Genomic DNA, 72,089 nt, shown 5'->3' with positions numbered 1-72,089 from the left:
TTCGCTTATCTTAAGAAATATTTTTATTTTTTACTAAGGACATTTGTGATCCGTATCCACGCGGTTACGAATGTAAGTGTTCATAACAACCTGGATCTCTGCGGAAACGGAAGATGTATATACATGCGAACCGAGACCTACTAAGTACAACGAATTGCATTATGTCATGATGATTTTCCTTAGTCGTTAATTATCTTTGACACGGGAACTTCTTCTTCGATGAAGATACAATTCTCATTTTAAAACACGGGAATATCTTGTTCTGCAAGACTAATTTTGTGAAATTACGCCATGTTTCGTACCTCCTCACGAGCAAATGAGTTCATTTGATTTTTTTGCAGTGTGATGCTTGCATTAACAGTCACAGTTAGGGTACTGGCTTTCGTATCTCACTTCCCATGTGGTTCAGTACCACGAGGCGTTTTCAACGAAAAATAACCACCCGAAAGTGACCGAGTAGACGTCGGTAGACCGTACAAAAATTTGAAAGGACAAACAGGGAGAAAGTCAAACGTGAAACCAAGAATCGTCAACGGCGTACCCAAGAAGTGTAAATAGCAAACCGAATGAAATAACGAGGAACAAGAGTGTCACAGTTTGCGAATAACAACGTCAGTGACCGTAAAGCTTAGGATACATTAACACAAGCGGCCGAGGAACTAGCCCGAACTTTACTCGTTGCCCACGCCGTCAGAGCGCCTTTCCAATTGATGCAACTCTGAACGGGACTACGTTGGTACGTCCACCTCGATATCGATATCTGAATCAGGCGACGATACTAAATAAGCTTTACGGAGAGTGGCAGGATGTCACTGAGCAAAAACAAATAATGCATCGAATACCAAATCCATCCTTCTCGAGAATTAAATTTACTTCTCCTTTAAGTATCTCAATAATTTCTCTTATTTCATCATAATTTCTTTCAATCATCTGAACACCCGTGGAGCTAGTTGGCCATAAACTTGTAGTACTGGAGTGACTGTTGGCTTCGTGTTTATGTTGACTATGATTATGCATTCAGTTTGCTGTTCATAATAGCTTACTGTTATCTCCCCGTTCCTTTCTATTATTAGTTATTGACCACAATAATCAAAGTCTTTTATGAAAAATTTCACAGGATCAAAGATTAAAACAAACTTTCTTATTTACTTGGCTTTCCGTGTAGAGTTTTTTTCTTGTCTAGGGGTCTGACTTTTGAAGCTGAAATTCTCACGTTTTAGGTGATCATGGTTGAATTGATGTAAATACATTTGAAGATTATTGTTGCAGAATTTTTGTACGTTCATATATCTTGCTGCAAATTTAGTATATCATACAGTCTTTGAATTTTCACATTAACAAAGCCGAATACAAAAATACGTCCTATCACATCAGAGGCGTCCTTAATACTACCCCACTCAGCGGAAATAACAATATTCCAAATTCTTGACAAATGAATTTCTATTAATTTCGATTATTATTTCATAAATGAATCCAGGAATAAACGTACTAAACAGTAACAGATTGCGTAATTAATAGTAGAAATTTTAAGTGTATCGTACCAAATAATTTGTAATTTAAAATGTTTCTAAAGAATATAATTTTAACTGCACGTTCACAAGTAGTACTTTTCGACTGGAGCATCCAGAATAATGTAATTCTTTCTTATAAATTTTAGCCTAAAATATAATATATTGTTAAAAAACTGTATGAAAGTTTTCAGAAAAACAGTGAAGTAATATTGAGCTGTGAAAAGTATGAAAAATAATTCTGGTATCGACAACTACTGTTGAGGAAAAGTAATGCTTGAGGAGTACGTCCCGTTAAATTACCCTGTCGGAAAAAAACTATTAAAAGGTTATATGACTTACGTACTTATCTTTTGACAATATGTTAGATTTTCCAGAAAGAAGTTTCATTTTCCAATACTTCTGATCTTAATTTTATAAAAACCTACATTTTCACAGAAAAAGAGAAAAGTTGAATTACAAGAGGAATTTGAAAATATTGCTTGTAATGCTGTTCCACTAGACTCTTTCAACTCAAATTTATACCTGAAGCCTAATATCACAAGCTATGTGCGCTACACGGAAATGCCGTGACAAATTTACGGCAACTGATTCTTGGAGTGCACTAGTCTTACACCTACCACGGAAGAAACAAATAACAATAAAATAAATAATAGCAGTCTCTGAAGAGAAGAGTTTCGACGATGATCTCATGTTAATTTGAGACGCTGAAATGTTTTGAGTGTGACTTGTGAAGTTGGAGTGGATGATGATACAGTTCCCACAAAACCTACGGTCGTGAAGCTGCGGCAGAGATACAAAAAAATGTAAATAAATAAATAGTAAAAAGTCAAATTGTTAAAATTGCTACGAGGGATGACTTCAGCCTACACTCCACTGCAGTCTGCGGTATTTCATTCTGAAATCCATCTCGGAATATGATTAAATCAAACTTCGCAATATCCTTCTGATTACGGGCGCCAGTTCTGCAGAGATTTGCAGAAGCTCTGAACAACTGGATAGGGTGCACGCCAATCGAAGCCTTGAATTGGCTCACAAAGCGCGTTCCAATATTTCACGTCACTAGGCTATGACGTGGAGAGAATGAATTGTCAGTTCAGTTTTAATTGGAAACGGAGATTCAAGCAAAGATTTTGTCTCTTAGTCGTCGTTCAGGAGACTCATGCCGCGAACGTAGGCTAAAATGAAGTAGACGTCATCCTGTCGAGATATACTGTGGACGTTAGCATAGTCGATCGGGTGGAGACGCCCACCATTGCCTATGGCTCAACATCTTTGGCAGTTAACTTAAATCACTCAGCACTTTGTCAGTCACTTCTGATAGTTTCAGAATTATGCTCGTGACCGAAGTCTTGTGAAAGAAAGGAACGAGTCTTGTCCCGCCAAAGACATTAAAAAAAGAGTAAGGTAGAAAAGTGGAAAAGGATACATTGTACGCTTCCTCCCTGTATTAACAAGAGTTTCTAACTACTGGTTGATTCTACAGCGAACTATGGTATTAAGATTTTCAAGGAAACTAATTTTTTTTCGTTAAAGATAAAGTTTAGCCACTAGTTACGCAGTTCATAAAAGGAATCTCATTATGTCGTATGATTATGGAAGAACATTTAGATATAACCGCAATTATAATTGTTACATATCGCTACTAACTGCGCTTTTGGATATCGTAAAATGTTACGTTTTTGAATGTCGTGTGCAAACTGAGGAATTTTAAGGGAGTGAGGGAAAAAGTTGAATTTAGCCGAAGTAGACATTAGTGAAATTCTTGAAAAATCGTAAAGTAATTACGAAAACTGGAAGAACATGCCGTAGCATTAGTATGAGTACAAACAATTACTTCTATCAATAAAGTAAACATCTGACCTTTATGGCTGACGTGAAATCCAACGCCTGATACCACTGTGCAGATTTACAAGCCTTTCTCACGACATCGATGAGGTACGCAAATCAACTGTTGAAGCTTGGAAAAAAATGAAATTTATGCAGGACGACGAAATCTTACAATGTTCCGTGGTGACAGCGATATAATAGCCATTCGTATGAGGAATAGAATTAGATGGGGTGGAGGTGGGGCGGGAGAGAATTTTGGGTTGAGGAAAGAAAAGAAAGGGCAGAAAGGATGATTGTAGGAAATGCCCTGTTCGGAAGCCAATAAACATTCAGAAAGACCGCAAGAAACAAAACGATATGAGTTCTACTATGTAAAGTTAGGCGAAGATTTATAAAGTAAAAGACGATAGCAGTAATCATTGCTTTTAATCATAACGAATCAAACCATGAACATGTTCATATTACTAGAACTTTTTGCACTTTATGGTAGTATGCTTCTGATGAACAGGTTTATTGTAATTGTCGTCTTAGTATACTCCCGTAATGGACTCTGGCGTTACTTTAATTTTGAAGTCATCAGTTTCTCAACTGATCTGGCGTCTGTTCATCCACGCGCAAATCATTCAGTATTCTACTCTTCGTTGCTCATACTACACTGGCGGAAAAAAGTCGCAACACCTAAAAGTTATTAATGTAGAGTACTGAAATTTGTGAAATACATGTATCTAGGTAACACATGTGAGTGAGTGAATAACGCTGTAGAATTACAGGTTAATGCAAGCGCGAGATACGCCTTTGCAAACGTGAAATGCTGATACAGCAACAACCCGTGTAAACGCCAGAATGTTGAATGCAAGCATGTAGACGTGCATGCACTCTATTGTAAGGTGACGGATGTCAGTTTGTGGCATAGAGTTCCATAACTGCTGCACGTGGTCGATCAGTACAGGGACAGTTATTTGTGATTGTGGATGACGCTGGAGTTGGCACCATTGAAGACGGATATGATGATCGCGCAGGCCAAGGCAAGATGTCGAAACACTATAGAGCTTGTTCGGTTACAACAGCAGCTGTATTTGGACGAGCATTAAATGGTTGGAAGACAACAATGCTGTTCGTGAATGGCAGCACAGCAGGTCTAATCATCAGACTGGCGTACAAACCTGCAGACAGGGGGCGCGGAATACCGCAAGAGTGCTCCTGCTGTCGTAGAAAATAGCACGCCATACAATAACTCCAGGTCCAGTGTGTATAGCACGCAAAAAAACGTCGTTTTCAGACCTTCAGCTGGCATCCTCCTAACCAAAACGCGGCCATCATTGACACCGAGGGAGAAGCAGGTTCCAACAGAACATACAACAGATCTGCACTCTGTCCTTTAATGAGCTGTCGCTGGACATCACTAAAGTAGAAAATGGCTTTCGTTTGGGTCAGTACAAGGCACGCTACAGGACGTCGGACCTTCAAGGAAACGATCTGTAACACTTCGTTTCCACGGTGGTGCCAACTGAAGTTCAGATTGCTGCTGTAGGTACTGGGATATGCCAGAGCCACACGGCGAGCACGAGGGCCTTCCCTCTGGGTGACCTCCGGAGCCTGGTCTCATTACGACCGTACATTCTTGCTGCCAGAAATCATACACAGTGGCTACATTATTGACAAGTCTTTCTGCACTATCGCAGAAAGAACATCCAGCTTCACGTAGCCCTGTTACATGACCTCGTTCAAACTCAGAGAGTTTCTGATCATGGCGTCTCTGTCACCTTAAAGGCATTCTTGAAGAACATTATCTGACCACGTATAGTGCCGTAACTAATGCTCACGACCATTATTGGGTACACTTAGAGGAAACCTGATTTTCATCCTACCGCTACTCTTACCCGAATGACGCGAAATTCAACTAGACATAAACTTTCAGATGTAGAAACACGCCTACTTACTTTCATTTATGTTGCACAATTCCTTCTTACTATTATGATTTTTTTTCGGCAGTATATTTTTCGGTTCTCTTAGCGTGAACTCTTCCTGACTGCTGTGGACACGTTTCTTCTTAAGGTAAAGCTATGTAATTGACTTCTTTGCTAATTTATTGTTGACAACAATTCCTCATTTCGTACTTTAACGGTCTACAAAAGTTTTAACATTTGAGATACTTTCTTTCCATTCTTTGAGCTATTTCCAAATATCGCTTTTAACTTTCCTGTAGTGCAGTGCTCGAATGTACACTTTCAGGAACTTTTCCACATCGGATACAACAGCTAGAACCCTGCTGGATTCGTCGCTTTATAGACTGGCTCCTGTTTGTGTGTCACATGCGACCAGAATACTGTTAGATATAAAATTAGTGAATCTCTCAACGTTCCCTTTAAATATTTGTGCAAGAACACCGTGCAATGCTTGTGTAGCACGCTGACATGATTCAACATTATGGTTAATAAACGTAAATTTGATGAACTAACTATAAGACTAACTTTAAGTATTATGTAATACTTATAGGACGACTTCATTGGATTTCCAGTGGGGAGAACACATTCCATAAGAAACTCATCCACTAATTACGAAAGACTTTAGTATCTTACCGAGGCAATCAATAATAAGAAGAGCTATCCATAACAGAAAGACCGTCCGAATCGGTCGTAATGCCATCTATGTTTTTTTATTGCACAGCAGGCGTAGATTTTGAAACGTCCCCTTAGAAAAATTTATACACGACTGGTCTATGTGAAACGTCCTCTTTGAACAATTATACACGAATGTGCTTAAGCTGACACACAATATTTTTAGCGCAACGCAATCTGACTTCCAAAAATCCCTACTAAAGAATGGCCCTGATTAACATTAACCTATACGTTTCACAAATCACTTACCTCACAAAAATCTTCGTTACTCGAACTACTGCAATACAGCGAGCACCACTACTGCCAGCTAAATAAAAGATTCAAACTACGGAAGGCACTAACTACTGATAGGCATAGTTAGCAAATGAAAGATTTTAATAGAGAACAAACAATGTATTTACCTTAATAGTCATAATATATGTATCAGTTCATGACACCAATTCTTACATATTTCAAAACTCCGCCATCTCTCTCCCCACGTCCACCACTGCTGGCGGCTCACCTCCAACTGCGCAACGCTACGCGCTGTAAGCATCCAGCTGCCTCTGCTCAGCACTACAATGGCAGACAACAACGCAAACTAAACACACACTGCGCACAGCACAGCCAGTGATTTTTCATACCGAGCGCTAAGCGGCGTTACCAATAAGAAAACCTAAACAGCTTACTTACATAGCCCCCATGCTCCCCACAAAAAATTTTTACAAATTGTTTTGGGCAGTGGCCAATAATGATTTGATGAAATTTTTCATAATTACTATAACAAAGATATCAAATGCACACACTTATTGATACAATGTTGGTCAAAAGCTAAAATTTTCTCACAGTCCATATAGACAGTCCTGATCATTTATCACAGTAAAATAGTAGTGTTTTTCTCAAAGACTGAGCAATAAAAGAAAATGCACACGGAAGTAGTGGATTTCCATGCAGTCTTGAAGAAGTAGTGTTGTCCTTCCAATGAAAGACAGTGCTGACTCTTGACATGCAGACAGGTAATGGGCCACAACAGAGTCAGTCGACGTTGAAGACTATCGGTAGGCAGGTCATCACAGAGCAGACCCACTGTAGTCCTGGTAGAGATTACGGTATTGGTGGTCCACCAGAGGTGCAGACCCATTGCAGTCCTTGTAGAAATAATGGTATGGGTGGGTCATCAAAGGTGTAGACCCACTGTAGTCCTTGCAGATATGGCCAGCAGCCATCTGTTTGACTGTGCAGGCGCACAACCACCATTGAAGAGTCTTGCGGTTAATATAACAAATCCATAACCAACACTTGTGCACTCAGAAAAATTGTTTTTGAAATGTCCTTAGAACCAGCAATGCTGTTATCCAGTCCCTTACTGAGTTATTAACACAGGTGCAAACATTATCAGTCCCTACTTCTCACATATTGTCCATATACTTATGACTAACAGAAACGTGTGCAGTGAAATGTAATTTACAAGTTACCTAATTTGATGAACTGGTGTCCATTACAATTTTATAACATAAGAATACAATAACAAAGGTACAAAATACATCTTTAAAGAACATAAGACTACAGATATCATTTGCAGTAGTACAGGCTTTACAATAGAATCGAAATAGCAAATACATCAGTGTTACAAAAATTATGACATAAGTACATACAGAAAAGACCAGAATAACTTTTGATACATAAACTTCACTCATGAGCATTAGAACAAAACAGAATAAATAATGTGTAAACATCTTTACAAAGTAAATAGCATGTTATTAATGCAAATTATATTTGAGGATAACAGTTTTCCTCATCATAGTGAATGTAGCTTAGTATTAGAAAAATTCTGCAACATAAGTCTTATCAGATAAACATTTAAAGACAGGAAGAACATAAATACACAAGGGTACACAAACACATAGTGGGATAACACAAGGAAAGGGCAGGGTTTGTTTTACTGCAGTATTTTGCAAACAAAACTTTCTTTACTTCTCGGAGATCTCCCTTCGTTCTTCATTATTTCCAAAAAGTCCTATCTATACCTGCTTTCTGTACTTTTCTCATCCTCTTTCAAAAATAGTTTTTCTGCACTATACACTACTTTTTTTGGCCAAATCATTTTCATATAGCTTCTCAATGCTTCTCTTCCAATTCATCATAGATAGTTTCTTATATAGTCTACCTCCTCTTAAGCTAACTTAAAATCTACTGAGCTCAGATGCTAAACTAAGGGACGACGCAATGCAGCAGCACAAAACGATTAACACAAACAGCAATGAATAAAAAATGCAAATAAGCATAGCAAGCAGCAATAAATGTAATAACTTATACCTAAACATGACAAACCCACAAGCAGAAAAAATAGTACACTAAAGACAACAATGCAGATAAGGGAAAGTTATAATCACATCTTAATGACAATGTAATTAAAGTGGTGCACCACAAAAATTTATTGTAAAAAATATTACCATGTACTTGAAAAGACAATTCTGTATGCAATTTCTGTGAAGGGAAATGTCTTTTTGTGCTACTTCGGTTTTTTTTAAGTACATCATAAAGTTATTATTTACTGGATCTGTAGGCATATTTATATTAGTACATCCATAAAATTTATTTTAACCAATGCTTCAGTGCAGTTAGAAAGTAGATATTAAACAAAATGAGTAAATAAATGCATAAAGCAAGCCACATGGCATTTATCTCAACTAGCAGGACAATAGCCATGAAATGTTTCTCGTCGTTTCATTAGGCATTTTAGTAAATATCATAAATTAAGAGCTCCACAGTGTAATCATATGTTTTCAAGTTTGGGCGTGTAGTATTTGTGATGCTTTCTAGAAAGGAATCTCAATAGCGAGGATAATGGCCTCTTTTTCTTTTCTCCACCTGTGCCTCTGACAGGCACACACTAACGGCTTTCTTTTGTCAGGTGGTTGTCGCGCAGCTGGGTGCCGACGACGCATTACATGCAGGTGGTCACTTAACTGTCTTATCGAAATATTTACGACACCAGTTTCCGCTACAGTGGCAGTCTCATATAAAAGAAATTCACAGGTCAAGAATTTGCGTTACAAATCTGTAGAAATAAAATCATTTAAATATAATTGTGTCAAAAAATTTTTGCCAGCATAGTGATACATTCACACAAATACACTCATTTCATAACTCTTAAAGTACGATTCTCGGTTTCCAACATCCTTTTTCACAAATCAGAGTCCCTAACCACTACTCATTATTTTTTACCTTATTACACATATATATATATTCGTCGACACTTCTTCAATATTTCATCATAACAGATACGTAGCATAATCAAATAACTCATATAGCATCAGCCTATTGATCATAAACATACCACAACAGCGTAATACACATCGTCATCATAACATCATAAAACCTCAGCCAAATCTCAAAATCGTCGTAGCTTCTTCCAATAATTTCAAAACCTAAAAAAAAATTTCTCTGCTCATGTCAAGTGTCATCTGCCTCAAACGTACTTTAAAAATCATGATCTCATACCCAATTATGTCATTCAAAGCTCTCATAGTATCACAATGGTTCCGAAAATGTGTGAACAGTTCACAAAGTACAGACAAAATACAATTTCGTAAGTGTGAAGTTATCCAACAGTGCAATTACGTAAACATGTGTCACTGATGTAGTAAAAAAAAAAAAAATGTTTGTCTCTCAGTTAAATGATCAGATAGCTGTGTAATTTATGTGTTAGATAAATATGGTACCGATGTGTAAGGTTGTATAAGCAAATACCATATTAGCTAGGGCTCCTTGTGCTTGCCAAACACATGGTACACAAAGTAAGCGTGTACCCCCCTGAGGATCAATGTAATTATATCCTCAGGTGCTACAGATTACAGCAATAGAATGAAATGTATCACAGAAAACTTTCTTTGTAATTCAAATATGTTGAAAAATAAATAGTTTAATGCGTGTCCTGTAGCGCTAAAGGTGCGTCTTGCTGTAAGACAATCTCTGTGGAAGTGCCGTAGTTATTGTCCTCCGAAAGCTAAGTTCTGCAGAAGTCAATGTACTTACCTCATGATAAACGAAATTGAAATGCTTTGCGTATAGATATCTTAGTTATTACGCTTATTGCCGTGATGAAGTAAGTACTGTACTGTACGTATTGTTGTGCTACAGAAAAGGCTGTCTCATTGTAGCTATACCACAAATGTTATTACTAAAACATGTTTTACTTTCCAGAAAAATTCAGAAAAACTGTGCCGATATAAAACAGATACACCGCAAAAGCAACAATGTAAATCGTGTCACATATTAGTAGCGACGTGATATAATCGTGTAGCTATTAGAGAAACTAAATGCTAAGTCATCTTTAATCTCACCGAATGAACTTCAAATAATGAATGTGTTTTCAAGTAAACCAAAATGTTGCATTAAAATGTCATTAGCAGTACTGGTAAATATTCTAAGTATGTAAGCCTTGTAGTCGTTACGTAATCGTGCAACTAACAAGCAAGAATGTACAAATAACAACACTGTGTCGTCTGTTCACTATGACAATGCATTCGTAATTTCTGTTTAAATATGTTCCCTAGGTTTTAGACTGGATAGTGAACTTCAAAACATTGTTGCATGTTAACAGTTTCTAAGTCTGACAAAGCATACTAGTAACGTGAAGTGAAATGTTTTATGGCAAAGACAAAGTTAAAAAGCAGATTATCTTTCAATAAACGGTTTTATATGTGAAATGTGGTGTAAACCATTACTCTTTGTAGTACTCAAAGTTTCAACTTGAACGCAATTATCATGCGGTGTACGTCGGTAAAGAATACTGGAACTTTTCTCAAGGTTAGCGTCTATGTTATTTTTCGCTAAGCCAGCCGGCGCACGTGGCTGCCTGCGGTGCGAGTCCTTGTCTGTCTCTTTGTTGGCGCACGCCGTTATTGGGATTAGGAGACCTAACTTCTACAAATTCACCTTCCCGAGAGGGCCCCGCCCTGTTTGAATCCCGCCAGTTCTGATGCAATTCAGATCTGTCTTAATGATTATATCGTCTGTCGTCATGTCGGCAGTTCCTGTAGTTTCTTTCTTGTCGGTTAAGTGGTGGAGACTTTCTCCCTGAATTATTACGGCGCGGTGGACCGCTGCGTCTTAAATTATTCTGTGTCCTGTCATAATAATAGTTCTGGTTGCCATATTGTCTGATTCTATGATTGTCTGTGTAATATTCATTACTACGGAAATACGATCTGTCTCTGTAACTATTACTCTGCCAGTGGTTGTCATATGGGTGGTGTCTGTTTTGGTCACGATTTGTATTATGAGAATAGCCTTGTCGTGTCCAGTTATTATTTCTGTCATCGCGGAATTGTGACAGGTGTGACCTGTAATTGTTGTGCTTCTGTTTTCGCGTTCCGCGATTGTCAGTGTCAATTTCCAGTTCTTGTAACAGTCCCTGAAAAGCTTCAATGTCGTCTTTGCATCGTCCTGCTAAAATAATCTGTCGTAAATGTTCAGGTAATTTGATTAAGCAAATGCGGATGAGTTCTGATGGGCTGTATGGGTTTGACAGGTACTGATTCTTGTGCAACATGTCTTCAAAATAATTCACAAGACTGGAAAATTCAGATTGTTCGAAATGTTTCATCATCATGATGCCATGTTTTACTCGGTCTTGTGTGGCTTGGGACCAATATGCTGAGAGGAAGGCATGGTAAAATTCTCCTTCACTGTGGCAATCGTGAATGACCGATCGCATTCTTACAGCTGGTTCATTCTCTAAGTAGCCACACATAAATTCTAATCTGTGCTCTAGTGACCAGTTGGGAGGAAAACAATGAGAGAATTGATGGAGCCACGCTTGTGGATGAATGTCGTTGCCAGAATTCTTAAATGTTTTGAATTTACGTGTAGAAATGAACAGCTTATAGTCAAAATCATCGTCTCGGTGGGTAGCATATCGGTCATTGTTACGTCGTGTCGGCGGTTCCATCTCAGAATTCGGTGTACCTTGCCAATTTCTTTCATAATTTCCGAAGTGCCCTGTGTTATTATTTTGTGGCTGTTCCGTATTTCTATGTCCCTCTTCCCGTATTGGAGCGCGAGTGTCCTCTGAAATACGTAATTGTTGTATTACCTGTGTCAGCTGATCTTGTACTTCCCGGATTTCTCTTTGGTGTTGCGTACTAATTTGATTCAGACTTTGTTTGAATTTCCTAATTTGTTCGCACTCTTCTGTGTCATTAAAGACTACAGGTTTTGTGTCATTCAAATTATCATCTACCTTCGTAGATAAATTATTTAGCTGATCCGAAAGTTCAACTACTTTCTCTGATAATGAACTAATGTCCTCCATGTGTCTTTCTGAACCAATTTTCAGAGTATCTACTGTGTCCTTTAAGTTTTCTTGAGTTTTTGCAAGTTGCGTAAGCGAATCGGTAGATGCAACTGAGTCAATTTTAGCTTTCAAGGTCTCATGATTTTCATGAACAATTGTTTGCAGTTCTTTTATGGCTGCTTCGTGATTCTGTAATGCATTTTCATGCCGCGAAAAAATAGGTTGGAAATGCTCACAAATTTGTGTTTTTACGTCATTACAGACTTTTTGACATTTCGATTCGATTTTATGTAATTCAGTAGTTAAATCTTCACGTGTTTGTTCAAGCGTATGTTCCACTGAGTCTAACTTTTGAAGCTTTTGCTCCATTGCGTCTAACTTTTGCTCTGTTTGTCTCTGATTTTGTTCCATTGTGTCTAACTTTTGCTGTGTTTGTCTCTGATTTTGTTCCATTGTGTCTAACTTTTGAAGATTTTGTTCCATTGTGTCTAACTTTTGAAGATTTTGTTCCATTGTGTCTAACTTTTGAAGCTTTTGTCCCATTTGTTGCATTAACTGTAATAACAACGCACTGGTGTCTGAAACATGTTCCTCAGTGCTTTTTGGCAGTGCATTTGAACCGGCAATATTCGCATTTTGAAAAGCAGAAAATGTGTCTTGATTTATTTGAGAAAACGGTGAGGACGCAAAATCTGAATCTACAGTATTTGCAAGATTGTGTCCTGTCATTTCGGAATCCTGAGGCGAGCTGTTGCCGACCGATCGATCGATAACGCTTCCCTGTTCACTAATTGTTTCACTGCCTACACCATTATTTGCAACCCGCTCCATTTCCCTACACACAATTACCAAATTACTACTTTGAACATTAGTTAATTCATTACATGGTGGCGCTAACACACTGCTTTCGTCTTCACTGTCATTTCTCAGTTTACTTTGGAGCCTAGTATTACGTTTTTCACACGCCATTATTGTCACAATTTTTCACACGACAACACAGAAAAACACAATTTGAAGAACAAAAATAAGAGAACACATTAACATAGCACTGAAAATAATATCTAGTTAATTGCAAGCGCAACTGCGAAATACTTCGTGCAAAACTACATGCATGCCACAAATATTTTACTGTACAACAATGAAAGACTGCAACTACAAAGGGAAATTCTCTCTATGATTACGCGCTAGCAATGAACAAAAGCTACACTAATTACACAAACTACAAGGAAAAAATTAGAAGATTCCAGTGAGGTATCCTCGGCTAAGGGTCGACATATGAAACGTCCCCTTAGAAAAATTTATACACGACTGGTCTATGTGAAATGTCCTCTTTGAACAATTATACACGAATGTGCTTAAGCTGACACACAATATTTTTAGCGCAACGCAATCTGACTTCCAAAAATCCCTACTAAAGAATGGCCCTGATTAACATTAACCTATACGTTTCACAAATCACTTACCTCACAAAAATCTTCGTTACTCGAACTACTGCAATACAGCGAGCACCACTACTGCCAGCTAAATAAAAGATTCAAACTACGGAAGGCACTAACTACTGATAGGCATAGTTAGCGAATGAAAGATTTTAATAGAGAACAAACAATGTATTTACCTTAATAGTCATAATATATGTATCAGTTCATGACACCAATTCTTACATATTTCAAAACTCCGCCATCTCTCTCCCCACGTCCACCACTGCTGGCGGCTCACCTCCAACTGCGCAACGCTACGCGCTGTAAGCATCCAGCTGCCTCTGCTCAACACTACAATGGCAGACAACAACGCAAACTAAACACATACTGCGCACAGCACAGCCAGTGATTTTTCATACCGAGCGCTAAGCGGCGTTACCAATAAGAAAACCTAAACAGCCTACTTACAATTTCAAGTGATAGTGCAGTTATGATCAGTGCGTGTAAGTAGCATGTAGACTGGTCGTAATTTATATTTACACACATTCCATTCTAACTCACGAAACGCAATACGAAACGGCAGATGACAATACGACAAATGCTGAACTGCCTTCTGTCATGAATTACATTACGGTCGTGGAAGACACTCATTCTCATGCAACCGAACATGGAGATGAAAGGAAGTGCTGTACTAAAATGTGGTCTTGATCTTCCTGCCTTCTTACTAGATCCACCTTCGGTAGATAAAAATTTTGGTCAGGTGCAATCTTAGTTCCATAGCCCCGGTGTGTCGAACAGCAGTGACGATATGATGTACCTACATTTCTAAATGTAAGGTAGCGTTTCTGCAAGGAAAAAGGGTTATGATCCTTTTTAACGTAAGGATACACATTTTAACAGCATTATCTAGTTCATGAAAAGAGGAGTTCAGCACTCCAGTACGCGTTGAGGTTCAGAGTGACATAAATTGCAGAGAAATATGGTGGAAGACTTCATTAAAACAATGATATTTCTTTCAGAATTTAAAAATACACACTATCTGACTAAACTGCAGTATTTTCAAAATATGAGCGGACAGTGCTATCCACCCCCCCCTCCCCTCTCCTCCCCCGTCCCTCCACACCTTCACCTTATTTCCCCTTTGTATGGTTAGTGTTGATAACTGCGATTTTTTTTCTAGGTACTGTGAGGACAGACAGTGGCCTGACTTCTAGTATCATTCTTTCTATTATTTGCAGATAGAAGAGAAAAATGATTTCGGGGAGAAGGGGCAATTTGACTAGGTTAGCGATTACCCTAACAAAAAAGGAGACTGAAAGTTTTCCTTTACTTATAGAATTAAAATGATCTTATATTGTGTTTTACTTAGTGGTATAAATTTTTACTCTAGTTCTCACAATCATTTTGCCGATTTTAAAAGATACTGCAAAAGTGTCATCTGGCCAGAATGCTGGGGCAAGATGACCCTCTGGCAAGGGGGAAAGATGACGTTTCTAATAACAGGTGCGTACACGTATATTCCTATAAAGGATAGTATAGTACACTAATTAATTAAGCACTGCAATGTTTTTGTCGCTGAAAATTATTTACTGAAAGGATTATTGAGTTAAAAATTGATGTAACTCCAGATTAGTTGCTTTCCTTAATTAATTGTTTTAATTCAAATGTTAAGCTCCCGTAATTCCACCGTATACTGTATTTCCAACAACCTTACCAGTTATTAACCCGTGCAGGGTCGCTCTTCTGTAACTTCTTTGCTAGCTTTCCTTCGTCGTTTTAAGTATGCCTGTTCTGCCATATGTGTATCATTATCAGGTACAATCGGTATTTCCAGTCGAGCGTATTAAATTACTTGCACTTTCCGCACTGTGATTTACCATATATTTTACATACGGATTTACTTTAATTTGAAAATACTTCGACCCTGTTCTGAATAATGAGAACAGCTTTTGTTAACGGATTTGCATCTTGAGTTTGCTCTACCTGATGTTCATCAGGAGATTTATGTGATGAGGCTTTAGGGGCTGCATCGTGAGCAGGAGAATTTTCATCGTTGCTTGTCAAGAGAAAACGAACTGTAGTTTTTTCTGCAGGAAAACCACGCTTATTGGACACAACAGGATGGTAAGGGTCGATCACACACCCTTTCAACCCATCTACATTGGATTGCAGCTGGTTTGAAACACGCAGTGCTCAGTAGAAGATGATACTTTTCCCAGTAGTCTGTATGAATAGTCCTTGAATGTTGAGGTGTAATTAACAAGAGTAAGAAATGAGTAAATAGTGACTGTGGAACGAATTTTGTCTATTTATTCATCTATTATAAAAAATAATCAAATACCTTACAAGTACTTTCGCAAAGCTTATGTACAATGGCTCGAAAATTTTAAAATGTCAGGAAATGTACGTAACTCATGATGAACTAGCGGCCACGACCTCACCGTGCGAGATTTTAGTGTGTCGCAGTGTGGAGCATTTGTGGATTGGTTATGACCATAAACTTGCCCCACTCGTCAACTTGCCCTTGTCTCCACTATACACTTCATTCGCCGATTACGTAACCAGATTATCGGTGAGTTCATGACCACTCACATCACAGTTCAGAAAATGTAACACTCTTACCAGGGCTACTTTTGTTTCAATCTCTGATCGAACGTGAAATGGAAACCACAATGACAGTCTAAAACGTTAAGCTACACCTTCCAGCCACTTCTCTACATAGTCCCCACTCCGACTTTGACATTAATTGTATTAGCCTTAAACCAACTTTCCAGTACCTCATCATAGAAGGAAGCTGCATTTGTTTTCCGCCGACTCCCTACGCTCGTTGCCTGTGCCAAAGCCATCATAGACAGTCGTTCATGTAAGCGAAGAGATGAAAATCAGAGAGCGTCCGTCCGGGATGTAGGGTGGGTAATCAAAAACTACCCGTCGAAAACGCACAGGAGCGTCGGAGGTTGAAAAAAAAAACTTCTAAGCAAAGGTTAAAGGCTCATAACGAGAAAACGTTGTAGTTCGTACGATGTAGCAAAGCCGAATACGAGTACAGACCGTAAACGACAAGACAGAAATCAACAGAAGAGAAATTTTGTGGAGACGCATGGTCAACACCTGACAGAGTACAGTGGTATCTCGCTACGACATTTTACGTGACGACTAGCCACAAGTCCGGACGCATGATATTTGAAAGAAGAACGAAGAATGAGACACATCTTAGCAATGTGGATAAGTGCAGTGATCCCTCATCTTCTGAGTTCACTTATCCACTTCCTGCCTGTTCATTCCAGCTGTCATGTATTTTTCTGTTGCTCGCTTTCGTTGTTGCATTGTTTACCGGTATATAACCCCACGAATTTATCAATACAACAAATCACCGCTTGAATACCGCCTCCTCCACTAACCTACTCTGCAGAGGTATTGTATCACTGTCGTCTGTGTTCCTAGCTTACGACTGTAGCGCAGGAATCCTGCTGTCGGTAAACAGTGTAGTAACTTGACCCTTTGAGTATGTTGGAGGAGGCTCAGTTGTTAGTTAAATTTTCTAGGAATCGTATAACACATCTTTTGAATTTAGAAAATCATGCAAAGAAATGATAGAAGTCTGTCCAAATCCCTTAGCAACAACATATTAATTTTCATTATTTTTGCATTTCTTTGAAGTGATATCCCTGAAAATATACTCGCTTGGGATGTCACAAAGACTTTGCAGACGATGGCTAATACGAACCTTTTAACCAGTAACACTGGTACACGTACAAGGAAGCCATCATTGGGAACAGTGACGAAGCGACGCGTTGAGATAAATGTCTGTGCTGGACTCTCTGTCAGTAGCCATGTGTAAACCGTCAATGAATCTAGTCAGTCACCTGATCCGATAGCTGTTGTCCACAAAACTTGGACACATCGAATGATTTGCTCTCATCTGTCTCTGATCTATTCATTGAGTTCTCAATTGTCACTTCGGGTCCCCGCAGCTGGTTCCAATGAGAACACTGCAGCAACGCCGAATAATCTATGCAAAGATTTTGTCATCATGTAAATCATCTTAAGGGAGTTACCACCTCAAACCTCTCTCTGCTGTAATTAATACTATTCCAAGAAGCCTCTCTCCCCTCCCCTCCCCTCCCCACCCCCAATCCCCAGCAACGGCCAGGCTGTGAAACTGTCACAACAAATAGCTTCAATAGGAACTGTTTTCCCAATAATTTCAAGTACTTGGTTCTGTCTATATCCTGCGGAAACTTAGGGCTGTAGGTTTTCCATTACATACTAACTGCGGGCAATTACAATTTCTTAACGCCATCCGAAGTAATTAAGCGACTTATTACTGTTGTAACTGGGAGAACGCGTGAAGGCCAGGAGGGAAAAGTCATGTGATTTTCGTATGATTCAGTTCTACCTGTTGAAAGAATCATAAGATAGAGCTGTTTAGCGTCTACCACTCTCCGGTTTCACATCATATTATGTGCTACTCTTTGCGCTGTAATAGACTACTTCAAACCCATACAGTGTACCAACTACCGGCCAACAGGAGAGACATGTAGATGTTTTATTTCCACACCAGAAGCCTACAGTAGCTTCTTAAGCTTCTGATGAAAACGAAGTGTACAGAATCTTAATTATTCTGAACAGATACCAACACAGGATGTTCCAAAATACACCGACAAACTTATAGGACATGTTCCTTATACAGAAATAAGTGAAACTCCCGGTGAACTAGGGCTCGAAAATGCGTGTCTTAAAAGGTATGAGCATTTGTTCATCTTCGCTACTATGCCATAGATATCTTCTACTGCAAGGCCTTTCTTTCCATTTTTAGGGAGGAATAAATATTGACCAAACCCAGAAGACAGTCTAGTAAACATATCGTATAAAATACATGCTTTGAAAGATGCAACCACTTGTTCACTCTTCGCTACTGTGAAACACATCTCTTCTACTGAACAAATGCTCATAGCTCTTAAGGTATGAATTTTAGAGCCCACGTTTACTGGACTTTTTCCTTGTTTCCGTGCTTACTACCTCCTCCCATAAATGAAAAGGAAAGAATCTGCAGTAAAAGAGGTGTGTTTCTTAGTATGTAAGATGAGTAACTTCTCATATCAGTTACGGTGTGCGCTTAAGAGACCTCGTTTAATAGACATCCTTTTTCCTTGTTTTGGCGTATGGAACTTGCCCCTAAAGTTTGTAGGTGGTTTTTTGGGACACCCTGTACATCCTCAGCAATATAATATGCAATTGAATGGAAACGCCAGAAACGTGAGAGTAAGTGCTCAAGAAATAAATAATTATCTATTGAAATCATATCTGAATCACGAAACAACTGTCTGCAATAGCTTTTTCAATACACTTCTACTCTGTCAGAAGACGAGAGTAAATTCTAGAAACAATACACTGAGGGATGAATTCAAACGAAACTTGAACATGAAAGCTACCTGCTTCTGAATGTAATCTTACTTGACATAAATACCTACAAAGATTAATATGATTAAAATCCTTCTTATAAATCCATAAACATAGACCCATGAAAGTACTACTATAACGCAATCTAACGTCATTTTCAGACTCACTGAAAACAGCCAAGCTTACTTCCTGCAGCTGTTAAACTGACCATATGGATTTCATAATTCCCTTTAATGACTAACGTCCCTTCGGCAATAAATATCATTTCACCCTGAAAAAGTTTAATAGTCCCACCTTATAGGTTAAACGTGTGCAGGGAACATGCTTCGTTCATAAATGTAATTCTAAATATTGTAAGTAGGCTGTTAAGGTTTTTATGTTGGTGACGCCACGTAGCGCTCTATATGAAAATCATTGACTGTGCTGTGTGGAGTCTGTGGCTGGTTTGCATTGTTGGATTATTTGCTACTGTGATGTTGGGCAGTTGGATGTGAACAGCGCGTAGCGTTGCGCAGTTGGAGGTGAGCCGCCAGGAGTGGTGGATGTGGGGAGAGAGATGGCAGAATTTTAAGAGCGGACGATCTGGACGTGTGTCCGCCAGAAAGAGTAAATTTGTAATTCTGGATATCATGAACTTATATGATTTTCGGACATTATTAAGGTAAATACATTGTTTGTTCTCTATCAAAATCTTTCATATGCTGACTATGCCTATCAGTAGTTTGTGCCTTTACTAGTTAGAATTTTTTATTTAGCTGCCAGTATTGGCGCTCGCTGAATTGCAGTAGTTCGAGTAACGAAGATTTTTGAGAGGTAAGTGACACATGAAAGTTATAGGTTATTGTTAGTTAGGGCCATTCTTTTGTAGGGATTGCTGAAAGTGAGATTACGTTGCGCTAAAAATACTGTGTGTCAGCTAAGTGTTGATCAGAATAAGTAAAGAGAGAAATGTATGAGTTCATTCAGTTCTGCTCAGCCGTTTGAAAATCAAATAACGTAAGAGGTTTATCAGCACAGTAATTCATTAATTTTTCTAAGTGGATGTTTCAATACCTCTCTATTGCCCTGAAGATCTTGATGAAAAATTATCTTCTGCACCTGTAAGGATATTGCCAAAACACTGCAACTAACTTTGTTGATTGAATGAATGAACCTCATGAAAACTAGTCTTACTTAGTAAATAACCGTACTGACGATAAATCATGAGAGAGGGATACCTATTAACTGATATATAAGGTCCGTTAATAAATACAGAAAGGTTTGTATTATTTGAAAATTCTTGTAACTCAGAAATACGATCAGCTCAAAAAAAAAAAATAACACAATGTAACAAAAAACACGAGACGGCTTTAGCACGACGGGAAAAGACTTCTCCCAGAAAATATTAATGAAACCAATGAAAATGCAACGGACCGCTGGGTGAATGAAAACGGAATTTATACTGGTCAGTTTCGAGTCAAATACACCTCATAGAGAAACAGATTCTGAACTACAGTTATCGAAACTGGCATGTCCTGTCACACCATGTACAAAGGCTCAGTACACAATTCCTTGCATTAGTATGGCGCGTCAAGTTTTGCATTTGCAGCAGATGTTACCGTACCTTCTGATGCTCGTGCACAGAGAAAAGCAGATCGAAATTCTCATTCTAAGATTTCCCATACGCAGATAGATCGTACATCAGAACAACCACGCTCCCAACTTACAACCACATAACATGCAGACAAGAACTGAACAGAACTCGTCGAGAACCTTTGTTTCACTTACAAATATAATAAAGTCCAAGCTTCTCTCACTGGCTGCATTACATTCTTAATTTGCCGAGCCACTGCACCCCACAGGACGTCGTTTAAGACAATCGACGTCAGAGGACGGTCTGTTGGACAGATAACTGATTGTGGGCACGGATTACAATAGCAAAAACTGCTCCCTTGTTCACAGACTCGTAAAACATGAGGAAGAGGAAGCTGACACTTCTAAAAGGGGTGGAGAGACACGCTGAGGAGATTATCGGCTGGATAACGGTGTTGTCGTGTTGTCAGAAAACTATTGGTATCAAGCCAGTTGGTGATGGCTCAGGTATTATTGTAGGTGCAATGTGATGTGTACGATACTTGTAGAGGCTTCCTGGACTAATATAACTATCTTTATAATTTACTGTTAAGTTATTAGCACCATATGATAACAGTTTAAAGCATTCAACACAGTTTTTGTAGAATCTGAGCATTTAAAAATATTTTTCAAAACGATGGCCATCCACTTAAATAAACTGATGTACGACTGTAGCAAAAATCTGGAGGAAGGTACCTTTTTCTTTTACTCTGAATCCCAAACATGCCTTCAGAAAAACTGAGCGTCAGCTAGCAGTGACTGTATAAAGACAACAGAGCATTTCATTCCTTTCAGTAATGTTGCGAGATTTTTGTCCCCCGATAGGTTATTAGAGGACCAGTGGGAATTTACTGTATGATATTGCTATGTATCTATGTCCCATCGGTAAGGAAACCCTACGGTTTACACTATTCTGATAAAAACGTAGTACATCTGTAGGTAATGTTGTCTTCCAGATTCATTGTTAACCTTTTGATTTGTGTTGTCGCGTTGAAGCTGTTGGCACCTGTCGGTAGGCAACCCACTAAACAGATCTGCAAAGCTGGCCGCTGCCTCGCTTCCCCGGACAATTTGTGTTGATGTACTGCATGCATGTGACTGGTGTATGGCGCGTCACAAACGGTGCCCACATTGGACACCTGAAAAGTGAGCTACAGATTTTGACAGAGTTTCTGTCCACTGATACGTGTCTGTCTCCTGTATGTCTTGTAATTTTTTTGCAATAGTGTTTTACAATACACGGGTTGGAAAAAAACGTGAGAACGTGCCTGAAGATAGACGCAAATGCTAGCCAATCGTGCAGGTAATGCTGTTTTGTTAGTCCACGAACAGCACCTGTGCAATGTCCTCAATGCGTTGCAAGTGTCAGCCGTTACCTGCACAGTGTTCTGTGTAGTTGTTATGTAGGAGCCAAGTGAACTCGAACTGTGACAAACTGCAGGTGCTCTTATGGTGTAACCAAGGTATCCGAAGTGTTTCTAGTTTCAAGAGTAACCATATCGGAGATATATACCGCATACTGGGAAAGCGGAAGAAAAGTCTTCCGTTAAATCACAACGCGGTTGAGTGAGTGCGTTGATTTATCCTGAAAAACTGTCGTTTAGGAGGATTGTCACGAAAATAAGAGTACTAGAGTTGCCATAGCCACTGCAGAACTGAATACTGCACTCGCTAACACTGCCACCGCCGAAAAACCACAAAGGGAGCCCCAAAAGCTGGGAATTGCATGGCAAGGTGGAATTCATAAACCAATTACCAGTGAGGTAAATGCCCGTAACAGAAAGACGCCGTGCAGAAGCGATAAACCTGGACTACGCAGCAATCGAAGAAAATAGGTTGGTCGACTTAGTCATACTCCACATTGCTTCCAAATTTTGGCCGAGCTTACATCCCAAGAGTGGAACATGGGGAGGGGGGTGCGGCTTCCTTGATGATTTGCGCAGCCATATCGTGGTGTAAGGTTTGATTCAATAGGAAAGCAACTGTGTCCAGCGGCATCATTTATTTCAAGTAGTAAAGAGCACAGGAGTCAATCGTAAATGATGTTTACGGCATATCTAGATTTTGGCATCTGTGTGACTGTCTTTAGAGCAGAAAATGTAGGTTGAAACATTAAAAACACATGTATACACAAATAGTCCCAACAGTTCTATATATATCACACTGGAATGCGAACTAAGCATCTGACGTGAATAGACCACTTGGGACTGAGTGCATATATAAGTGTTTTTAATGTTTTATCTTACATTTACCGCACCGAAGATGGCCTCACAGTGACCGAAATCAAAACATGCAGTAAACATCAGTTGAGACAGATTGCTGTACTCTTTACTACTTGATATAGTCGTATTCCATGGGCCTTATGGCTACTCAGCAAATCCGCGTTACCGCCAAGAATTGTGTGTCCATTTTGACCGATAAGGTCCGTCCCGTGGTGAAATGTTTATTTCCCAATTGTAATGCTTTGGCCCCAGTTCACCTAGTTCACATAATCCAGGTCTGCTTACGTGAGCACGAGAATGACCTGTGGCATCTCACCTGTCCATCGCAGTCACCAAGTCTCAGTATTAGTTTGGTCCACCATGGAGAGACAGTGCATGATCGCTATCCATTTTCTCGTAGTTATCCCAACTTGCCAGTATTTTGCAGGAATAACGGTACAGGATTTCCTTTTAAATCATACAAGAACTGTATTTAACCATTCCGAGACCACCAGAAGCTGTTTCGAACGCCAACGGTCTTCCTCCAACGTGTTAGGTTTGTTAATGTGTTGTGGGTTTGGTGTTTTCATATTTTTGCCCAGGGAGTAACCTGGAACTTTCCATCCCTCCCTGTGTTACTTTTGTTACTTCCTTGTATTAATGTTTTTCATTTCGAACTATTCAGCCCATAATAGTGCATGTTAAGTATACTTCTACAGCACATGAATCATCATCAGAATGGACCTTGAACTACATCGGCCTGTACTCACCATTAAATAGCAATTACTTCCTTTTTGTAAACAGAGAGTAAGCAGACTTTAGACTATGCGAATAACTTAACATCAGATACTCACGAATACAAATGTTTTACCGGAAACTCCTGTTTCTCTGTTTTAAAAATGTGCCCCATCCAAAAGCTTAATTTATTACTTACGTCGGAAACCTATTTACAGAATTTCGCCTAATAGGTGATGTATTTCTTATCTGTTGCCTTCGGTAAATTTTCGGGAAGTAATTTTGCATTACTCTCCGACTGAAATTTGTATTTGCTTTTTTTCCAAATCTATGGTTTTATTACAGAGAGCTACAGAGAGTCAAAACACATGGTCATACAAACAAATCACGTATTTCGTGATAGTTTTTTATGCCGCGATGGGTGCCGTAATGGGCTCCTCGATCATCTATACTTCGCCTTTTTCCTCTACTAAATAAAGGGTGTTTATAAATGAATATCGGGGTTTTAACGCTTTATAATATTTAATATATTAAACATACATTTATAAATAATATGTCAAATTAAAGAGCAACTCAATCAGGTTTACAAAGAACCTTATAAATGTTCAATGTGAGCATCATTTGTTACACGGCACACATCAAGTCTATAGCCTTCCCAAGTATTGAAAAGTGTGTATTCGTGTGTCTTCAGTGATTGTAGCAACAGCTGCTTCAATCCAGTTCGTAATTCAGGGAGATCTGCTGGTAGCGGAGGCTCGTACACAGATCACTGATGAAGCCCTAAAGGAAAAAAATCGCGTGGCACTAGATCCACTGAACGTGGAGGCCATGCAAAGCAAGCCCTGTCATTGGGCACCTTGCTGTCTATCCAGCGCTTGGGTACAGTGAAGTTCAACCAATCGCGTACTTCGCTATGTCAGTGAGGTGGCTCACCATCTTGCTGGAAAAGGAAGTTCTCTGGCTCATCTTCTTCCAACGGAGGGAAGAGCCATTGCTCTAATGTATCAAGGTAAGAAGTACCAGTTACAGTAGGTTCATCAAAAAAGAAAGACCCATAAACGTTCCGCCGGTATAAGGCACAGAGAACAGTTACTTTCGGGGAATCTCGTTGCATTTGTACCACCTAGTGAGGATTTTCTGAGCCCCAGATGCGTACATTGTGAGTGTTAACATGTCCACTAAAGTGAAAGGTCGATTCATCACTGAAGACAACATTTCGTTTACGAAGCTGGCACGAAATCCATGGTCTGCCGGCTTTAGAGCCTATAATAACTGTAAACGGTAAAGACGTAGTTGTAAACGTTTTCTTAATCTTTTCAAACAGTCGACACTGGAACCCGTAATTCATAACTAGCCTGTTTAAGTTGCTCTTTCATTTGACTTATCATTTATACCTGTAAGTTTAATGTAATAAATATTATAAAGCGGTAAAACCCAATCATTCATTTATAAACACCCTGTACTTTGTACACTGTATTTGCATCAGATGGCTGCTCAGAGTGTTGGATCTTGCCCACTCGTCTCTTATAGACTGCCTAAGGGATGCTACGTTCTCGGAATGCTATACAACAGTTTTATTTATATAAAGCGGATTGACAATACTTAACTTTAATGTACAAAGATGTCTCAAGCGCTGGGCGACATGCAACATAAATGAGGGTCCTGGCTATACACAATGTTCCCGCAAGTAGACACACGTAACTGATAACTGTTCTCGCAGCACTCTCTGCTAGTCCGTGCTAATACTCTACTAATCCCGTCGACTAATGTCCGGGCGAGGCTGGCAGGAGCGGCGTTTATATTCACTTCTTGCAGGTGTCGCTCCTGTCGTGGCTCGGCCAAAATTATCTTCATACCGTTCGCCGACGTCATTTCACTGCCTTCTCTGGTCTTGCGTTCATCGTCTTCGTTCCGGCGCGCGTAGTTACGCCATAACACAAAGACCGGTTGATAAGCATCGATAATCAACCAGGCGTAAATTTTTCGGAGTTTAATGATATCCCTTCAATCATTACAAAGAAAATTTCGGGTTTATGTGTCGGTCTCCTGTCACATGTGAATCATCCACAATTTCAGCAAGAACAATAAATGTAGTTTAGCTTAATAGGCATTGCCAGTGTTCCGGTTTAAAGGCTACGATATTACTGAGATCTGTCGGCGGATGGAAAAGTTGAGCAGTGATGCAATCTTCCTGGTAATTTTTAACTATGTGCTTTCTTTTGTTTGTAACAAAGGTCAAGGATTCTGAAGAGAACCGTCGCTAAAGATGAAAAACCAGTTTCCTTAGTTATATTATTGAAGAGGAATTTATCGAGCTTTATCTCCTAGCGAAGGGTGTAACATACACACAGGATATAGGCCGCGGGGGTGGAAATAGAGTAGATTCCCCGCATTTAACTGAAGATAAAAAGAGAAAAAATCTTGAAAAATAAATTTCAAGAGGTCCGATGGTGGGATTAGTGCTCTCATCGTCTTACGGCGGTAAAACATGTGCCACATGCTTATTCTAAACGAAAATAGTAGATATAATTGTAGCAGATTACTTCAGATTCCGTTATTTTTTAATTTTTTTAAATCGCCGAAGTTTACAAGGATAATTTGGACCTTTTTGTGCTAATGAAATGGTTGGATTCTAACAGAAACTAACACCTGGTTTACAAAATGAACACAAGCTTCTTCCAGTTTATGTTAAAAATCCTAGACGATTAAGATATTAGTTGGAATTACAAATAGAGTGAAGGAAACAATACACTAAAATATAGAGAATAAAAGAGACATGAGTTTTCTTTGAAAGACGAAGTATAAAGAGAAATTACGCAGAGCTGAAACTAGATAGACAACCGTCTCTAAAGGGAATAAGGGAAAGCTGACAACACAAAGTTAGTGTAGCGTTTCATATCCCAGGACGCCCGCTGACGCAATAGACGAAGTGAGGAGGCAGAAATCACTTGGAGAGGTGACGTTAAGCGCAAGGTGTCTTTACAACTGTTGCTCCGGGTAAACTGGCTGTAAGCCAGCTACCGCCGACTTCTATTTGCACTGGAGGTGAAGTACAGGCGGAAATTCAGACATTTTGGCGCGGGCAATGTACTCGATTTATCCCGTAGTCTATCACACGTACACAGTATTCTGCAAGTGGAGTCAATTTCATTACAGTTCTTTGGGGTTTATTTACATGCATTTCTTTGCTTAAAAACACTACTGGCCATTAAAATTGCCACACCACGACGATGACGTGGTACAGACGCGAAATTTAACTGACAGGAAGAAGTTGTTGTGACATGCAAATGATTAGCTTTTCAGAGCATTCACACAAGGTTGGCCCCGGTGGCGACAGCTACAACGTGCTGACATGGGGAAAGTTTCCAACCGATTGCTCATACACAAACAACAGCTGACCGGCGTTGCCTCGTGAAACGTTGTTGTGATGCTTAGTGTAAGGAAGAGACATGCGTACCATCACGTTTCCGGCTTTGATACAGGTCGGATTGTAGCCAATGGTGCTTCCGGTTTATCATATCGCGACATTGCTGCTCGCGTTGTTCGAGATCCAATGGATATTAGCAGAATATGGAATCGGTGGGTTCAGGAGGGTAATAAGGAACCCCGTGCTAGATCCCAACGGCCTCGTATCACTAGCAGTCTAGAGGACAGGCATCTTATCCGCATGGCTGTAATGGATCGTGCTCCCACTTCTCGATCCCTGAGTCAACAGATAGTGACGTTTGCAAGACAACAACCATCTGCACGAACAGTTCCACGACGTTTGCAGCAGCATGGACTGTCAGCTCGGAGACCATGGCTGCGGTTACCTTTGAAGCTGCATTACAGACAGGAGCACTTGCGAAGGTGTACTCAACAGCGAACCTGGGTGCACGAATGGCAAAATGTAAATATTTCGGAAGAACCCAGGTTCTGTTTACAGCATCATGATGGTCTCATCCGTGTTTGGCGACCTCGCGGTGGACGGACATTGGAAGCGTTTATTCGTCATTTCCATACTGGCGTATCACCCGGCGTGATGGTATGGGGTGCCACTGGTTACACGTCTCGGTCACCTCTTGTTCGCATTGAAGGCACTTTGAACAGAGGGCGTTACATTTAAGATGTGTTACGACCCGTGGCTCTACCCTTCATTCGATCCTGGCGAAACCTTACATTTCAGCAGGATAATGCACGACCGCATGTTGCAGGTCCTGTAGGGGCCTTTCTGGATACAGAAAATGTTCGAACGCTGCCCTGGTCAGCACATTCTCCTGATCTCTCCCCAACTGAAAACGTCTGGTCAATGGTGGCCGAGAAACTATGTTGTCACAATACGCCAGTCACTCCTCTTGATGAACTGTGGTATCGTGTTGAAGCTGCGTGGGCAGCTGTACCTGTACACGCCATTCAAGCTCTGTTCGATTCAATGCCCAGGCGTAGCAAGGCCGTTATTACGGTCAGTGGTGGTTCTGGGTACTGATTTCTGAGTATCTATGCACCCAAATTGCGTGAAAATGTAATCACATGTCAGTTCTAGTACAATATATTTGTCCAATGAATACCCGTTTATCAGCTGCATTTCTTCTTGGTGCAGCAATTTCAATGGCGATAACTTCTGACGTCGATCATCTTTGTTTGTGTTATGGTGGCAGTCTTTGCAGTGTGTGTGTGTGTGTGTGTGTGTGTGTGTGTGTGTGTGTGTGTGTGTGTGTGTGTTGTCTTTCAGCATATGCTCCACATACATAGATTTTAATTTTCCTGCCAACGTGGTCTTTCGTTGTTTTCGTGCTTTGAAAATAACAGTATTTGCAACTGTCGAGATATCGAGGACTGTCGAAGCTTTCACCCGGCTGCATTCTCGTTAAGCTGTTTACAAATTTCATACAAATGGAGGCACTCTAGTTTCACATCTGTGCGTCTGTCTCCTGACCACTGCTGACGTCGCTTTCCAGTACATGGCATGAGGAGTACATGTCATGGGGCGTGATCCTCAGTTAAAAAAAAATAATAATAAAAAAATAAAAAGAATTTGACATATTTATTCTAAAAAGTAGTGAAAGGAATGTAAGCTGTACCGTCGGAAATTAAACGCCTACATATCGAATTGCAAAACACGGTAATGTGCGCCTGTGTCACGAACCCTGTGATACAGACAACAGCAAGCACTCCGGGGCCCTCTACAGTTTCATGAGGCAATCGGTGGTTTGCCCGGGCGGTGGTGCCGCATCCTACTTACCTCCCTCCGCTAACGATGCTCGAGGCGGGCTCTTTGATGTCGCACGAGCGGGGGCAAGAAGACACAAGAGACGGCCTCTAATGGTTGGTCGCCATAACGAGTTTTCAAAGCTTACCGTAATTTCTACGGAGCACTGAAGGAAATTTCCTAACTTCTGCTACAAGACTCCGTAGGAGTCCACATTTTAAGAGAAACACTGCAAGTTTAATGAAGTATGTTAACAGGCAAGATTCACATATACTTATATTATCACTATTACTGCAACTGAAGTGTTAATAAAGCCAACGCGACTACTTACGGTGCTCTTACCTTTAATGCTTGAAGAACTATCCGAAGCAAACAGTTTGTTACAAATCTTTTCCTCAAGAGATCCTTAACGATCACCGTGTTCTGGAATGATCTATCACCTTTACTCTGACAAGTAACTTAATATTAGAAAATGACTCAAGGAATGGAAAAAGTTATTTGACACCATCAGCAAATATCAGGGTAATCCCATGTTAACAACACGTAACCAACGAAGCATGCCATAACCTTATTAATTTCTAACTAATCATTGTTAGTCAACTCAAATTTGAAACATGTGATAGAAATTGTGTTATATAAGTGTCGGAATATCGTGAGCGTACAGCTATACAGAAAATCGAACATCATAACAATAATATTTTAAGAACGTGATTTGGTATCAGACGAAGTTGCTCATATTTTCTGAATGGAACGATCCCTACTGTTCAGCTATAGTGATTTAGAAAAACTGCACAATATTTTATCATTGAAAAATCCAGGGAAATGATCGAATTGCTTTCAATGCAGACTTAGGGATTTGCATTGGTTTTGTACTTGTACTCACAGATCCGTATAATGCATAATAACCCGAACACATATTAACCCGAACACTAACGATATTCCCATACTCCATGTATACTAGGGAATACCGCCGAAATATCATGCACTGATATTTCTGTCCTCATTTACTCATCTTAGCGCATCACTGTTGGCCTCCTGTAACTGGGGACGTGATTTCAAATGAACATAAGGGCATACATCTCCAGAAAAATTATGCCCATTAAATTAATCCAGTATTCAAACAAACCGTCGGGTACAGGACAGTCGTCAGTTACCATTCTTCAAATGCTTCTAAGTAAACTTACTTCTTAATATGCACTGTGTCATTGCTTTCCAAAAACTCTCTTCTCTTCCGCAGTGTCTCGTGTTCTGGGTGGGAATTTCAAACTCTGTATTGCCAGCTGTCTATCATGGATTTTTCTGCCTTTCTTTCTCTGTCCGTCTGTTTCTCTCTCTCTCTGTCTCTCTCTCTCTCTCTCTCTCTCTCTCTCTCTCTCTCTCTCTCTGTGTGTGTGTGTGTGTGTGTGTGTGTGTGTGTGTTTGTGAGGGAAATTTACTACTATATTTAGGCTAAACATTTCTTTGCGGACTTATTTACTGTTTATTGTTTGCGGTTACAGAATTAAATCCCGTAGTTTGAATTTAATTACGTTGATATAAAAAGAATTTCGGTTGTCACAATCAAGGGTTACACTGATCTGAGTCTCTTGGCTCTTTATAATACGCTTAAAACCTGTGCTCAGCTCCTTACAGCCGAAACACTGCGGGCTTCTACAACGGAGCAATTTTAAAAATATTTTGCAGTGTTTAATGGTGGTGGTTTATGTAGACGAATTTTGACTTCAGCTATGAAAGCCATCTAAACGCTCCAAAATTGTTTGCTCTATATAAAATCTTCTGATTAAACAACTGGATTTGTTCGGAACTGCTACGCGCTACCCTCGTAACTAGGTCTCGCACATGGGTGTGCTCTTAACTACCTCGTGTGTCGATAGAGAGAATGTAAGTAAAAGGTGTGTGGTGACAATGGCCCAATAAATTACTCATTAAGAGATTTATTTCTAATATGGAGTGGATAATGACTCTTGGATTCAACTGAATATTCGATGGATATACGGCCAATAGGAGACGATAATGCCGCGAGCTGTGCAGTCGGCGATTTGAATTCTAAGAAGTATCAACTTCTTTTATTACTCAGTTGTTATAGCTCACGATGAAATTAATATCTCTTTTGGGCGTCCTCATAGTGACTTAGGCATTAAAAATTGTGGTGAGATACTGGGTATGATAAGCCGTTTCAAAGTCTGTTGGCCACAAGGCTGATTTATTAACTGACATATTGAAAAGTAGCCTTTCTATTGAATTGCAATCCCATGAAAGGAATTTAAAAATAAATTTACGTTTCACGCACGGATACCGGTATCTTAACTATCAAAACCTATTAAGGAAAAGTGAAATTAGGTGGATAAGACTTAATTAGATGCAGCTCATGTTGTGGTTGGCAGGAGAGCCAACCGTATGGTTAAAGGAGGCCGATATGCACGCGTTTTAGCTCACGCAAGCTGGCGTGAGGTCTGGAACATTACAAGGGAATTAGAAGTGAGAGAAAAGGACGTATCTGGTGGAATACTTTACTTTAATCCATTAATGACAAACGTCGCTCTTTATGGTACATGATTCACAATATCAATAGTACGGATACTGGCGCCTTGCTAGGTCGTCGCAAATGACGTTGCTGAAGGCTATGCTAACTATAGTCTCGGCAACTGAGAGCGTAGAAGTCAGTGAAGCGTCGCTAGCAAAGTCGGCTGTACAACTGGGGCGAGTGCTAGGAAGTCTCTCTAGACCTGCCGTGTAGCGGCGCTCGGTCTGCAATCACTGATAGAGGCGACAAGAGGGTCCGACGTATACTACCGGACCTCGGCCGATTTAAAGGCTATCACCTAGCGAGTGTGGTGTCTGGCGGTGACACCACATTCCTCCCCCGAAAATCGGCGTACGGTTGTGGCATAAGGCTTCCGCATGTTGACGTATGCGACGAGGTGGGGAACCTAACAATAGGCTAGGCTGTGACACCCGCACCCTGCCATTCGGACCACGGGGAGCTAGGAAACGCCTGAAAACCTGCTCCAGGGTGCACGCCAGCATGCGGTGTATGCGCCCGTAGAGAGACAGGAGGTGCCGAAGGGTCGACCTCCATCGGGCCGGGGCACCCGACGGGCAAAGACAACATATGGTCCGGAGCGGGCAAGAGTTCCATGTCGGAGGACAACTGGTCACGGGAAGCGATCGGCGGCGCGTGACCCAGGGAGGCGCCCGGCGGTTGCAGCGACGCGTCCACTACGGGAGTCGCCGGCGGGAGAACAGGCAGCGGTGGCGGCGGTGGCGGCGGCGGCGCGTCACCATGCGGCATAATGGAAGGCAGCATCGGTAACACCTGGGGCTGAGGCGAGGCAGTAGATGGGTCCCCAGGGCACTGATCGGACGGCACAGTCGCTGAAAGCAGACAGCGAGCGGCACTTCCCGTGCGACGACAGAGGCGCAGCTGATTGAGATGCCGACGCACCTCACCAGAGGCCCCCAAAACCAGATGCATAGCGCGTTCGAGGCAGCGAAGAATGCGCCCTTCAAGCCAACGCCGTGAACCTCGATAGTGGCGATAGTAGACAACGTCGCCTGGAGCAAAAGCAGTTGTCTGCCGCTGCACAGGAACCTGAGGCGGCGGATGTAGCAAAGACATCAAGGTTCGATGATGACGACAGTGGAGCAACTCAGCCGGCGAGCGACCATCTCGGGGCTGAGAGCGATACGAGGACAAAAAGAGCAATAACGCGCCCTCGTGCATGCGACTCTTTCAACTTCAACATCTGTGACCTGAAAGTCCTGACCAATTGTTCAGCGGCACCATTGGAATGTGGCGAAAACGGCGCGGACGTCAGATGTTGAATACCATTGGCCTTGCAGAATGACTGTAATTCTGTGGACATGAATTGTGGGCGATAGTCGGAAACAATAGTCTGTGGAAGACCTTCAATGCAAAAGATAGCGGACGTCGTGGAAGACATGTGAACAACAAAAGGAAAATTACTGAATGAATCTATCACTACCAACCTTCGAGAATTCCAGAATGGACCAGCAAAATTGATGTGTAAGAGTTGCCAAGGGGAAGTGGCTTTTGGTCATGCAAAGAATTTCCCCGCACGTGCTGATTGTTGTTCAGCACACACCCTGCAAGAAGAGAACATATTCGTAATCGCGGCATCGATTCCGAACACTAGAATCGCGTGTTGACGAAGTTGTTTCGTTCTCACTATACCCCATTGTCCTTGGTGGATAAGCTGTAAGACAGAGGACTGTAAAGAACGTGGTACCACGACCCTGGACTTATCATTATCACAACGCAACACCACGTCGAACAAAAAGTCTCTTCTTGTGAGCAAAAAATCGGCGAACCAACGGGTCCCCGATCCGTGACTTTGACAAGGGCCATTGCGTAGCAACAAATCGCAGAACGGGAGCAAGGACCCGGTCGGCAGCTGTGGCTGTAGCTACACGACGAAAATCAATCGGAAACGATTCGACTACGTCATCGGTTTCCGCATCAATGAACATGCAAGTCAGTTCGGAGGAATCGAATGCCCTATCCTCAGCAACAGGCAAGCGGGACAATACATCGGCGTTTCCGTGGTTAGCAGTGGACCGATACAAGATATCGTAGCGCTACTGCGAGAGGAAAATAGACCAGCGAATGAATTTCTTCGCTTTACGTGAAGGTACAGGCTTGGTCGGATGAAAAAGCGATGGCAATGGTTTGTGGTCTGTGATTATGGTAAAGTTACGACCATACAAGAAATCATGAAACTTTGTAACACCAAATACGAGAGCCAATGCTTCTTTCTCGATCTGTGAATAATTTCTTTGCGCAGACGAGAGCAACTTGGACGCAAAGGCAATAGGGCGATCGTGCTATCCATCTTTGTGCGCAAGCACAGCACCGATCCCGAAATCCGATGCATCCACCACCAAAAAACGGGCTTCTGGGGATAGAATGGCGAAAGGCAAGTATTGGAAAGCTACGCCGATTTCAACCGGCGAAAGGCGCGTTCACATTCCGTCGTCCAGACGAACGGAACACCCTTACGGCGTAAGCGATGAAGCGGAGCTGAAATGGAAGAGGCATGCGCAATATATTTATGATAATAGTTGATTTTTCCCAGCACACTCTGTAGCTGCTTCAAATTCTGCGGCGAAGGCAAGTCGTGTATGGCACGAAGGTGCGTGGGACTGGGACGTATGCCTTGGGCATTGATTACATGTCCCAGGTATGGCAAGTCCCGACCAAAAAACACACATTTGTCCTATCGCAAGCGAAGACCATTTTGTCGCAAGACCTGAAATAATGTTCTGAGATTGGCCAAACGTTCTTATTCCGTCTTTCCAGAGATCACAATATCGTCCAGATAATTTGCTGCAGTAGGGACCGGCACACAAACAGTTTGTAGATATTGCTGAAACAATGCAGGGGCGGATGCATACTCAAATGGCAGAAGTTTGAATCGATACAAACCAAGATGCGAGTTAACCACCAAAACGCGCTGGGCTTCTTCGTCCACCGGTATCTGCAAGTACGCATCCGCTAGGTCCAACTTCGAAAAATATTTACCTGGACACAGTTTGTCAAAAAGATCTTCCGGGCGGGGTAAAGGAAAAGTTGCAACCGCTAGTTGTGAAATCACTGTTGCCTTCAAGTCCACACAAAGTCTCAACCTGCCGCAAGGTTTTGTCAAAATTACTAAGGGTGATGCCCAGAGAGAAGCCTGCACCCGTTCAATCACACCTTGTGATTCCAAATCGTGTAATGTTTTTGCGACCTCATCACGCAATGCGTGGGGAACATTGCGCGATCTGAAAAATTTCGGTTGCGCGTTTACTTTCAGTTCCAAATGTGCTTTGTAGTTCTTAGTGCAACCGAGGCCCGGTGGTAAAAATGTCTGCAAACTCTTCACATAGACGCGAAACGCTGTCTGAAGGCACAGTCTGGTTTACTGATAAAACTTGATTTACTATAGACAAGTTAAACAACTGAAATAAATCGAAACCAAACAAGTTCACTGCAGAAGAAAAACGAAGGACGTAAAATGACACAAGTTTTGTTTGTCCTTTGTATGTTGCAAGAAGGCTGCACTGTCCTAACACAGGGATATCTGGACCGGAGTAGCTATTTAACGTAACATTTGCGGCACGCAACGGAGGTGTGCCCAGCAGTTTGTAAGTGTCATGATTGATCAGTGAAACTGCAGTTCCGGTATAGAGCTGGAATGGTATCACTTTGCCGTTAATGCCCAAGTCCACAGAATAGTTTATTGTCCTTCTGACGACAAGAGCGACTGTCTCGTGCAACGTGAACTGACACTGGTACATAATCACTTGCGACTTGAAGGAAGTTCCGGCGATGTCGAAGCACACTAGTTTTGGGACGAACACAGTCACTGTTTGAGATAGTGGCACTGCGCGGAGTGGAATGAACTACATGAATGTCCATGGGCGAAGTTTCGCGGGCCTGAGTATCCTTGGTTCGATTCCGATTCCGGTGCTAAGCAAAGGGCCTGGAACGGTTTTGAGCTTCCGATCTGAGCTTTTTCTGGCAAACACTCTGTCATGTCCTTTTTTATTACAATAAAAGCAAATAGCGTGGCGTGTCGGGCAATTCTCACGCGAATGTTTAGTAGCACATCGCGGGCATGATTTGATCACTGCATTAGCTTGCCTGCGCGGCACACGTGGCTGATAGCTTGGCGGCAGTGGCGCTGCCGGGCGCGAGGGTTGTTTACTGCTCCGTACAGCTCGCCCGTCTGGCCGGTTAACCTGACACACTGCTGGCGAAGTGTCAAATGATTCCTGAGCAAAGTCAAGTGTGTCTTGCCGATCCACTATGTCTATCACTTGTTGTAGGGAGGGATTGACTAGTTTCAAAATCTGTTCCCTTATACGAACATCAGAAAAGTTCTGTGCAATTGCATCACGTACCATATTATCTCAATAAGGGAGTCCACAATGACACTCAAAAGCACAATCTCTAGTAAGGCCTTGCAAGGTTGCAACCCACTCCCGATTAGTCAGACCTGCCGTACGTTTTGTACGAAAGAATGTATACCTTTTCGCAAGTACATTGACTGATTCTTGGAAATATGCATCTAATGCAGACAAAATTTCTTCGTAGGACAGAGGTGCTACGTCGCGTCGGGGAAATAATTTGACTATCACACGGTACGTGGTCACCCCTACGGACGATAACAAAAAAGGCTGCCGCTCGTTACCTTGAATTCTGTAGGCGGTGAGATGGAATCCAAATTGACGTGACCACTCCGTCCAGCTTTCCAGTGCCGCATCAAAAGGTCGAAAGGTGGGTGCAACAGCGTGTTGTGGCTGCGTTAGCGGTGAAGTGGCTGCTGCCGCATCGTTTTGCATCGCACGTTGACCCTGGACGAGCTGTCCAAGGGTATCCAGTAAGTCCTGCGTCTGCTGATTCCGTAAGCGATAAAATTTGGACAGTACATCTGGAGATTGTGGCGAAGCCATTATACAAGTAAATCAGGGCAATATCGATAAGAACGCGGTTTTGCCTCGTCGCCAATGTTGTGGTTGGGAGGAGAGCCAACCGTATGGTTAAAGAAGGCCGATATGCACGCGTTTTAGCTCACGCAGGCTGGCGTGAGGTCTGGAACATGACAAGAGAATTAGAATTGAGAAAAATGGACGTAGCTGGTGGAATACTTAACTTTAATCCATTAATGACGAACGCCGCCCTTTTATGGTACATGATTCACAATATCAATAGTACGGATACTGGCGCCTTGCTAGGTCGTAGCAAATGACGTAGCTGAAGGCTATGCTAACTATCGTCTCGGCAATTGAGAGCGTAGAAGTCTGTGAACCATCGCTAGCAAAGTCGGCTGTACAACTGGGGCGAGTGCTAGGAAGTCTCTCTAGACCTGCCGTGTGGCGGCGCTCGGTCTACAAACACTGATAGTGGCGACAAGCGGGTCCGACGTATACTACCGGACCGCGGCCGATTTAAAGGCTGCCACCTAGCAAGTGTAGTGTCTGGCGGTGACACCACAGCTCACAATAGGAGGATCTAACGGATGAGAGAGATACGGGAGGGGATGCTAGCAGCCTTCATTTACACAAAACACAGGCATACATTTATATACTGCACACTAACTACCAGAATGCTTTATAAAACCCTCGGTAGCAGCAAAGGCGTTTGCCTAGGTAGGTATTCAGAATTAACCCCCAGCACGTAAAAGGGCACGAAAGTACGGAAATTGTTGACTGCCAGAATCTTTCCACAGATATATAGTCATACAGGAATGAGCTCAAGTGACTGTTTCGACTGCATTCAAATAACATGCATACTCACAATATGACACTGGCAAGTGGCTGAAAGAATCAGTTAGCTTTCATGAATTCTGAAGATGTGAAATAATCCACAATCACTCATATGTTCTGCTATTCATTGAACTCAGGAGAGAGAAATGTATTTATCAAACATGATCAGGAAAAGGTGTCTCTAAAACTAATGGCCACCCAGCAAGTATTAATCAACATAAATTCGGCTGCTGAGAAATAATTCACGAAATACTTATATCTATGCACTCGTTGAACTTAGGGGAGTAAGATCTATTCATTAACGACGAACACAACGAGAATCTCTTATTCATTGAGCTCAGGGGAGATGGGTGTATCCATTAAACATGACAGAAGAGATGGTTTTAACATGTGGTGGGCTGATGACCAAAAATCAATCAATTTCAGAAAATTCAGGACCCTTGGAATAATTAACAAAAAATGACACTGCTGATATTCATTAGCCTCAGGGCGAGGAGATTTGTTCATTGAAGGTGATTCCAAACAGTAGGCTTTGAACTAAGAGGCACATGGCGTGTTGATGCCGAAAATCAATCAATATACGAAAGTTTAGAAACTGTGAGGTAATTCATAATAATAAGATCATGTCGATATTCATTGAGATTCTTTCAGAAAACCTATTTGTGCTTTTTTATACTGCAAAGACTACCGCAACCATCATTCTACGACTACAAAGTACGACCTATGAAACTCTGACAAAATGCCTTAATTATCACAAAAAGTTAGGTTATTCAGATAGAAGGAGTAAACACTATCAAACCGAGACACTGCTCTTCGTTAATTGCAAATACAAACCGTCATAATTTAACAGAATGCTTTGTCCATAAAACAGTGCAAACTAACAAAACACATCTGTACAACCCCAAATGAACAGTATCAAACCCTTGCTCTGGACCACTCATCTAGCTCGAACAATTGGAGAGCGAAATGGGACCTGATGCCAAACCCTATACCTGAAGTCACAGGTACGGTGCGTACACCCTGTGTCTCTGGTTCCAACTGAAACGGTCAAAAGGTTAGATTGGCTATTAACCTACGACCCTGTGGTACCCTCTGAATAAGTTGGAGGATATTTGAAACCACTCATATCCTCCCAGTTAGACATACTCACTCGAACACGAGGAGAAGTTAAAGGAGGAAAAAATTACAGTATTAAAGTAAAAAACAATAAATGAAAACATGCGCATTCTGCTTTACCTGAAGCTGTGTGATTATGCTGCAGCGGAACTACAAAAATAAGAAAATGTGGACGTAAACTAGTTGCTTTTAATAAGTTAAGGCACAAGTTATTGGTTCAAATGGCTCTGAGCACTATGGGACTCAACTGCTGTGGTCATTAGTCCCCTAGAACTTAGAACTACTTAAACCTAACTAACCTAAGGACATCACACACATCCATGCCCGAGGCAGGATTCGAACCTGCGACCGTAGCAGTCGCACGGTTCCGGACTGCGCGCCTAGAAACGCGAGACCACCGCGGCCGGCGCACAAGTTATTCTCAAATATAATGAGAGCGGGTCTTATTCACCTCTTTGAGCTAGCACATTTAGGATTAAAAATCAATCCGTTGCATGACAGTTGTCTATCACTTTTCGAAATTCTGAGAAAGATTATTTGTCTGCTGTGTGGATTCACATCCAAACACGCTATATCTCACTCTCTTGTATTAAAATAGTTATATCGTGCAATTGTAGGCCAAAGGGAAACAAAGAAACGCAGAAAATTAATCCAGTCTGCAGCAGCCACTTATTAGGCTTATTCTTCCCACAGCAAAATGAAAAATGTTGTAAATGGAGGCAGACTTTTTTACAGTTTTATTTTTGAGTTGAAACGTTTTCCGAGTACCACAGGTATTTACGCACGTTTTAATTGGTCTACACACGGGATCTAGGATGAGATTATTTCGGATGAAGGAAATAATTCAATGCCTGTTAAAAACGTGTGTAACACTGCATAACGGAAAGCTATTAATTTAGGATTCTACAAAGGATGCCTGAATCTGCGGGCTGAGTGCAACGATGTGAACTCGCACAGTTTGCCTTTACACAAACAAACAGTGCTTGTGGCTTTAGACAGACAACATAAAAACTGGTAAATGTTCTCTATCACTGCAAAATCGCTTGTTAAGCAACGTAACAATACGTAAGAATATTGGCTGCAGGCTTATACGGACGCATCCATAGTACCAAGCGTTGGAGCAACAGGCATAAGATTATATAGCTTTTCCTCTTTACAATGAACTCGTTAGTTCTTACAACAACATCGAGGCCATAAATATTGCATTGCACTTTGTAATCGGACAAACGAGCTCAGGAAGTAATTATACTCATAATGCTGACCGCGGCTGTATATCACAACAGCAGGTGGCCCGAATATACGGTGTCTGATCAAAAGTATCCACACACTCCTACACTATGTGACCAACAGTATCCGGATACCTGGCTGAAAATGACTTAAATAGAACATTCAATCAGGTGCTGGAAAGTTTCTTGGGGAATGGCAGCCCATTCTTCACGGAGTGCTGCACTGAGGAGAGGTATCGATGTTGGTCGGTAAGGCCTGGCACGAAGTCGGCGTTCCAAAACATCCCAAAAGTGTTCTGTAGTGTTCAGGTCACTACTGTGTGCAGGACAGTCCGTTACGGGGATGTTATTGTCGTGTAACCTCTCCGCCACAGGGCGTGTATTATGAACAGATGCTCGATCGTGCTGAAAGATGTGATCGCCATCCCCGAATTGCTGTTCATCAGTGGGAAGCAACAAGGTGCTTAAAACAACAATGTAAGACTGTGCTGTGATGGTGCCACGCAAAACAATAAGGGGTGCAAGCCCCCTCCGTGAAAACCACGACCACACCGTAACACCACCGCCTCCGAATTTTACTGTTGGCACTACACACGCTGGCAAATGACGTTCACCGGGCATTCGCCATACCCACACCCTGCCATCGGATCGCCACATTGTCTACCGTGATTCATTACTCCACACAACGTTTTTCCACTGTTCAATCTCCAATGATTATCGTCCTCACACCACCCCGAGGCATCGTTTGGCACTTACAGGCGTGATGTGTGGCTTATGAACAGCCGCGCGACCATGAAATCCAAGTTTTCTCACCTCCCGCGTAACTGTCATAGTACTTGCAGTGGATCCTGATGAAGTGTGGAATTACTGTGTGATGGTCTGAATACACCCATGCTTATAAATTAAGGATAATTGCAGAATGTGGTGCTACACAACGTAGCACTACACAAAACTGGTGCTAATAGCATAGGCACACAGGGAACACACATGACACAGATCTGTAAGTCCACGGTATTGGTGATAAGTTGAGAAAACTGTCTTGAAACACATGTGCTAAAAAACGCCACTATTCCCTGCGAATGTACCCCGACATCAATATGGAATATGATCACCAGGCACATACACACAGGCAACACAACGGGCTGGCATACTCAGGATCAGTTGGTCGAGCAGCTGCTGGGGTATAACCTCCCACTCTTGCACCAGTGCTTGTCGGAGCCCCTAAAGTGTCCAAGAGGTTTGAAGACGTATAGCGATAGGTCGACCGAAAGCATCCCAGACGTACTCAGTGGGGTTTAGGTCTGTAGAGCAAGCAGACCACTCCATTCGCCTGATATCTTCTGTTTCAAGGTACTCCTCCAGCTCGGTAGGGCCGCGCGTTATCATCCATCAGGAGGAAGGTGGGACCCACTGCACCCCTGGAAAGGCGGACATACTGGTGCAAAATGATGTCCCGATACACCTGACCTGTTGCAGTTCCTCTGTCAAAGATATGCAGGAATGTACGTGCACAAGTCATAATTCCACCCCACACCATTAAACCACGACCTTCATACAGGTCCTTTTCGAGGACATTAAGAGGATGGTATCAGGTTCCTTGTTCACGCCAGGCGAAAACTCATCCGTGAATATAACATGGGACCCTGTTCCAATGACCATGTACTGTGTTACTGACACCAGCCTGTGACCAGGCCTCAATGGAATGCACCTTGCAGGTCTCCGGGCGGATAAACAATGTTTGTTCAGTCGTCTGTAGATTGTGTGTCTGGAGACAACTGTTCCAGTGGCGGCGGTAAAGTCCCGAGCAAAGCTACCTGCAGTACTCCGTGGCCGTCTGTGGGCACTGATGGTGAGATATCGGTCTTTTTGCGGTATTGTACACTGTGGATGTCCCGTACTGTAGCGCCCGGACACGCTCCCTGTCTGCTGGTATCGTTCCCATAATCTTGAGATCACACTTTGTGAGACACGGAGGGCCCGTGCTACGACCTGATGTGTTTGACCAGCCTCCTGTCGGCGTAGTATTCTACCTCTCATAACGTCGTCAATAAGTGTTCTTTGAGTCATTTTCAACACACAGTCACCATTAGCAAGTCTGAAAACGCCTGCACCGTACTCTGACAAGCTTCAACACACCTTTGCGTTCGTGGACTGCTGTCAGCGCCACCGTGAGACGACCGCAGGTCAGATGCACCGCATGGTCATACCCCGAGGTGATTTAAACCCGCAAACCGCCCACCAGAGTGTTGTTTCACCATGTATCAGAATTATGCTTGATTTATGAGCATGAGTGTTGATGTCTTCTTAGTACACATTACCACCCGCCTCAATTGTTGGCAGTCTCTGTCAATCGACAGACGAGGTCGACCTGTACGCTTTTGTGCTGTACGTGTCGCTTCACGTTTCCACTTCATTATCACATCGGAGACAATGGACCTAGGGATGTTTAGGAGTACGGAAATCTCGCGTACAGACGTATGACACAAGTGACAGCCAATCACCTGACCACGTTCAAACTTCGTTAGTTCCGCGGAGCGCCCCATTCTACTCTGTCACGATGTCTAATGACTACTGAGGTCGCCGATATGGAGTACTTGGCAGTAGGTGCCAGCACAACGCACCTAATATAAAAGACTTATGTTTTTGGGGTGTCCGGATACTTTTGACCAGGTAGTGTATGTAATGTGAAATTACCATTAGATGTCATGACAGGCGGGTTCACCAGTGTAAAGGGATACCAGAGGAATTGTGTTGTCAGCAGAGGAGTAGTAGCAGCAGAATGGATCTGCAGGAATGCTCAGAAACATCCTACGTCGATGTCACCTGGGTAGGTGAATGTCACCTAAGTAACAAATCCATCAGAGACTTTCAACGCTTCTAAAGTTGCTCAAGTCGACTGTTAGTGATGCGACTGTGAAGTGGAAACGTAAAGGAACCACAACTAAACTAAGATCAGGTTGACGTCATGCACTGCTGAAGGTGGTTGTAAGAAATCGCATGGTGTCGGCTGAAGGGATCGCTCATGAGTTGCAAAGTGATACCAGCTGTCCAGCTAGGACGATTCCTGTGCTACCAGAATTCCAGCTAGCACAATGTCAGTAATCATTTCTGTAGTCGATGCTAAGCGAAGATTTTGTTTATGCTAGGAGTACATCTCTGGACAGTGTACTGAGTGGCCGGCCGCGGTGGTCTCGCGGTTCTAGGCGCGCAGTCCGGAACCGTGCGACTGCTACGGTCGCAGGTTCGAATCCTGCCTCGGGCATGGATGTGTGTGATGTCCTTAGGTTAGTTAGGTTTAAGTAGTTCTAAGTTCTAAGGGACTGATGACCACAGCAGTTTAGTCCCATAGTGCTCAGAGCCATTTGAGCCATTTTGTACTGAGTGTGTGGTCTAAAGTCATGAATCACCCTATAGCTTGTGATAACCCCACTGATGATTTTGGATTTGGCGGATGTTGTGACGAGATGAGACTACAAACGTCAGGCCATAACTGTGGCATCTTTCATTGCTATGAGAGATTGCACATTGGAACTTCAACAGATGAAATAATAGTTCACTTTAATACACGAATGATAAATGTGTTTACTTAACTTGATACGACTGTTTCCCACAGGAGAGCATGATAATTTCGAACAGTGATTCACTATTAAATTATCACTTGATGGAGGAATTAACAAACTGTTCTCTTGAAGTTCAATGTTCAACATTTACATTACTACTTGAATAACTCTTTACTGCTACTCGATGATGTTGATTGCTTCAGTTGAGGTCCCAAACTCAGGTAGATCGCTTCCGGGCTCTGCTCTATATTTAAGAGGGCGCTACCGTGCTGACAGAGGGGGTGTGACCTCTTCAGCCTCTCCAAGTCGTTTTTCTGGATTGCAGCGAGATCTCGCTAATGTCCGTGGTATCGATGTGCGTTGCCGACTTAGGGGTGGCATCACAATCTCTGTACAATATCACAGCGAGCGCCTGCAGAATGTGGGCCAACAGTGAACTACGGAAGTGGTAGTGAAGAGGATAAAGGTGTTTTTCGTGGTAAGAAACACTAAATGCGAAAGGATATGAACAAATTTTACAGTAGAAAAATAGTTAAGAGACGATGAATGTGTCGCCGGCCACAGTGGCGAAGCTGCTCTAGGCGCTTCAGTCCGAAACCACGCTACTGCTACGGTCGCAGGTTCGAATCCTGCCTCGGGCGTGGATGTGTGTGGTCTCCTTAGGTTAGTTAGATTTAAGTAGTTCTAAGTTCTAGGGGACTGATGACCTCAGATGTTAAGTCCCATAATGCTCAGAGCCATTTAATTTTTGATGAATGTATCAGTGTGATAATGCACATTGTCATCAAGCAACATATTTCTGCAGTGGTTTGTGGATAGTGGGATTCCTGAAGTGAGCTGGCCTGCCCAGAGTCTCGACCTTAATCCAGTGGAACACCGTTGGGGTAAGTTAGAACGTCGACTTCACACCACTTCCCTGCGTCCAACATCACTACCATCCGTGGTTTCTGCTTTCGACGAACAATGAGCCACCATTCCTCTGCAGACACTGGACCACCTCACTGAAAGTGTCCCCAGAAGAGATGAAATCGTAATAAAAGCGAAGACTTGACACACTACGTATTAATGTCCTTTAATAGTTACCCGGATTCTTTTCATCAGATAGTGTAGTAACTAATATACAATAATATGTGGCTGTTGCAATTTATTGTTGAATGGTTTTCTGCTGGAAACTTCCATTATCAACAATCCTCAAAAAAAAAAAAAAAAAAAACGAAAAAAACGCTTAAACATAAGGTTACCGGCAATTTTCCCAATGTATAAGGAATCTGCTGACATGTTTCGTGAAATACTTACGAAGAGTGATGAGATTTTACAAACCTATTCTTTCACGTACAGATGAAGCTGCCACTTCATTACTTTGGTTTCACCAAACCCACTACGTAGATCTCTTGCTTACTAAATATTGTCATTAACCCAATATTCTTTCTTTTTTAGTGGGAACCTGATAGTGAGTACTTCCAAATTTGAAAGAAGTCGCAAACAAATTGTAATGCGCAACTACGACCATGCGCTACATACAAGTTTTATTTCATTCGTCAGTTTCAGCCTTCCAACGTGAAAATTAGTGTCGACTCATTACGAAGGAATGGAAAACAAGTAATCTCTCGATAGATAGCTTCCCATGTTGAGATTCTTGGTAACAACGCGAAAAATCACTTACCAGAAAAAGATACTTCACTGCAACAAACGAAATGTCCAATATCACCTTCATTTTACCAAACTTATATGTTATTCAAAAAACTCATGCAGAACACCTTACATTATAGAATGAAAATAAGAAGTAGAGAGACTAGATACGCGACAGAAATATCACTCCAGAACAAGCGCTGAACGAAACAAGAGCAGCAGTTCGATTAATTGTACAAGGACAGACTGGTGTGAATCCATCAACAAAATATGTAGTTCTTTTTTTATAAATATGACACTACTAAGAAACGATAAAATTTGCTGACTTGTGAAAAAATGTCAACGGTATCAGCTGGAACATTGTACCGGGAAACCCAGAAATTAAATGTTAACAGCATTATGTAAATAACAGCAAATTACCTTAAATGTTTTTCGTCATACCGGCTGATTACAGTATGCTGCATTGTTGTTAATGAATGGAGTATGATTTGTTTCACGTTTCGTTACTTATTTCATTTTTTCTATACGACGTTGAGGGTCGTTTCATGGCTCATATAGCAAGCTGGAGACTTTTAGACTTAAAACAGGGGGCTTTTAGACTTACAACTTACAGACATTCGACCTATGCTTGACACTGCTGCCGTCAGCAAGGAAGGTAAGGTTTCCGAAACGAGTTGAGCGTTCATCGTCGTGGAGGGCTGATAGCTAACACGAAGAGAACCCGGGTGGATGCATTCCGAGCATGTCGTGGCTATTGAACCAAAATACAATCGTTGATGTCATTATATAAATCAACCAATGATGAAAGAAAGTTAATGAAATTCCACGCTAATTTAAACTGCCGGAGATATCCTGGGATGATACGCCCCGTGGCATAAGTAATGAGATGGTGATTGCTTTTGTTAGTACTGTGAAGTCAACTTGTCGATTTTAGCGCTGAGCTAGAACCCCTTCTTATTCACAGTGACCGATTTTGTGGATCATTACTTCCAGGAGATAATCACCAGAAATTTGATGAGAAGGCACTGGTAAACTACGTTTCTGACGCCTTTCGAAATCCTAATGAAGCGAATGACCGATCTTAATCGAATTAGGTCAAAATACACTTTCACCTGAAAGACATTTTAATTAATATTGGTTAAAAGGTCATCAAAAGAATACGTGGATAACTTCTAAGGCATTTTAAGGCGACAAAGTCTACTTCTACTTTCGTAAACCCCAAACCCAAAATTTACTTATTAACAACATCCTGTTCAGTTTTTAAAGTGACTTTGATTTTTGTATGTTTCCAGCTCTTGTATGTCAAACTGGTTAGATCAACATATCATAAAAACGAAGTTTAGGCTGACAGAACCGACACTCGTTGAGTAATTGTCATTTTCATTGTGATTCTCTAAATTATGTACGCCATTGACCAACAAACCAGTATGACTTTTTTTGAAATTCCATTTCATTTTAAATTCGATGTACGGCGTGCTGGACATCATAACCAACGAATGGTTTTCATTCACATGCTTTGTGAGCTGCCAATATATATATATGCGAAGTATTACGTAATGTTTTTCTGGTTACGAAACGAACATTGTGAATACTTAATGCACGTGGGAAAACCATAAAATGTGTCTCTTTGTCGAGAGAACAAAAGAACAGAAGAGGACTTAGCAATTCTGGTTAGGTGTACTCATATCGGGAAACATCGCTTGTCTGTAAATTGCTGACATGAAGCAGTAAGATCAGTATTTCTGTTCTCGGACACTACTGAATGCTCTTTAAACTATGCAGGGTCAGTGGATTGAGAACAAATAGTCAATCGACAACCATCACTAGACCACATGCTCAACGCAAAACATACATTCTTTCTTTCACTCTGTTTTTCGGTTGTTACATTCTTCCAGATGTTGATTGCCTGTGTGGCTGTTATCAGTGAAAATACAGATATTACGATCCACTGCAAGACGAAAATTTAATGATTGGTTTATAATGGCCGACTGAGATTAGGTTGTTGGAGAAGGAGCACAAGGTCGGCTAAAGGCACTGATGAGGAACCAAGTATTCTGTCTCCTTCTCCAAGAAACCATCCCAGCATTCAAATAAATTGATTCAGAGAAAACGCAAAAGAAAAATTCCAGCACATGGATTCGAAATCCGCTCCTCACAAATGCTAGTGCAGCAGTTTAGTAATGACTGCGCCATCTCCCTACAGACGCGATTCCTACCGGTACCTTTGGCTCTTCCGTGAGATGTTCATTGTTAAGGAAGTACACAGGCATCTCCACATCGCTCCTTGCAAGTAATTCTGGACGACTGGTGAAGTATTTATTTTCTTTGCGTTGTACGAGTTTAGAACCAGTATTGATGTTAAAGGACACTCATGTAATCAAAGAAGTGGTAGCGAATTCTCTTGGTTCTAAGACGAATGTATTTCACCTTGTTGTAAGTGTTCCGTTTTATAATGTGGAGTATACGATGCACATTCAATTGACCTGCAGGGTGCTTCCACGAAGGCGTTAACGAATGGTACTTCAATGCTATATACAGGTAAGCAAATAAAGACCCGCATGCTGGTCGTTTCATGTGGCTGCTGGTTTGATGCGGCTGTCCTGATCGTGGAATATTGACACGAGTGTAGCGGCTTCCAGTGAATAGCATCACACGTAGTCGCCCTCCGTCGTATTTTTTTTGCTGTAGTTAGCACTCACGGGGACAATACGTAAGTTACGTAGGTGATCTAGTTTTTGAACGAACGCTGCTTATGAGTAAAAGACGAAAGTAACACATTCAACAAGTAAGTTGAGCTTTATTTTGGGGTTGTAGTCGCACTGACAACTGCGGTATTCCTGGCCAGGAGAAGTCTACTAGCATCAAATATTGACCTTAATATAAGGCAGAAATTTCTTAAATGTAAATTTGGAGCACAGCATTGTATATCAGTGAAACTTGGACTGTGGGAAAACCGAAGCAGAAGAGAATCTAAGCATTTGAAATGTGGTAGTGTTGACAAATGTAGGAAAATGGGGTAGACTGATAAAGTAAGGAATGAGGAGGATCTCTGCAGAATCGACAAGTAAAGGAAAATATGGAAGACATCGCCAATAAGAAGGAACAGGACGATAAGACATTTCTTAGGATATTAGGGAATAACTTCCATGATATTAGAGGGACCTGTAGAGTGTAAGAACTATAGGGGAACAATGAGAGTGGAGTACTTCCAGCAGACAACTGAGGACATAGGTTGCAAGTCCTGCTGTTGCCACAGGAAACGAATTCGTGGTGGATCGCATCGAACACGTCAGAAGACTAATGACTCAAAACAAAACAGAAAGCCTTATGTTGCCCAAGTGGCATCAGATGATTAGAGAATGATTATGTGTTGAGTGCCTGTCCTGTCAACAACCAACCCTAACTAAAACACAGTTTGTCTTCCTCATAGTCCGGACGACTTCCGTTTCTTGCTAACTGGACGATTAAATTACATTCAGTCACACGTTCTTGGTTCAGTAGCTATCACTGAATGCAGTTATTCACCTCCTAGAACGCAAAATTGTGCGCTAAAGGAATAAAAATATGCGTGGAGAATTCACTACTTTTCCAGATTTTACAATTTAGCGAGATTTTTGCGACTATGTGTCACAGATCCGATACGTCTCCCTGTCCTCTCTGCACGTTCTCTGAATATTTTCAACTCGTTAAATATATATAAAGATATAAACGCTTCACTTTTCTCATAATACTCGTGCACGTTGGTTATATGGTTCTTGTCCTATTTATTGCGTTGTTCCTCCCATCTTGAACACGACATTGGTCTAGCTTACAATAGAGTCAATATTTCACATGTTTTTCATCCTGACGTGTATTAAGGCAACTTCCATTTAATGAATTATCAGGAATTCTAGTCGAATGTTAAACCATGTACCTTTACTTGTATTGTATATGCCCTATCTTGCGCACATGTTCCGAAATGTATATCGATAACAACTCTGTACTCGATTAGAATACATGATCAAAGAAACTTGCCTGCTATTATCAGAATTTCCAATTCTCAGACATTCTTACGTGCTTAACCCTGAAGTGATAATGTAAACAGATATCACGTGTCATTTTAAAAGAGAATAAAAATAAAACTAGCCAATTTTTCAGGAAAAAAATCCCAAAGCAAAATTTGTGACGTATATTCCTTAAGGAATATATAGGCCATATCCGACGTATAGGGTGAATATTTCCACCGTGTACAAACTATATTTATTGATCGATGAGAGGATACGGAACAAAAACGACCTAATGAACTGATATCCGAAATTGCTTGGTTTCCATGCTGGAGACCGTTTATTCAGTCGCACCTTGTTAGAGAGATTGCGGTCTAATACGCACTGTCCACGCAGCCACAGTTACCGTATACGATGTTGAAAAGAGTATCCAAGTGTCTTAACGCACGCATGAGCCATAGCATGTTCTGTGTCACACATTGACATAGACCAGGCTGCATCCGAGCAGTGTCAAACGCAGCGTGAATATGCTGCTTCAGTGTCTCCACATCTGGAATGGGCTCTGCATACACGATTTTTTTGAGATGGCGCCATAATTATAAGTCGCACGAGTTGAGATCCGGTGAACAAGAAGGCCATGAAACTGGATCCCGTCGTCCGATTCATCGACCAAGAAATGACTGAGATGTGTCCGGACGTTAATAGCGAAGTGGGCTAGAGGCCCATCAGGTAGCAGCCGCTTTTCGAATCATCAATGGCACTTCTTCCAGTAGGTGAGGCAAAGTCACCCGGAAGAAACGCCGACAGTTCCGGCCTGTTATTTACTATGCTTTTGGTAGTATACTGCAGACATCTGATCATGTCCTAAGGCTGAAATTGGCCAGTTGTTGTAATTTACTTGCATGGTACATTAAAGGAATAACACAGCCTCCATCACTTAAACGACTGGTACCGACTGAACCCGTATGGGAAGAAAATATCACATCATAATACAGTCATCTAACCGTACCACAGCGTCAAGATCAGACGATAGATATTCGTACTTACATGTTACCATTATCTCTACATACTCTCAACAATATATACCACAGCCTCAAGGCGTGACGTCAGATATACGTATTTATACCACAGCATCAAGACCAGACGATAGATATTCGTCGTCTCATACATATTCTCATCAAACCGTACCACAAGCTGAAGACGTGACGAGACATACTCGTACCACAGTTCCAAGACATGACGGCACATATTCGTAAACTGTATGTTACCTTCATTTCATACGTTTTCTCAACAACCCATACCACAGCCTCAGGACCTGACGACAGATTCTTATACTTAATCTTCCTCGAACAACCACACGTACTTCGTAAATATTATATTACCACGTGCTATCATCGTCTCATACACATCCCCAACAACGCCATACCACAAGCTCAAGAAGTGACGAGACATACTTGTACTTGTACCACAGTTCCAAGACATGACGGCAGATATTCGTAAACTATATGTCACCTTCGTTTCATACGTATTCTCAACAACCCATACCACAGCCTCACGACCTGGCGACAGATTCTTGTACTTACTACTCCTCGAACAACCACACGTACTTCGTAAATATTAAATTACCACATGCTATCATCGTCTCATACACATCCTTAACAACGCATGCCGCAACCTCGATAATTTGTACGTAATATCTCTTATATTACCCGAGACAAACAACTGAACTGCGGGAAACTCTGTAATGTTTACGATTCCATAAAGATTTACTATCTACATATATGCAAAACACAGTGAGGTGCCTGGCGCAGGTTACTATTGAACAAATTATAGAGCTGCTTTCCTTTCATTCACACATGGAGCACGGGAAGAATGACTGGTAATGCCCTAAGCGTGTTGTAGTACTTCGTATGTAGTCGCACGCACTTACGAAATATTCTAGACTGAACCAGACGAATATTTTATAGCAATCTCTTTTGTAGAGTGACTGGCACCTGCTTTGTCTACAACAGCGTCTAAACGACTATTCTATTTAATATCCCAACAAATGGTTATACCTAGGTATTTATATGAGTCGAGCGATTTTGATTTTGGGTTGCTGAATTGTAAACGCATAATTCCAGGTGTCTTTCGTTTCATGAAGTGCACAGTTTTACATTTCAGAACTTTTCAATTAATTTTCCTGTGTTTGCATCACGTTGAAATCTTACCAAGATCTGTATGAACACTGGTGTAGCTTTTTAGGACAGTATTTAGTTATAGGTAACTGCTCTATCTGAAAAGTGACTGAGATCACTGTTAAAGTGGTCCGCAAGGTGACTAAGTACGAATATCTGTTGTCATGTCTTGAGGTTGTGGTATGCTTTGTTGAGGATGTGTGTGAGACGGCGGTAGCTTGTAGATCATGGGTCTCAACTTACTTTGTTGAGGCACACTCGAAAGTGATATGCCATCCATCCGAAATAAATTGACGTCTGTTCCCTATCAATAAATCCTCAGTCCAGTCACAAATTTCAAATGATACAGCATACAGTCGTACTCTTGATAATGTGCGTAGGAGTGGTTCTTACTCAAATGCTTTGCAGATGTCAATAAATATTGCATGTACCTAACTGAATTTCTCCGTGGCTTGCAAGAGGTTACGTGAAAAAAAACGAGAATCGGGTTTAGCATGACCGATGTTTCCGGAATTCATGCTGGATGACATGGAGCAGATCATTTTGTTCGAGACACATTTTTACATATGAGCTCAGAATATGTTCTAAAGTACTACGACAGGTGACTGTAAAGGACAGTGGACGGTAGTTTTATGGATCACTTCTGCCATCCTTTTTGTAGACAGGTGTGACCTAGGCAATCTTCCAATCACTGAAAGTGGAATATGGAGTGCATTGTGGTTAAAAAGGCGCAACTTAGCCACAAATTCAATGTATAATCGGACCGAAATTCCTTTTGGATTTGGAGGTTTGTTCAGTTTGATCGATTTTAGTTTTTATCGATGCCAGTGACACTAATGACTATTTTCCTTTTTTTATTGGTGCGAGAATGAATTTGTAGGAATAATTTCGGATATTGTTTCTAAAAGAAACTGACTTAACCGGTATTTAGGATTTCTGCTTTTCGTTGGCTACACTCAGTTTCAGTTCCTATGCCATGCATGAGTGTCTGGACTCTAACCTTAGAGCTGCTATCGTTCTTTACACATACCCAAAGTCTCTTTGGGAATGCTGAGGAATCTTAGGACTACATTCTACTATGGAAAGTAGTAAAAACTTCGGACATTGTCCTCTTGACAGTCAAATACAATTCATTCAGCATATCTCTATCTACATCCATTTATTTTATTTTACTTCTACATTGCCTAAAAGTAATATGATCTTGGACGTCTGACATACTCCACTGAGCAATAATTAAGAACTAGGTATGTTGTCAAATTGTATCTTTGTTTTTCACCAGTTAAGTTCACAATGAAAATTAATGTATAATAATAATAATTATCATTATTATTTTGTGTACTTAAATATTTTAATTATTATTAATATTATTATTTACGTATCAAGAACTGAAATGTCGGACAGGTGTCGAGAAAAATATGGAAGTGGTCATTCGTCCCATCATCCTGTGTGATTTTCATTGAACTTTGAAAGCTTTAATTACGTGAGTGTCCTCCATGAGCGATTATAAACGCCTGATACCTACGTGACAGGCATTTGTTACGGAGAGGAGCGGAGCAAAATTTAAATGGTCTACCGAATGCCAGACAGTGTTCGATAATTTAAAGCGAGCACTGACATCAGACTCAGTTCTGATATTCCCCAGTTTTGGAAAAGAATTTATTCTGTTTTGTGATGAAAGTAAGGTGGCTCCGGTGGTTGTCCTAGGACAGAACGCAGATGGTAAAGAGCATCCTGTAGTATACGCATCCCGACAGTTGAACAAAACGGAGTAAAATTATTCCAAAACTGAGAAGGAGATGCTATACCAATATATGGTTTTATGTACTTCTGCTGTTATTTATATGATAAAAAGTTTAAGTTAGGATGAACCCACCCTGCTCTCAAATGGTAATTAGGACTGAATTACCCTTGCAGCAGATTCCAAAGGTGGGAACTTCTTTCGAGTGAATTTGATCACGAGTTAATACACAAACCATGGGAAAGGCGAGCTAACTGCAACAGTTTGAGTAAAAAAATTGCAGTCCTACAACCACTGGACAGGAACGTTGCTGGATAGTGAAAGACTCCAGCTCCTGATGTTGACTGTCTACAATCCAAACCGTAACCTCAGTTCTTGATGCGCGACAGTTTTTCTGTGCAGAACAACAAGTTGTGGTTTAAGAGTTGTAGTACCTACAGCTTTCCAGAACGAAGTCTTCGCACAAGCACATGTCAATATTGATGTCAAGTCATGGTTGACAAGTGGCAAGTGATAGACAAATTGGCAAAAAGTTCTGGTCACGGACTCGAAAACGAGATGTCGAGCAATATATCAGAAACCAGCATAAATTCTGCTCAGGAAGCTGATCGTAGCCATTAACCGATTCCAATACAACTTCTACTGGAGGTAACTAAGCGACTTTAAATGCCTGGAGTGGACATTTTGGGCCCATTTCATAATACAGAAGCACGAATTACACGTACCGACCATAGTTGACAATTTCTCTCGATATGTAGTAATGATTGCAAAAAGCGAGTACAGTTGCCCAATAGTTAGTAAATAGTTGTTTGCTGACATTTAGCATTCGGATGTGCTAATTACAGACCAGGGTACCGATATCATGTCCGATCTTATGAAGCCATCGTGTCAATCGATCTGAACTCGCGCGCTACAAATGAGCCTGATCCACCCTGAAGCCAGTGGGAGAACAAACCACTACAGCGTGTTTTGGTGAAGTGCAGAGTGCTTTTACGACCTTGTTTGTGAAAATACTTGTTATATTTACGTGTGTTTCACAACACCTCACCATGATGCTGAGAATTAGAGGCTTGCCACACAAAAACATGGCAACCTATCTGTAATAAATAACACACAAGTGGTCCTGAAAAACCATACAAAAGATTAAATAAAACAGAAACCCACTTATGATGGTACAGAGGTGCTGATACATGTTCGGGAACTTGGAGAAAACGGTGTTTTGCACAACTGGCGGACCTTACATCCAACAAGGACCTGAAACTCCAAATGTTGAATATTCTGGATTGTTGTTTGCCTACATTACACTCCGTTTCTTCTTGTGTAGATTATGAGGAAGTCATCCAGTTTTGTTTTGTTCCGTTTATGGTTTTTGTTCTTTTTCATTTTCGAGGTATCGATACAATGTTGTTTTAGTATATGGGTCATAGTTTTGCTGGATAATCCTGTCTTCTGAAGGGAGGGAAAATATTTATGAAATTTCGTTTCTCTCAGGTCGCGTATCGAAATGGATACAAGTAATTTCGGAGCTACGAGATGGTCATGCTGTAATGTCATTGACAGACCTACAGAGATGCCAGAGGGAAAATGTTATGATCCGTCCAAGCCGGGTCATACAGACCAACCTACTGGCATGGAAGGTGTGGTGTCACCGCCAGACACCACACTTACTAGGTGGTAGCCTTTAAATCGGCCGCGGTCCGTTCGTACACCTCGGTCCCGCGTGTCGCCACTATCAGTGATTTCAGACCGAGCGCCGCCACACGGCAGGTCTAGAGAGACTTCCTAAGACTCGCCCCAGGTGTACAGCCGACTTTGCTAGCGATGGTTCACTGACAAAATACGCTCTCATTTGCCGAGACGATAGTTAGCATAGCCTTCAGCTACGTTATTTGCTACGACCTAACAAGGCGCCATTATCAGTTTCTATTGATATAGTAAATCATGTAATGTTAAGAGCGACATTCGTCATTAATGGATTAAAGTTAAGTATTCCACCAGCTACGTCCGTTTTTCTAAATTCTAATTTCCTTGTCCTGTTCCAGACCTCACGCCAGCCTGCGTGAGCTAAAACGCGTGCCTTTCGGCCTCCTCCAGTAACACGGTGTTGGCTCTCCTGCCATCCACAACACAAGGTCCAGTAATTCCAGGGAGAAACCGAAGCAAGTGAATTTCAAAGGAAAATGTTGACACCATATCCATATTTCTAGGCAGCAGGCACCCGGTGGGTCTACTAAGCCTTCAAACCAGGAGCAATTAATGTTGAAACCTTCCCGTCTAATATTGGATGAACGTTTGCTTGCTGACTGAACGCTGCGTCTCTTAAAATCTTTTAACTGCTGCTCTGTCAAGACTACCTGCTGATTATTACGACGAAACATAAAATGTGTTGTCGCCGTGGCCCTCAGTCGTTACCTGAAATTATTAAGACTGATTCTTACCTTTAATTATTTATACTGGATCGCCATCTGACTGCTACAGCAAACTGTGGAATGAATATACTTACTTCTCTTTAACATAATTATAAGCTGCTGGTGGAGTTTCATAATACTTTGTGACTGGAATTCTTTAAGTTGAAGTTAATTTAGATTTGATAAAAGCTGAAGCTCAGTTTAGACTTTTCTTTTAAGATAACAATAAATTCCGTAAAGCATTTACGTGAATGATTTTGGGATAGAAAATTCTTAATGCATTTAATCTGGTAGAAGTTAACTATATTCTGAGAACGATCTTGACAAACAATTACAAGGGGTATAGTTCTTTACAAAATTCTTAAAAAGTAGCGTTGCGCTACATACCTAATTTTCCATCAAAATTACATAACTATATTCTGAGAACGATCTTGACAAACAATTACAAGGGGCATAGTTCTTTACAAAAATTCTTAAAAACTAGCATTGCGCTACATATAGCGAGTGGCTGGCGAGCACACCGCTTCTTTCAAAGTGTTAATTCATACCTCGCTTACAGCGACCTCCTCTCATGTCTCGCTAGCTACGACTGCCTCGTCTCACATCCTACTCGCAACTGCTCGCTTCCAACGCTCAATGCTACAAAAGTGCGGTCTCGCCGCCAACAATGGTTTTTGGTGCAGACAATCCCTGCTACCATTACAGATGTATTACTGCGCGCTGTTTCCCGCTCTTTCTCAAAATGTATCTATGCGCGGTTTCCCGCTCTTTCTCAATAATACACAATGCAATTTAATTAACAAAACAATTTAAATAAGAAACAGTTCAGATAATTACATGCTAAAACAGTTTAAATACGCCTATTACATAATTACATATGCCGCTACTCGGCTTTCTTAAAATTTTACTACGTTGTTGAGTCATATGGACTCAACATAAGTATAAAATTTGATTATAGAAAATAGTTTGAACAAAGTGTATACAGAAATGCTGTCATACGAAATGATTTGTCTATCTCTAATAAAGAGAATATGTAAATAGAAAGGGTTTTAGTAGGAATTGTACATCAAGTAAAATTTGGTTCCCTTAAATTTAACAACAAGAATAAGAGTAAATGTGAAAATCAATATACAGATCATATGAAGCAATTGAAAGTTTACATTATGAAACATTTAATTCAAATTGGCATCTCTTAGTACCACAATTAAGGAAGGTACAAAAGGAATTGGATAGCATGGTCAAAGTACTGGCAACTGTCTGTGAATGCACTCAAAAGTCTGTTCCTTTCCCTCACATAGCACAACACCAGGTTTCGCCATGTGGTTCCATCATCGCCTTGCTCCATAGTTTTAGTGTACCCAAACACTAAGTACGTCGTCGAATAGCCTGAGTTGCCGCAGCCACATCAGGATTAAGTTCCATCTCCAATGGTCCATTAAGGTTGGTGGTGTGCATCTTGGTATGCAAACACCTATTGTCGTACATCATACTGTGGTGTGTATCTAGGTATGCAGGCACCAATTGACATACATCGGGCTGTGGTGTGCATCTAGGTATGCAAACACCTCGTCGAGAACATCATTGGTTGAAGTCACGTGTTTCACAATTCACTGATTCTGTGCTCAATAACCATGGGGATGCACAGGAATTAAGGTACGGGTAAAATTGTTTTGGCAATGGGTTCACGGACATTGTTGGTACCATAATTTGACTACCAAATAATTTTCCCTATGACAAAATATGTTGTGTCGTAATTTGTAGCAATATGTAGTTTTAATTTAAGAATTCTTCCAGAAAATTATTCCCATATATAAAAGACATAAAAGTTCCTACTTATTCAGTATTTGATAGTATACAGATTTGTTATAGACAAGTACATTATTACTTATTCTGTATTTACATATCTTAGTTTCTTACATCATTAATTATAAATTTTGTTGACAATGCATTTCTTGACTTACTGTCCTAAAATTTTATCTTCCATTCAGGGGTGTAGTCGTCAGTTATGAGTCGTCAAATGTCAGGTCATAATATACAATAAAATTACTGTCATAAAATTATTTAAAGTATTCTTTTGCAGCTGAAAATTAAGGTAAACATTATTCTGGTTAGACATTGTAATATCTGGTAGAAGTTAACTATATTCTGAGAACGATCTTGACAAACAATTACAAGGGGTATAGTTCTTTACAAAAATTCTTAAAAAGTAGCGTTGCACTACATACCTAATTTTCCATCAAAATTACATAACTATATTCTGAGAACGATCTTGACAAACAATTACAAGGGGCATAGTTCTTATAAAATTCTTAAAAACTAGCATTGCGCTACATATAGCGAGTGGCTGGCGAGCACACCGCTTCTTTCAAAGTGTTAATTCATACCTCGCTTACAGCGACCTCCTCTCATGTCTCGCTAGCTACGACTGCCTCGTCTCACATCTTACTCGCAACTGCTCGCTTCCAACGCTCAATGCTACAAAAGTGCGGTCTCGCCGCCAACAATGGGTTTTGGTGCAGACAATCCCTGCTACCATTACAGATGTATTACTGCGCGCTGTTTCCCGCTCTTTCTCAAAATGTATCTATGAGCGGTTTCCCGCTCTTTCTCAATAATACACAATGCAATTTAATTAACAAAACAATTTAAATAAGAAACAGTTCAGATAATTACATGCTAAAACAGTTTAAATACGCCTATTACATAATTACAATGTTATGAACATGTGCAGCCAACAGCTATGAATAGAGTGACTAGGGCCTCCCGTCGAGTAGACAGTTCGCCGGTGCATGTCTTACGATCTGACGCCACTTCGGCGATTTGCGCGTCGATGGTGATGAAATGACGATGAATAGGACAACACAACGCCCAGTCCCTGAGCGGAGAAAATCTCCGACCGAGCCAGGAATCGAACCCGTGCCCTTAGGATTGACATTGTGTCACGCTGGCCACTCAGCTACAAAGAACGAACAATTAGAGAATAGCGGAATAGTGATGAACGGTACAACTTGTGACTTGGCAAGCATGACGTTTCGTCTATCAACTATGATCACAGGTTCACAGGTACGACCACACTTAAATGGACACAACCTGTGCTGTGATGGCCCAAGAAGCCGCTAGAGGTGTTGACTACCCAAACCTGCATCTTGCTAAGTAATACCCTGAATCGAGGCATTCTAGGCTCACTAGACGGACTAGTGCGAATGCAAAAAAGGGGGAATTACAGCTGAACAAATGTTCCAGCACATATAGCAATACCGCGGTAGACAACATCATAGTATTACGACTATATCTGACATCTAACACTGCTTTAGTGGTGCTGATTGCGATTTGGGTAATCTGTTTTGAGCAACAGTCAGTGCACCATTCATATTTAATTGTGCACCAAATACCCTTTGATGGATTTGCAAATACAATAGTATGTAGTAAGGGAATTACGTGTAAACTAATAGATGAACCTACAAGTATTTTAATAACTGTGTTAATGCGTAAGAAATGACTCCTGCCAAGACCTACGTAACCGTTTCGATATATCAACTCCTTACAGTAATGTAAATTAGCTGTATGGAAATGAAAGAACGACTGAAGTTGTATAATATACAGGATAAGGTTATGACAGGTGCTCTAGCCTGACAAATTCGAGACGAAGTTTCTGAAAGGATGAGGAGACGTTGTGCCCCAGCATAGTATACTTGAAAAGTACTAAAATTTCATCCAAGCTCTACTCCGGCAGCTCCTGGAAACTGAAGAGCCTGTGTTAATGACTTCGGCTACGGTGAAAAGTCGAGCTTTTTGCGCCAAACACAGAACATAACACAGCGTGGGGGAACGACTGAGTGCCAAGGTCTGTAAGGGAAGCATAACGACATCATTGGAGCCGAGATATACTTTCATAATAGTGACAAAGCAGCGGTTTATAAATAAGGTTAGCTAAAACGCAACGCAGCCAGCGTATGAAACGGACATTCAACAAACCTACGATCGCCCCTTGAAAATGCCCTCTGCATATGGGGACGAAACGTCGGGTTTTGAAGTGAAATCCCTTAGACCACGGCATAATAGCCCGGAATATTTTATTAGTTGTGACAATTCCGACAGTGAAATTTGACATTTTACAATGATTGTTGATTGTCAACTGGTCATTGTGTAGCCTCAGCCTAGAGTCTCAGCCCCTGAACGAGTTACAGCTATCCAGTGTAGGGGGAGGTTGTGGGGTTCGACCCTTGGAATGCCTAGCTGTCTTCGATCACCTATGGAACCACGAGTCCAGTGGGAAGGATGCTGCTCTTGCCAGTTGCACTTTGAACCTCTGATGGGGCTTTTAGGCCACCATCATTCTGTAGGCCTGCTGGAGGCTTGGCCTGTGTGACCTGCACGCTGGCCGTCATCGGCCTTCGAGATGAAGGGGGAGCACTACAGCTGCTCAAACAGTTTCTGTTGCAAACACCTATGCTGCTACCTTCAATCTCCTGAAAGGAGGCTGAGAGCCGGCTCTTGAATGCCAGCGAGTAGTGGAGGTGGACCTGGGGTGAGATTCTTGAGTCCAAATCTTCTACGTCAACGAGACCATTTTGGAGATGGACAGGTAAAGCTGGAGGCTACTGGAGGCTGCAGGTTGATGGCAGCCCTGCGACCTACCAGCCGACATCTGACACGCTGCTGCACCGGATGCAGTACGAGCCAAGTCCACACTGGCTGGAGTGGCACTGCTCCACCAAGTCGACTGTGGCAAAGTGCTTTGGAAGACAGTCCTGTGTTACTGTCTAATAAATGTGTCATTGTTAATCACATTTTCATGGTGCTCTCAATGGTAGCTAGATCCACACTATCACATTCCACCCCGCTCTCTTCTGACGACTACAAGAGTTTGGGACTTGAGTCCTATAGTACTAATGACTGGTCTGCCAATGCACTGCCATTTTATACCATGTGTACATGATACAATCACCATCTTTATATGAGGATACAGCTATCTCATAAATTTTCTCACTCCTGTGGAATATACTGTTAGTGTCACACAGGTTATTTTGCAGACAAACGTCAATGAACTGCAAACACACCAATCCTCATACAGATTAAGATGGCGCAGTGGTTAGCACGATGGATCCACATTTGGGAGGACGACGACTGAAATCCCCAATATGACCATCCAGATTTAACTTTTCCATGCTTTACCTAAATCCAGACAAATGAACCGATACTTCCTTTGAAAGAGGGGCCCCAATTTTCTTCCCCATCCTTCCATAATCCGACTTGGGTTCCACACTCAATAACCTTGTTCCCAGCCGGACGTTAGATTGTTGTTCTTCCCCCCTTCTCTGATCCTATCGCCGCAGGAAGTCATGAACCACCTGCTGGAGAGGGTCATGTCAGCAGCTTGCATTATCAAGTGCAACGTAAGAAATGACTTTCTAGTGCCCTTAACTACTCTAAAGGTACGTGATCGACATACAACAGATGCTCATTTTTATTGTCCGGTCTTCGACTCATTATCCTTGTCAACAGATTAAGTGGATGAGACAAAAAGCTGATTGTGCAAGACTTCTCGCACATGTCTGCGCTCCTTATTTTCTGGATTGTGTACGTGACGTTTTTGCAAATATCTGATAGTACGTCTTCAGCCTCATAGGCTCGTTTATTGGTCGTTATGTTGCGAATTCCCCTGACATATGATCATCGACGGTCGAGCCGCATCCAGCAGTGGTGAGCAATGAACTTCACTTTGAAGAAAGCAGTTACAGAAAGAATGCGATGTCAGTTTTTAAATATGAAATTACCATTTTGGTGAATTCTTTGATTTCCAGAACTCAGACCTCAGTAGCCACTAGAGGTACATTTCGGCTGATAACGGATTTAAGGTTGTAAGCCGTTCTTGATCTGAGCGACGTATAGTGTTGTTTAGTTCGATTTGAGGCTCAAAATCTTCTCACAACTGAGGCGCTGGAAACCGGTATAATCATATTAAAAAAAATCCTCCTAGAGGAACATCCAACAAGCATTATAGCAGAGGTTGAAAATACCATTTCAGTTGGATAGTTCTTTTTGTTTTCCAATGTTTTAGTCACTACCGGTTGCAGGCTCTTACATAGACATCGTCAGGTGTGATGCTGAAAATAAACATGAGACAGTAGCTAATAATAGTTTTTACACGCAGTAGTTTATATAAGAAAACAAAAAAGGAATTTAGTATAACATTTGACAAAACACCGGTTGGGCTAGGTGCGGCAAAGCCTAAGTTAACGTTAAAGTGATAGCGACAATACAACGGACGACCGCATGGGTAAAGAAATAAAAGTCTTCCTGCTAATGATGCGAAGGGGAGAAAAATGTTATTGTGTTTTACGGTTTATACAGAAGCTTTAAATCTCTGGGTTCTAGTTAAGAGTTTTACTTAATTTCTGTACTGAAACTATTCAATACGTTCTTTTACGACTCATAATGTACTTTTAAAGCTTTTGATGCCACTTTGTCGTAGTGTTTTTCCCTCCTTTTGCATGTAAATGGACTTGTTGATCCCGCGTTGCTCTTTCCGCCAACAGTCTAGTTTACCACTTTGCTTCCTCTTTCGCGTATGCTACTCCGTGCTTTCCGCTCTATTATGGTACCTGGTGTTCATTGCATATTTCCTGGCCCAGGAAGTCGTTCGTTGTATTGTCTTGCGTTGCTTTCACATTTACTTGGGTTTTACGGCATCTAGCCCGACTGCTGTTTTCCAAAATGTTATATGGAACATATTTTTTGTTTTCTCAAATGTACTTATTAGCTTCAGTATAATTTCAAATAATTTAAAAGTAGAATAACGTAAATGTTATTTAAAAATGAATTAGAGGAAATATGGCAATAATCAAAGTTAATTTTTAATATTTACCACTCTTGCTTGTAGCCCATTTAATAAGCAGCCGTAAGTGCAAGTGCATATTGAATATCAGAAAATCTTTCATCGATTTACGAAAAGCAAAGGACTGAGGACACGTGTGAGAAATTACTTACAGTACATCAATTACTTCGTCGAGAATTACTTACACTAAATTCTCTTCATTTATCTCCTATTTTATTTCATTCAAGGTTTGTTTGAAAAAGAAACAGTCAAGTTCAAGCGTTCAAACGAGAGTGAAATCTTATGAGACTTAACTGCTACGGTCATCAGTCCCTAAGCCTACACACTACTTAACCTAAATTATCCTAAGGACAAACACACACACCCATGCCCGAGAGAGGACTCGAACCTCCGCCAGTACCAGCCAAGCAGTCAAGCCATTTTCTCTCCGATTTTACACTCATGCGAACATAGAAGAATGCTTTAAACGATATTTCAACTTTTCGTTACGTTTACAGAGGAGACGTGTAAGTTCAACAGAATTTCATTTATTCAGCTTTTGGATATGGCCTCCAGACAGCCAGAGGTATTGTAAAGAGACGTATTGAAGCACGATATGTAAGATTTCTAGTTGAAATGCGTTATTGAGTTGTAGATATAGTCATTTGCATCATGTTCTTCCTCTCTTGAAAACTGATGGCAGCAAAAATGTGCTGCTGAGTAGCATATTCTCGCTGGCGGCCTCTATTCCCACGATTTCGTTGCGCAGCGGTACCATAGGCAACGAGCGTGGTAGCTTTCCTTCCCAACAAAAGTAGCATGCCTGTGGTGTTGTGTTGAGTCTGAAGACTGGTTTCATGTAGTCTCACCATTTCCGAGTAACTTCCTCAACTTACGTCCTTCTGTATCTGCTTACTATACTCTTCGTATCCCTCTTCAATTTTTTACCCCCCCCCCCCCGTTCACTCACCGCTACACAAACACTTTCTTCCACTACTAAACTGACAACTCCTTGATGCCTCAGAATGTATCCTGTCCATCGATTCCTTCTTCCTGTTAGATTGTACCACAAATTTCTCTTCTCTACAGTTCTGTTCAGTACCTTCTCATTAGTAACACAATTTACCCATGTAGTCTTCAGCGTTCTTCTGTACCACCACGTTTCAAAAGATTCTCTTTGTTGTGGTTGGTAGGAGAGCCAACACCGTGTTACTAGAGGAGGCCGTAAAGCACGCGTTTTAGCTCACGCAGGCTGGCGTGAGGTCTGGAACAGGACAAGGAAATTAGAATTTAGAAAAACGGACGTAGCTGGTGGAATACTTAACTTTATTCCATTAAGGATGAACGTCGCTCTTGACGGTACATGAGTTTGATAGTAACTGATAATGGCGCCTTGCTAGGTCGTAACAAATAACGTAGCTGAAAGCTATGCTAACTATCCTCTCGGCAAATGAGAGCGTATTTTGTCAGTGAACCATCGCTAGCAAAGTCGGCTGTACAACTGGGGCAAGTGCTAGGAAGTCTCTCTAGACCTGCCGTGTGGCGGCGCTCGGTCTGCAATCACTGATAGTGGCGACAAGCGGGTCCGACGTATACTACCCGACCGCGGCCGATTTAATGGCTACCACCGAGCAAGTGTGGTGTCTGGCGGTGACACCACATTCCTCCTCCGCAAATCGGCGTACGGTTGTGGCATAAGACTTCCGCCCGCCGTGGTGAGGACCGCATGTTGACGTATGCGACGAGGTGGGGAGCCTAACAACAGGCGAGGATGTGCAACCTGCACCCTGCCATTCGGACCGCGGGGAGCTAGGAAACGCATGGAAACCTGCTCCAGGGTGCACGCCAGCATGCGGTGTATGAGCCCGTAGAGAGACAGGAGGGGCCGAAGAGTCGACCTAAATCGGGCCGGGGCACCCGACGGGCAAAGACGCCATACGGTCCGGAGCTGCAAGAGTTCCATGTCGGAGGACAACTGGTCACAGGAATCGTTCGGCGGCGCGTGACCCAGGGAGGCGCCCGGCGGTTGCAGCGACGCGTCCACTGCGGGCGTCTCCGGCGGGAGAACAGGCGGCGGCGGCGCGTCACCATGGGGCAAAATGGAAGGCACCGTCGGTAAAACCTGGGGCTGAGGCGAGACAGTATATGGGTCCCCGGGGCGCTGACCGGACGGCACCATCGCTGAAAGCAGACGGCGAGCGGCAGATCCCGTGCGACGACAGAGGCGCAGCTGATTGAGATGCCGACGCACCTCACCAGAGGCCCCAAAAACCAGATACATATCGTGGCTGAGGCAGCGAAGAATGCGCCCTTCGAGCCAAAGCCGTGAACCACGATAGTGGCGATAGTAGACAACGCCGCCTGGTGCAAAAGGAGTTACCTGCCACTGCACAGGAACCTGATGCGGCGGATGTAGCAAAGACATCAAGGTTCGATGATGACGACCGCGGAGCAACTCAGCCGGCGACCATCTCGGGGCTGAGAGCGATACGAGGAAAAAAAGAGCAAAAACGCGTCCTCCCGAGAATGCGACTCTTTCAACTTCAACATCTGTGACTTGAAAGTCCTGACCAATCGTTCAGCGGCACCGTTTGACTGTGGCGAAAACGGCGCGGGACGTCAGATATTGAATACCATTGGCCTTGCAGAATGACTGAAATTCTGCGGACATGAATTGTGGGCCATTGTCGGAAACAACAGTCTGTGGAAGACCTTCAATGCAAAAGATAGAAGAAAACGCTTCGATGGTGGCAAACGATGTCATGGAAGACGACGTCCGAACAACAAAATTAAAATTACTGAATGAATCTATCACTACCAACCATCGAGCATTCCAGAATGGACCAGCAAAATCGATGTGTAAGCGTTGCCAAGGGGAAGTGGCTTTTGGTCATCCAAAGAATTCCCGCGGTCGTGCTGATTGTTGATCGGTACACATCCTGCAAGAAGAGCACCTATTCGTAATCGCGGTATCGATTCCGAACCAAGTACAGTGCAGACGTGCAAGTTGTTTCGTTCTCACTATACCCTAATGTCCTTGGTAGAGAAGCTGTAAGACAGAGGACTGTAACGAACGTGGTATCACAACCCTGGACTGATCATTATCAGAAGGAACACGAAAACACCACGTCGTACATAAAGTCTCACCTTGTGAGCAAAAAATCGGTGAACTAACGGTTCCCCGATTCGTGACCTTGACAAGCACCATTGCGTAGCAACAAAACGCAAAACGGGAGCAAGGACCGGGTCGGCAGCTGTGGCTGTAGCTACACGACGAAAATCAATCGGAAACGATTCGACCACGTCATCGGTTTCCGCATCAATGAACATGCAAGCAAGTTCAGAGGAATCGAATGCCCTATCCTCAGCAACGGGCAAGCGGGACAACGCATCGGCGTTTCCGTGCTTAGCAGTGGACCGATACACGATACCGTAGCGGTACTGCGAGAGGAAAATAGACCAGCGAATGAATTTCTGCGCTGTACGTGGAAGTACAGGCTTGGTCGGATGAAAAAGCGATGGCAATGGTTTGTGGTCTGTGATTATGGTAAAGTTACGACCATACAAGGAATCATGAAACTTTGTAACATCAAATACGAGAGCCAATGCTTCTTTTTCGATCTGTGAATAATTTCTTTGCGCCGACGAGAGCAATTTGGACGTAAAGGCAATAGGGCGATCGTGCGATCCATCTTTGTGCGAAAGCACAGCACCGATCCCGAAATCCGATGCATACACCATCAGCAAAATGGGCTTCTGGGGATCCATTGGCGTAAGGCAAGTATTGGAAAGCAACGCCGATTTCAACTGGCGAAAGGCGCGTTAGCATTCCGTCGGACAGACGAACGGAACACCCTTACGGCGTAAGCGATGAAGCGGAGCTGAAATGGAAGAGGCATGCGGCACCTATTTATGACAATAGTTGATTTTTCCCAGCACCCTCTGTAGCTGCTTGAAATTCTGCGACGAAGGCGAGTCTTGTATGGCACGAAGGTGCGTGGGACTGGGATGTATGCCTTGGGCAGTGAGTACATGTCCCAAGTATGGCAAGTCCCGAGCAAAAAACACACATTTGTCATTCCGCAAGCGAAGTCCATTTTGTCCAAGACCTGAAATAATGTTCTGAGATTGGCCATATGTTCTTCTTCCCTCTTTCCGGAGATCACAGTGTCGTCCAGATAATTTACTGCAGTAGGGACCGACGCACAAACAGTTTGTAGATATTGCTGGAACAATGCAGGAGCGGATGCACACCCGAATGGCAGTCGTTTGAATCAATACAAACCAAGATGCGTGTTAACCACCAATACGTGCTGGGATTCTTCGTCCACCGGTATTTGCAAGTACGCATCTGCTAGGTCCCACTTCGAAAAATATTTACCCGGGCACAGTTTGTCAAAAAGATCTTCCGGGCGGGGTAACGGAAAATCGCAATCACTAGTTGTGGATTCACTGTTACCTGGAAGTCCACACAAAGTATCAACTTTACGGAAGGTTTTGTCAAAATTACTAAGGGTGATGCCCAGAGAGAAGCCTGCACACGCTCAATTACACCTTGTGAATCCAAATCTTGTAATGTTTTTGCGACCTCATCACGCTATGCGTGGGGAACATTGGGCGCTCTGAAAAATTTCGGTTGTGGGCTTACTTTCAGTTCCAAATGTGCTTTATAGTTCTTAGCGCAACCGAGGCCCGGTGCAAAATTGTCTGCAAATTCTTCACATAAACGAGAAACACTGTCTGAAGGCACCGACTGGTTCACTGATAGGACATGGTTTACTATAGACAAGTTAAACAACTGAAATAAATCGAAACCAAACAAGTTCACTGAAGTAGAAGAACGAAGGACGTAAAATGACACAAGTTTTGTTTGTCCTTTGTATGTTGCAAGAAGGCTCCACTGTCCTAACACAGGATTTAAAGGCTACCACCTAGCAAGTGTTGTGTCTGGCGGTGACACCACACTCTTCTCTTCTGTCTCAACCGTTTATTGCCGATGTTTCACCTCAATACAAGACTACGCGCCATATAATATTTTCAAAGAAGACTTGTCCGTCTCCCTGCCCCTCCAATACCTATCCCTGCTCCTTCCCCATTGGCACCTCTTTCCCCTCTCCCCGTGTTCTGCTTTATGTCAACCTAGTTACTCCCCTGGTTTCCTGTAATGGTTTCAATTTTTGTTCCTTTTGCCGATTTTTTCACCCTTGTGACATTTCGGTCCCTACTTGAGGCTTCGTCTCCACTTCAAAATTTCCTGTTTTTAGTGTGAGCCATATGGAGGACAACACCCTAGCTAGCATCTACAGTGTAGATTTCTCTCCCCCTCCCTTCCCCACTTTAGCCCCCATCCACCCTGCTAGGTCACCAGAATGAGTACAAAGCTCGTGTGGTGGATCTGTTATGTACCCAAATGGCTGCACCCCCAGACAACACAGCGGTCACACTACTGATACCTGAACTGTTCCCTCCACGTGTTTGCCAAGGAGTGACTGCTCTTCTTCTTGGAGCTCTGGAACTCCCAGCAACGGCTGCCAGGCCACATGTCCCTTGCTGTAGCTGGGTGGTGCCCTTAGGGATAGCCCCTGGTCAGAGTGGGTGGTATCAGGGTAGATGCTAGGCGCATGGTTCGTATCAAGCTGCAAAATTCTGACCATACTCCCATGGCTGTCTCTTTGGATGGTGAAGAATCCTTAAATGCTGTGTTGCATGACCCGGTAGTCATCCCTTCCCTGGCTACCCCATTGGAGGAGGGCCAGTCTCGCCATCTTGGGGTGAAACCCTTTCCCCATTACCTTGTCTGTATGAGGATGGATGGGGACAAATTCACCGCCACAAAGCCATTGTTTTTCGTGGAAAATATCGAGGACAAGCTTGGTGACGTGGGGTCTATTAGTAAGATGCGTTCGGGCTCCCTGTTGATCAAAGCTTCTTCTGCCACCCAATCTGCAGCTCTTCGTGCCTGTGATAGTCTTGGCAACGTCTCACTATCACTCCCCACCAATCTCTGAATATAGTCTAGGGAGTCATTTTTAATACGGACCTCACCATTCAAACTGATGAGTAACTCCTGGTTAATCTGGAGTGGCGTGGCCTTAATTTTGTTCGACGTTTGTGGATGGGTCACAAAGACAACCACACTAATACTGGAGCCTTCATCCTGGTTTTCGAGGGGGATAACCTACCAGAGAGGGTAAGGTCATCTGTTACAGATATGACATGATGTCATACATCCCTCCACCTATTCAGTGCTTTTGGTGCTTGCATTTTGAGAATATGTCTTCCTGCTGTACGGCGGACCCTTTGTGTGGTGACTGTGGCCACCCTGTCCATGAGGGAACCCCTTGTGTTTAGCCATCTGTGTGAGTTAATTGTGATGACCTCTACTCCTCTCGCTCATCGTATTGCCCTGATTACAAGAGAGAAAAGGAGATACAAGAATATAAGTCCCTCAATCGCCAGTCTTACAATGAGGCTCGCCAAAAGTATGAGAGACTCCGCCTGGTGTCACTATCTTCAACATTTGCCTGTGTTACTTCATTTCCTCCTCCTCCTCCTCCTAGTCCCTCTTCATTACCCCAGTCCTGCCTCACTGTGACGTCCACCTCCCATGCCATTCGCACGACCTTCCATCATGGAGCCGCCCCAACACCCCAGCCAAAGAAGTGCCCCCCTTCTTCAGCTTCTGCTGGTGATCAAGCTCCCTCCTAGGAAATCTCTCCCCGGCGTCTCTCATGACAAAACACTGTTACCATCACTTGCCCATGAGATGCACCATCTGTGCACCCCAAGGTCGCCGGCTCTCTTTCTGTTCCTCATCTTGCAGATGTCTGTCCTCCCCCTGTACCCTGTCCTCTTCCACCAGAGAAGAAGAAGAAACATAAATCCCAGGCAAAGGCATCTCCAGTGCCCCAGAGGTGCCAACTCCACCCTCGTAACTTGAGTTTGACATCTTATTTATGGATGTCACCCTATCCTTGGTGGTGAAACTAGTGACCTAGTGTTCTGACCTCCTCCTCAGCTCCTTCATGCCTAACTTGGACTCACGCCACATCACCATCCAGTGGAACCGCAACGGCTGCTATCGTTACCTACCGGAAATGCAACATTTCGTCTCCTCTTATTGTGCATTGTCTTGTTCTCCAAGAAACGCATTTCTGTGACGACCACTTTCCCACATTAAGTGGTTATAGTACATTCTGTCGGAGCCATGCTGGCCCCTGGAAAGCATCTGGTGTGGTTTGCACACTGGTTCTCTCCAATATCCTTAGTGACTGGATCCCCCTACATACCACCTTGAAAGTGATAGCAGTTAGAGTGTAAACGACTCTGGGAATCACCATTGGCAATATCTTCCTCCTTCCACGTAGTCCACTTGCTTATGTTGCACCATCTACCTTACTTCAGCAACTCCCTGTTCCTCCTTCTAGGGGATTTCACTGCCCACCATCCACTGTGAGGGAGTGTTACATGAACAACGCGGTGTATTCTAATCGACCAACTTATCACAGACTACGATTTGTGTCTGCTCAACAATGGTTTCCCTACCCACTGCTCATGACACATTCTCTGCTATACATCTCGCGATTTCCTTCCCTGCCCTCGTGGCTTCCCTAAATTGGTCATTCCATAATAACCTTTGTGACAGTGACCACTACTCAATGACATTATCGTTCCCCTGCTGCCGCCAGGCAGACCAGCCCACACATTGGGCAATCTGCAGGGTCAATTGGCCTTTATACATGTCTGCTGTCTGCTTTGACACCTTCCTCTCAAATTCCATCAATGTAGTCGTGCAAGATATCTATACAACTCTTCTTCACACTGCTGGCACTGCTGTACCCCTATCCACATGGCCCCTCGTCATTGGCCGGTACTGTGGTGGACCAAGGACGTCGCAGTCGCTGTCCAGGACCGCCAACGGGCGCTGGAGTGATTTAAGTGACACCCCTCCGCCCGACCAACCTCCTCACTTTTAAGCGTTTGACCTGCTAAATCTTGTTACATTATTAAGCAGAATAAAAAGGAACTGTGGGGGCGCTATGTTTCCTCCCTGGGAACATGTGAATCTTTATCGCAGGTTTGGTCGAAGATCCTTAGTGTTCTGGGCCATCAGCAACATTCAACTGTCGAGGATCTGAACATCCAAGGAGCTCTGTGCACTGATCCATTGGTCTTCACAGTACATCTGCGACACACTTTATGATGGCATCGTCGTCCGCTTCCTATCCTCCTGCCTCTCTCCAGCGGAAACTCAGAGTTGAACAAACCCCCTCCATTTCAACTTGCACGACATTGAGCCCTACAATGCTCCTTTCACTGAGTGGGAATTGGTGCAGGCTCTTAGCTCTCCACAAGATGCAGCCACATGGCCTGACTCCATTCAAAATCAGATTATTCAACACTTGTTCAAAAATGGTTCAAATGGCTCTGAGCACTATGAGACTTAACATCTGAGGTCATCAGCTCCTAGAAGGTAGAAGTACTTAAATCTTACTAACCTAAGAACATCACATACATCCATGCCTGAGGCAGTATTTGAGCCTGCGACCATAGCGGTCGCGTAGTTCCAGTCTGAAGCGCCTAGAACCGCTCGGCCACACCGGCCAGCACTTGGAAGTTCCCCAGAGGCAACAGCTCCTCAGGGTTATCAATCAAATCTGGCTCATGGGTGCTTTACCGTCACAATGGCGAGACAGTATGTTCATTCCAGGCCTTCAGCCCAAGAAAAACCCAACGTCTCTCGACAGCTACTGCTTCATTAGCTTTACAAATGCGGTTTGTAACTGCTTGAAAGGATGGTCAACTCCAGATTATGTTGGGTAGTCGAATCTTGGGGCCTTTTGTCACCATATCAGTCTGGCTTCCTGGCAGGGCGACCTCCAACTGACCATTACTCCGATTGGTATCAGCTATCAGACAGGCTTTTACTCACCACCGACACCTTGTCGCAGTTTTCTTTGACCTACATAAGGTGTATGACATGGCTTGGGGCCATCACATTTTAGTTACCCTCCATGACTGGGGCTTCTGTGGTCTTCAAGTTTTTATCATACCAGCTCTTCTGGGTTCAAGCTGGCACATCACTCAGCCCCCATCATATTAAGGAGAATGGTATCCCACAGGGTTCTGTGCTAAGTGTCACGCTCTTCCTCATTGCCCTAAATGAGCTTGTGACCTCTGTTGGGCCTCTGGTTATCTTGTCGTTGTACATTGACGATTTTTGCATCTGGAGCAGATCTCACTCAATGGCATCTGCTGAGCTCCAGCTCCAAGGCGCTATCTGACGGGCCTCTACGTGGCCACCGCCCATGGCTTCCACTTTACCTCCTCCAAAATGTGGGTTATGCATTATTGTCAACCCACAGTACACCCTGATCCGGAACTTTATTTAGGCAACAAGCTTCTTGGTGTTGTAACACAGTCTGGTTTCATGGGCCTTAGTTTTTATAACAAGCTTACATGGCTGCCCCACATTCGTATCCTAAAGACTACAAGGATGTGGAAGCTTAATGCTGTCCACCTCCGGACTCACATGTCTTGGGGTGCAGACCGTTAAACCCTTCTCCATCTTTACGATGCTATGGTTTTGTCCATACTCGATTATGGTACTGAGGTTTAAGGCTCAGCAGCTGCTATCACTTTGAAACTACTTGATCATGTCCATCATTTTGCGGTTTATCTGGCTATTGTTGCCTTTGCTGTTGATAGTCACCTCACAGAAGCAAGGATTCCGCTTCTACACATCTGACAGAGCCAACTCCTTGTTTCTTACGCAGTCACCATTCGCCAATTCCCATAGTATCCTATATGTCCTGTGCTCTTCGCCCAGGGGTGGGACTGCCAGTAGGCATGCATGCATGCATCTCACTACCCTCTGCCAGATCTCGATCTCCACTCACTGAATAGCACCCTGTGTCTTTCCTCCCGTACACCCCTTGGATGGTACGTAGACCATGGATTAGGACCACTCTCTTCCAAGGTCCTAAGGTCTCTGTTGCTCCTATTGTCTACTGGCGTCTTGTATGTGCCATCCTCGCAGAGTTCCAGGATGCCACAATCCTTTACACCGGTGGTTCTAAGACTACTGATAAGGTAAGATACGCTTTCACATCTCCAACCAATTTCGAGCACCATTTGTTGCGATGATCATGTATTGTATCTACGGCAGACCTTCTAGCCTTTTACAGAGCCCTTCTTTATGTGAACTGGCTAACCGTTTGGATAGAGAAGCGGATACTTACCCTCCTTTTCCTTTCACGACTCCAGTTGCGGATATGCGAATCTACGTTAAATCTCCCCTTTCCCAACAGTGGAATGCCATCTGGAGCGCTACTGCTCATAGTAGTAAATTCCCAACAATCAAGGAGTCTAC

Source organism: Schistocerca gregaria, chromosome 7 (assembly GCF_023897955.1).
Source record: "Schistocerca gregaria isolate iqSchGreg1 chromosome 7, iqSchGreg1.2, whole genome shotgun sequence".
NCBI lineage: Eukaryota > Metazoa > Arthropoda > Insecta > Orthoptera > Acrididae > Schistocerca > Schistocerca gregaria.
The sequence above is the reverse complement of the archived record's forward strand: the minus strand, read 5'-3'. Positions refer to the sequence as shown.